Below are 72,089 nucleotides of genomic sequence, written 5' to 3'. Positions count from 1 at the left end.
TTGGTTGATAATTAAGAGAAATTAGAATTTGACACATGTTGAATAATTTATGCCTAAAATTATTCATTTTAACTTTCTAAACAATTTAAAAGGTGTAAAATGATAATTTTGCCTTTTTTCCGAATCTTATTTGAAAACCACAATTTTTATCCTCGGAAAGTGCTAGCTAATCATGGATAAATATTTTCAGCTTCATAACACCATTTTCATCCTTGAAATATGGGTGTGATCTTCAAGGTTCATAGTGACGTAGCCGTAGACCCCATATCGGATAATACATTTCACTATATCATTATATAACCTAAAACTGTCGTTAACTGATATATTTCATTTTTCACTATAAAATGAAGCTCCTACTGATTATGTGGTGTCATCTAGCAATGTCCCATGACCCCTACATCACAATAAAGTACAAGCTTCATATAATGTCAGATGAACCTTTCTTACTCACACTTACTATGTAGTCCAATCCTTTCGTTATTACATTTCGATTAAACTTGGATTCATAGAATGTCAAAATCCAATATTTAATCTTTTCGAATATCAAGTAACATATCATAACATACTACATCGAAACCCTCTTCATGCGGTCTTTTATCTACATTGGCCAGTGTCTTAGATTTTCATGTTTTTTGATATTCATATGAAAGCTCGGGAGCAGTCGAGCTGACAGATCCTTGTATGATCATCACTTGTCCTCTTGCTCAAGCAACACATGATCAAAACGGCTTTTAAATGAGACATGATTAGCCTTGTGGTTACACTGTATGAACCATACATTCCAGAACAAAGCATAATTGTGATATCTCAAGTCAAAGGATCTATACACTAGTATGATTTACGATGTATCATTGACTACATATTAATATCCATGTGATCATCGTTCAACGGTCACGTTCGATAAATAATATAATATAATAACCTTTGATCAATTTGCTAACCATCAAACGGTTCTATTGTTTACCCATATGTATATTCATCATGTCTAATATCATCCACTGATATACTATGGTGATATAGCGCACACCCACTATGCAATACTATTGCCCAAACAGATTGCCTATGCAGAAAATGATTTGATGACGTTTATTAAAACTCATCGGGACCTTTTACATGTCATATGCATGTAGCTAATATGAATGTAATATACAACTGCAACATAGATATAAAAGTGATGTCGAAAACATGTGAAGTATGAAATAACTCTTCTTTTAGTAATAATGTATATGCAAGATATACAACCCTTAAAACTAACAAAACGATTAGTTTTTAGGGCATATTCTAACAATTCATTCCCAATGAATTTTCGATCTGACGATAAGTTAACTAAAACCTAGAATTGGTTTGTTTTCTTTGTATTCTATTTCTTCTTCCAATGCATTTCAAAATTTTCCTATCAAGGGACGAGACAATTATTTCAAGTTCTTCATCATCTTGGGGAGTGGCTATGAAAACCTTGTTTTCACTTTAAAATGTCACTGGAATACTTTTGGACGTCCACTCCAATGCAATTGAGAATTAATGCTCCCATTATTTGAAATAGATTAAAACTTAATCTTAATGCTTCCATTAGGTTGAGATAAATAAAGCAAGAATTTGAAGATCATTACGCCTACTATCTGAAATAGGTTGGAGTTCAATTGCATTTGCTTACATTATTTAGAACAAATATAGGTCTTATATCTTAAGACTCAACTAATGGTAGTCAAGATATACCCATTCTCATTCTTTTCTTATCTCATTCAGATGAAACTTTTTATCAATATCATCCCTATTAAGAAAAACATCCTCTATGATTGTAATATCTCTAATACAAGTTCAGTTCTCGGTGAGTTCATAAAACTCTTATCTATTTTGTCTAATTGATTCTCAACCTCAATTATATATAATATCTAAAACAGTCTAGTACTTTTGAGTTATAGGAGATCAAGTAGATAAGACCGGATCGAACATTATTAACATCACTAGTAATGAAATAAGAGATACATTCTCAGACTTTACATTCATAGGAAAATATATACCTAAGTATATAAATTGCAAAGGAAGTTAAGATTTTACAGCTTTATGGAAATGGTTTTCTAGAAGTTTTTCTAGCTAGGTAATGTTCACATGCGAACAATTCTATTTATGTGAAAGTTCCTAATAAACTTTCATAGTCTAATTTATTCAACCTATCTTGGACAACATGTCCTAATTCAACATCTCATATATTTGCATTCATATCCACACATATAGGAAAAACAAATAATGAAAAACTTAACATTATCAAAAATATAAGGTGACAAGTACTATATAACCATTCAACCAACAAACCAAATATGAAGAAATCAATTTTATCACATTTTAATAAAACACCTAGAGAAATTCAAATTATATCCTAGTTTAAGAAAAACAAGTACTTTGACCAAGATTTGTTGAATATTTGGAGCATATTAGATTTCGTGTAGGTATAGGATTTGACCACCTCGCAAAACTCATTTGCTCATGTCTATTTCTCTCATTATAACCCTTTTGTTATTGCCTACATATATCCAATTCACTTTATTCAGAATTCGATAGAAATCTACTAAAGATCTTCTATCATGAACTACTTGGTCGGTGGCTTCTAAGTCTATAATCCACGTAAGATAATACTCAGTTAATATCACAGTACTAGAAAATAAAGTTTCATCACTTTATGTTGAACAAGATTATCTTTTTTTAGCTCCGTTCATTCACAAACGATATAATTCTTGTTGCTTCTATTGTAACTATTCATCTTGTTTCCGTCTCTTCTTCTAGTACTTTGGCCACTCTACCATTTCAATTCCTTGTTCTTATTCTTTGAGCATTAAACGATCTCCTTTCTATATTAGGACTTGAGCCACTCACTTTTAAAAGTTGATTCTACAACGTATGCACGAGTACCAAGTTTAGCTGCCTCAAAGACGCTTGTCCTCTAATTCTATGTGGCTAGAACAACTAACAAAAGTTCTTCTTTCCTCATTATAGGTTATATGTACCTTTCCTAATTCTATCGGGAAGAGATCGCTTTTCTAAATCAACCTACTATTTATATATTACGTTATGCATAGTTGACTTTAGTTTCATAATCAAATTTGACATGCAATCAAATTCAACAATCAACTGTCTTTATTTGGGGACTGTAGTTCCTCCAAACTTTTCAACTAAACCATACTTATGACATATACAGTTGAACATTAATGGTACTTATATACTAGATCGATAATCATGAAACTAATCAAGATATCATACTAAGTGAGTCTTGCTTCTTACATGTGTGATGTGCATCCATATCACGTTTGTGTAAGACACTGATTGGGTTTCTATTCCCTAGTCAGCCACAACTCTATTTTAACCTGATCCATGACCTCCAAAGCCTTTTGTGCATCTAGGATATTATGCATTTCAAATGCCACACATTGTAATTCTCTCTATTCAGTATCATTCTCATTCAAATTAACCATCATTTTCTAAGATGTTATGGTCAACTAGATCACAGAGACTATATATCATACATAACGTTATCAGTGCAATCTAATACACATTAATTGTCGCAATTACACATTAAAATTTTAAAATATTTCACATAAGACACAGAATCGAAAGTCTACTATGTTCCCAATCATCTTCTATGACACAAATGCTTGACATTTTAAATTTTAATCTAATTGCATCAATATTAATTCTGGATGAGAATTTCATTAAATTCTATCAATCTTAGAATTCCCACATTTAACTAATATATATGATATAACGAATGCATCATTTATCTTAACTAAGACCATTTTATCAACCCGTATTGATCTTTGAGTCATTTTATCCATGATAAAATCTCTACTACATTTGTGTTAGGTCAAATACATCGTATTACGTTAATTTGGGAATAATGTTAAAGTAGTGGATCTTCTTTCATACATTACCAAACGTCGCTCTATAGCAAGCTATAATGAATCCACTTAGTCCCAAAAAGTTTCAAATTATGTCCCGAATAAGATCATTGATTACGGGGCTTATATTCATTCATGAATATCATGTCTTTTCCAATTAAGAGAATTCTATAGGGTATTGATAGTTTCGACATGCAATATGATGGTCCATAGTCAACAAACTTGCATGAAGTAGAAACATGTATTTCAAAACACCAATATGTGTTTTCGAGTGTCGAAATAAGATATTACATGTCATTATACGCCGTAAGACCCATGGAACATATCTTATATATAGATCCGAGTACTACACAACTTCCAAAGACTAGAAAACAGGTTTCCCGTGCCAAGATGCACTATCATGGGTTGAGTCTACCCGCACGTGCCTCTATGCACTATAAAAGAGTTAGCACGTGACTTCACGTGCCAAGAATGAGGTGAACGCGTCAGAGAAAGACTATCATGTGCTTCCACGTGTCAAGATTGAGCTTCATGCATCGAACGTAAGTTGTTGCGCTCCTCCACATGTTAGTCAACGGTCAACAGATCCAATGGGTCGTTAATCGGTTCAGGCTGAACCAGTTGACTCAATAGGTTGACCCATTAATCGATGGGTCTTGACCAACCTGTTGACCTACAGGTCAGGTAATTGGGTTTTTTCAACCCAATTTTGACCTAGAATTACGTGATGAATCATAGATTTTTTGTTCGTCTAATTGGCCATTTTTTGACAATTTTTCAGCGATGAAACCATGGGGCTTTTATAATCCAGTCAACAGTAAGTCCGATCGTTCCAAGTTTCGATGCCATCGACACCGGAATTGATCGAAACGGTGACGAGAAATAACATGCATTGGGTCTTGGTTTTAGATCAATTTTCATCAATTTCAACATTAATTAGAGTTGTTTTTCAATTTAAAACATGTAATATCATTCATCCAACATGTTTTCCAACACCAATTTTATGCAATTTTGGCCGAATTAAATTCGTGCCCAAAAACGAAATTTTAAACAAAATTCAATGTACAAATTCTAATTTGCATAATATACATAATATGATTCACAGAAAATATAACAAATACGTATCCTAGGCTCTGATACCAATGTTGGGAATAATTAAACATGCTAGAGTCAAATTCTGTGAAATCTGTAAATAAAGATTTTGCGTACCCGTTTCAATTTTCGTTGAAGCGTCTTCGAATACTGCACAAGGGTTGACGTTAGTCTATTTCTACGATGTCATTTGCCTACGTACTGATTTCCTATTGGGAGACAGGATCTGTGCATTTTGTGTTAGGTGGAGAATTCTTTTGGTGAAAGAAAAATAGCGTATTACTTTTGGGAGGCAGTTAGAACCTTATATAATAGTCCAATTGCCAATTATTAACCACTAGTAATTGCCCTTTGGCAGTTAACAAAATCGGATCGGATCGACCTGTCATGGGTGAACCCAGATCCAATAAACATATTTCTAGACAAAAATTTTGACAAAATTGATTTAAAAAATTATTAAACTTTTAAAAAATAAATAATTAATCTAACTCTATATATATAATTATTAAGGGAAATTGAATTAAATACTTATTTTACTCTTTTATTAAGCAAAAATACTCATTTTTCTATGTCTAACCAAAAATATCCTAAAAATTTTTAAAATACCAAAACTACCATTCATTAAATCTATATAAACCCTCTCACTCTTACTCTCATTTTCATTACATACATTTTTTATATCACTCAAACACTCACTTTTACTCTCATTTTTACTCAGTATCAATTATTACGGGTTCATTCAGAAGAAAAAAGTAGTATTTCTGAATTTGAGTCGAAAAAAGTTCATTCATGAGAAAAAGGTCAATTCGTGAGAAAAAGGTATTTATACGAATCTTAACTCAAATTTTAATTTTATTTATTAAATGTATTTCATATGTCATATAAATGGGGTATTTGGATATTTGATAATAATTTAGAGGTTAAATAAAATGTTAAAAAAATATGGAGGTTATTTTGATATTACACCATATAAGAAGGATTTAAATAACATATTAACAATAGATAGATGCATTTTGAAACAAAACAACATACAAGGGTCTTAAAAAACATTAGATAATTATAGGGGATTAATTAAGATATTAGAGAAATATGAGGTTTTTTTATATTAAACATTGTAAACTGATTTTAAATGATATGTTATGAGTAGATAGATGCATTTTCATACAAGATAATATGTGAGAGTATTATATGAAATGTTAGATAATTATAGGAGGTTAATTGGAATGCTGCAAAAATATGAGGTGTTTTGATATTAAACATTCTAAAATGGTTTTAACCGACATGTTATGAGTAGATTGAGACATTTTAGGAAATTATAAGTGACATATATATCAATAAATGATTATTGTGAATTGTTTCTTATAAATATTTAATTTTTCCTAGAAATTTGTCATTATAGGATTCATAATTAAAATGACTGATCATTTGTTGGTTCGATTTTAAGGAGAATGGATTTAACATGATGACAACACAATAAAATATGTTGAAGGATGTAAACAATTGATTAAAATTCCTTCTGGAACAACATTTGATGGATTTATTCAACTTTTGAAGGAGCATTACGATGTTGATCCAATTAAAAACTACCTTCAACTATCTATGAAGCCAAGAAAAATTAAGCGCGACTGCCTCGTAGATATCCAAGAAAAATATGAATGTATTTCTATTTTTGTTACATGTACCCTAATCAAAGGATAAGAAGAAGAAGAAGAAGAAGAAGAAGAAGAAGAAGAAGAAGAAAAATTAGTGAAATGAAAAAAAATATGATTTGGAAGACTTGATTGATTTTCAGTAATAATGCATTGTATATTATAAACGCATGGGCTCATGAAAAGAAAAATAGGGTTTTCGATTAGGGTGAATTTGAGGAGAACAATGAGACTGATATTCTTCTTGATGATGTAGAGTCCAAGCATATGTCACCTGTTACTAGGGGTTATAAATAGTTTACAGTTTGAAGATCCTATTTTTGGTGGTGAAAATTATTTTGAATCATTTTTTGACAATGTCTTCACTAATTTGTTTAGGTAGCTTCTTAATTTTTCTCTACAGCCATCATCATCATCAAATGGTACAATATAGAGTACTCTAAAATAAATTATTTATCCTTCAATTAATGATTTTTCCACATTGCGCTAATAAAACTTCCAAAAACAAAAATAGTTTGTCACAAATAATTTGATTTTGACATTATGATATGTTTTAATTTAATAGAATGTTTTTGAATTATAGATAAGATCATCTAATCAAATCAAAATATATTAAATTATCTAAATACTTTAGTGAAAAAAAATTAGTTAGCATTATTTTTTTTCATTATATACAATTTGATCACGAGGGTTCTTTTTTTTCTTTTTAAATTTTATGAACTAGTTGTGTATATTTTATTTATAATAAAATTATGTGTATTTATTTTTTATATATAATTCGTATATACAGATGATATGTTATTATGTGATTAAGTGATTTTAAATTAAAAATAAAGTAATACTCAATCATATAATAACAAATCATCTCTGTACATAAATTATGTATTAAAAGTGAATATATATAATATTACTTTTTAGTTTATGAATAAGATTATACATATAAACAAATTATATAAATTTTTTGTGCACAACCTGATGTTATAGTTTGTAATTGAGTGATATGATTGTTTACTTTTTTTTTTCACTTTAAAATTCTTCAATCAAATACTATCACCTCAAATTATACAAAAATTTTTTGTATAATTTATTTATATATATATAGTATTACTCATTTTATTTTCATGTTGTTGTTAGATTTTTTTATTGTCTTATAATTTAAAATATTAATAAAATTTAAAAATTAAAATAATTATTAAAAAATGTTTACTAGTTGATGACATTTATTCACCAATGAGAAGTACAAAAATTAGAGGAAACATTATACATGAATGGTAAGAAATAATGTAAGGCTTTTAAAGTAGTAAGACTTATTGATCAGAAATCTACCATTTTATTAAATTATTTGGAAGCAATTTGACAGAATAACATTATGAGAATACAGACTATTCTCCCATTACCCAAGGTATAATTCTATCATTTCTAGAAGGCCCCACACAAGGCATAGTCAAATCCCAATACCCACCACCAACTTTCAAAACCTAAGGTATAATTCTATCATTTCTAGAAGGCCCCACCCAAGGCATAGTCAAATCCCAATACCCACCACCAACTTTCAAAACCTAAACACTCACCTATAGTTTGGAAAACTAACACCTACGCATCAAAATTAAGATAAAATTAAGGATAAAATCATCATTTAACAATAATATATAACATTTATATCATTTTATCTCTTTAATTTAAAAAACTAATAATTTTACCCAAAATTAAGTTTTAAAAAGTAATATTTTACCCCTTACCTAGGGTTTCCAATTTCACCGATGAATTTCTGGCTAACAATGACCGATCTCTCTCCCTCTTGATGCCGTCTCTCCCTCCTGCTGGGTTGTTCCACAAATATTGCATTGTTCAAAAAAAAAAAAGATATACACAAATATTGTTGAACAACTTTTGGAAATAATTAGAACCGTAAGAGTCATTATTTCGCTACCTCTAGATAGAAGGAATTATATCTATATTTTGAGTCAACTTGTATATATAGATAATATGTTTAATTATTATATGATAGATATTTCTTTGATGCAATTCTCATATACTATTTTAAGTTGAAAAAGTTTAACCGTGCAATATTTTTAAAATACTAAAAAATGAAATATATGTTGAAATTTTCTAGAATATTTTAAATTATTTTTTAAATTACGTTGTAATATTGAGTGAAAACAAAATATTATTAATTATAATATTAATTATAAGAATTTTAATTCTTAAACATTAAAATATTACTAATTTAATTTATGTAAATTTAGGTATAATAAGCATTTATAATGATATTTTTGCGCATAGGATTGTCACATCAAATTTTCAATTTAAAATTTAAAGCATATCATCATGCATGACACTATATTAATTATATAATTAACAAAGTAATTAACTAAACTAATAAACTAGTGATAATTAAACCATTTAATTTCTTGGTGTTGAAAAATCACCCAAAAATGAAAGCAATTGATTTAGACTACGAACATGTGAAACCAATGCTGTAAAACCCGCATTAGATTGGTTGATCAAATTAGTTTGATAGAGAACTGACGATTAATTTGTATAATCCAAGACCATGTTGAAAATTTAAATCATGTTAATCTAATTAAATCGTAATTTTAATGTTAATATGTAATTTTTTGTAACAATAAAATTATGTTATGTTAATTCAAAATTATTAAATTATATGATAATATACTATCATTTACATATAAATTTATACTTATTATTTACATATATAATAATAATTTTTTTTTGTAATTATTGAGATTTGAAATGAATTTATCAAAAAAAAAAAAATGTATTGTATATATTATCAAACTGTGATTATGTTAATTAAATATTATTCTAATATTTATTTAATTATGGCCACCTAACCAACCAACCCGATCATGACTTGCTTGGAACACCCAGTTAGTTTAAAATATTAACTCCACGTGAATCCATGTCTACTTGAAGGTTTTCTTAGACATGTTCTTATTTATAAACTTTTTTAAATTTTCTCTTAAAAATATATAATATATTAAGTTTCGTATTAGGGTAACATTGCCTCCTCTTTGATCCTTGCATCATAAATTCTGATAAATAATACTTTTATTTACTAACAATGTTACAAAATATGAATATTTTATTATATGATTAGATAATTTTATATTAAAAATAAAATGATATATAATAATATAATAATCCATAAGTGTTTGTAGTCATATTTATACATATTATTAGTATATAATATTATTTAATTATAATTAATTCATTAATTAATCTCTTTTGTCTTAAAAAAACCTCTAAATGGATAATTTCTATAAAATAAAAAAAATAAGGAAATACTTATTTAATAAGTGAATTTCATTTACAACATTTTGGTTACATTACCTAGTTTGTAATTTAATATTGGCCCAAAAACTGTTGCCCACCTAAGATTTTCTGAGATGGCAAATTTTCACCATGTTAAGTTTTAAAATACTAAATTTTCATTTGTTATTTATTTTTGTTAATGAATTCCGTTTAATGAAATGACAAGAAAAGTTTTTTATATAGATTTTTTATATTATTTTTTCTTGTTTAAAATGATGTATGTTCAAGCGATGATGAATATTTTTTGAAAACGTTACGGGTGTTAATGAAAAATTTTAACATAGTTTTGAAAATTTAAAAAAGTTTAGAGTTTTTAGAAATTTTTTAAATTTTAACATGTTTCATGATAGTTTTAAATATGACAATTACGCTCACAAAAAATTAAATAAAACAATATTTTAAAATGAATTAAAGTTTAAATATTTTTAAAATAAAATTTTAAATTAATAAAAATATATAAATAAATGAATATTTATATTAAATATTAATGTTAGTTTTATAATTTTAATAAAAAAGATAAAATTCTTATTTTATTAGAAATCAACACTTAATCCACGATCAAAAATGGATTACAGGGGAATTTTGGTTTTAAGTAATAGTGAATCTGTAGCCACACGTTTAGATTTAGAGCATTCTTTTGAACAGGTAAAAAAAAACCTGCCAGTCAAGCATCACCTGCCTGACCCAGATGGGCAAATCCGCCAGTCAAATAAAAAGGCTTGTAAATATGTAATTTTGTGGCTATATTATTATTGACTTTATAATTTAATTTCTTTTAATATTATATAAAAAAATGGATATATATGTGTGATATAATATGTAAGTATATGATTAGATATTATTTTATCTGTAATTTAAATAACTTAATTATATTACAATATATCAACATTTATATTCATGTTTAGAGTTGAATTTGAATCGAACTGACTCGGTCTAAAAAATGAGTTTGACTATATTCGACTTAGTTTGAATTTATTTAATTTGAACTTAAACCAAGGTTGAGCCAAAAGAATTGGCTCATTTTTTAAATTGAGCAGAACTCTAGTCTGAGAGTGTTTGGCTCAATATTGTATCAAATTTATAACTTAAATATGTAGTTTAGATTTATGGTTTGAGTTTAATTTGAAATCATGGTTGAAAATGTGGTTCGAATTCATCAAGTTCACTACCTAATTACATAATGACTTTGTTTTGTCTATTATTAGTAAAATGACGTCGGTTTATCAATAAGTCACTAACTTAAACCATAAATTTAAATTATTAATTCGAATCGAACTCAAATTGAATTGAATAAAATCATTTTATTTAAACTAAATTCAAACCATTATTAATTTTGATTCGATGAACTCAAATTAAACTAGAGTTAAATTATTTTTTATTGAATAAAACTTAAGGTAAAAAACATTTAAACTTGATTCGATTGATATTTACCTTATCCATGTTTGTATTATTGTTTGAGCATGAAGTACTTAGTAAATTATAAAATTTTTGGATTAATTCAAACTTTATACTTTAACCTTAAAAGCAATGGAATAAAGGTGCAGGAAAAAAAAAAAAAAGTCATATTTTTAATCTTACGTGGTTGTCTCAATTTGTGCTTTGACAAACAAAAAATTTGGTTATGGTGATACATTTATTACAAAAATAAAAAATGGGTATTTTTCAATGTGTTTCATATATTTTTTTTTTTGCCAAATGACTAGGTCTAAATATAATCTGAGTCGGCTTGGTCTTGAAAGCTAGATCGGTTCAATTTAGTTTAATTCAAATTCGTTTGATTTAAATTCGAATAGAACTTGAGTTGAAAGATTTGAGTTGTTTTTTAAATTAAGCCGAACTTGAGTCAAGGGGGTGTTTGACTCGGTTTGGCTTGAATTTATGTTCGAATCAATAGTTCAAATTTGTGGCTTGGTTTAATTCGGATTTATGGCTTTAATTCAGTAGTTTGAATTCGTGACTCGATTCGATTCGAATAAGAAATTTTGAGTATTAGTTAGGTAAAATGATATTGTTTTGTCAAAGAACCACGAACTCGAACCATGAATTTGAGTCATACATTTAAGCCATTATTTTGAGCTGAACTGAGTTATGAATTTGAACCATTGATTTGAGTTACGAAATTGAGTCAAACTCGAACTAAACTGAGCTGAGTCATTTTTTATTCGAGCCAAACTTGAGCCAGACTTAATTTTGGCTCGATGAATTTGAGTCAAACTATTTTTTATGAGAGTCAAACTCGAGCTAAGGGGTGTTCGGACTTGACTTGACCTGAATCTACCCTTACAAATGACTCTATCCCACCTAAGGTTTGAGAAAAGAATAAATTCTCACCCTTGAAGTTTGAAAAAGTCATTTTCCCATTAACGAAACTTGAAGGTAAAACAAAGCGTGTGATGAATCTGATGACTTTTGAAACCAAGTTCCAAGTGTCTTTGCAAAATTTCCCTGCTATGATACGGAATGCTTTCGTTATCTAATTTTGATGATCTAAATAGTGATGTATAAAAGTAGAGATACCAACGAGGCGAGGAGAGGCTGAGTATCTTTGTCCCTGTCTCTGTTCTTATAAGAGAGACCTTTCTTCATCCTCGATATGGAGATAACAAGGAATCATTGTCCCTTTCTAAAGCCACCTAGAGATCCTTCATCTTCTACTATGCAGATTGATTCTATATAGTCATCTAGTCATCCATACTTCTCCGTGAGTTAAATTTCTCTCCCCATCCTTATAGAAAAATAACAAAATATTTTTTATGTATCAGGGGCATATATATAATATTTAAAATTTTTTAAGATTAATTCAATATTTAAGAATTAGAGGACATATAGAGAAGGGGTGAACTAGGGTGGGGATGAGTTGAGGACAGTCTTTATCCTTATTCCTATCGAAGAATCTGCTCTCCGTTTAAGGAGAAACAGGTTGTAAACCTAGTTTGGGGGGTCAAATTACAATGCGTATATAAAGCAATGGAAAAGAATCAAATAAACATAACTTCTCAATACAATGAAAAGTTTATTATGATATTTGGCATAATTTGGTTTCAAATGTTTTAAATCATATCTTCATTTTAGAATATACATGACATAAAAGTATAGATGACAACAAGGTGGCTTGGGGTAAGGCCAAGTTTCTCCTTCCCTATCCTAGTTTGACAAAAGCTGTTTACACCCTATTCCTATTACAGGGATAACAAGGTCACAAGGAATCCATGTCCCTGTCCCATGTGAAAATATCTATCCCTTTCCCTACCTTGTCTCTGGGATTTCACCTCACACAACAACTCTCCTCTTGGCCAACCCATGTCATTCTCCTATTGCCACCACTTTATTTTTCTCCCATTTTTATCCTCAAACAATAAAAAAAATCTTTTAAAATTCACAAAATCATCTTGAAAACCCCCACAAAGTCACTAATGAACCACATATTAGAACCCAAAAAATAAAAAAAATAAAATTAGTTAATGGAGTCTAGAAGATACTTCAAATGAACCTAATAAAAATCTATTACTACCATGAAAATCCAAAATGAATAGTGAGGATTTTAGTTCTTTCTTTTTAAAATTTAAATTAGAGGGCGATGAAAAGATAAAGAAGATTATACAAAGATAAAGGGGTTATTTTTTGCCCTCTTCCCTACTTAGTTTAGAGAATCTCTATTCTATACATGGCGGGGTGAGAGCCCGATTGGGGAGGGTTAATTGCGTAAAAGAATTAGACCATTTTGTGGTCCTTCCACACATGTGCAAAAAATATTTGTGAATCTTCAACATTATAAGATTTAGAAAGTTTCTTTCATACATGTTGACAATCTCTTCTTTTGCAACTATTATATGGTTGGAAGTGACTTCTTTTTCCTTCGAATTTATGCATTGCCTTGCAATATTGAGCTGCCATTTCACAATTGGTGTCGGTTTAGGTGCGATTGCTTAGGAGAAATTTTTATCATCAAATCTGTAAAATTACCACGATAACATATTGCCTTAAGAGGTTTGATAAGAAACTCATATCAAGTGCATAGACAAGGTTAAATTCAAATCCTACCAATTACAAAATGTAATTGTAAAAAGTTTACAATGTCATCATATAATTTAACCTAGACACCCCAATTGAGTCAGACTAAATAGAAGCTCAGTCTAAAGTACGAAAAAAAGCTTGGACACAATAAAGTCCGGTCTGACACTGTAGAGTGTCGGGTCAGGCCTATGGGCCTATCAAGCCGAACTTAAGGCTTTAATATTAGACTTATGGGTTGACCCTGTTTGGTACTGTTTATAAAATAAAATTTTTTATTTTTTTTACCTGTTTTTGTTGCAAGGCAGCAGAAGGCCTTGCTGTAGAAGCAGAAAGCGGCAGAAGCAGAAATCTACTTCTTCTTGGCAGAAAGTAGAAGGTAGAAGGCAAAAAACTTCTGCCTTGGCAGATTGGCCTCTGCTTAATTTTTTTAATTAATTTATTTTTTTTGATAAATCTATTCTATTTTTCTTCATTTTCACTTTTACTTTTGTAAATCTTTTAATCTCAATTATTTTATTATATTTTTAATCTTTTTTTCTCTCATTAACTCTATTTCGAAAAATATCTGAATTTGTAAATAATAATTCTTTATATTTATAATTTCATTTTTATTTTAATTTTATCATTACAAAATATTATAAAATATATAAATTCGTAAATAATAATTCTTTATCTTTGAAGAATTCAAAGATTTAGATATAAAAGATGAGTAGATAAATATTATATAGTAGATATATTTTATTTATGTTTTGTAATTTCTAAGTATGTAAATTAATTTATTTGTACTATATTATTAATTTATAATATTTTTTATCATGTAATCATGATATTCCTTCCTCACAAGTGAGAGATTATAAATAAAATATTCGGGGTACTATCCTCGGTTTTAATAATTGAAAAATAATTTATGTTTAAAAATTGTAATTAATTTTTTTTAAAATATTGATTAAATGGGCTAGGCCGGCCTGAAGGCCTGTTATTATATAGGTCGGGCTTTATATTTGAATGGGCTGACCCTGCCTGAAGGCCCATTACTATTTGGGTCACAGGCTCGACCCGACCTATTAACCCAATGGGCCGAGATGAAGCCAACCTGGCTCGGTCCATTGACATCTCTAATTTAACCTATTTGATCCATAGTTCAATTGGAGATTTGATTGATTTGATCCGGGTTTGAAAACCATGATCACTAGTTCCAATGGGGAAACAAATAGGAGCCCACTTTTAATTTGGTCCACAACTTTCAACCCAATGAGAGTAGACTTGATAAACAGGCTGGCCGGGTCAAATTGATGCAAATGTGGATAAAATAGGTACAGATATCAAATAGACTGAATTATACGAGTAATGATTTTTAAAACTCATACCTACGAGTTACTCGTTAATATTAATTTTTCACTATTATTCTTTTGTTTTTTATTATTTTAATGCATTCTTTTCTTAATTTTTAATATTTTTCTTTTCAAGTATTTAAATATTCTGTAAAAAAATAAAAATTTACCTTAAATTATAAAAATGATTTTATAAATTTGAAAAATTTTAATATTAAACATGAAATAAATATTTATAACGAATTGTTTAATGCTTATATTTTTAAATTAATTTTAATACAACAAATTTTTTAGTTTTAGAGTTGATTTGAATTCATTTCATATTAAAAGAAGGAAAAACATGTAAAATTTGTATTGAGTGTATTGTAAGTTTAATGTTGAAGTGAAAATATAAAATAAATAGAAAAAATGGTGACCTACAGGCATATATATGGATACGGATCTAAATATCTAAAATTTGTATCTATATTTAGATAGGTTACCCACATATTATATAAGTGACCTGTCTGTTTTGTCACCTCTAAATAAGAGGGGCTAAGAAAGAAGATAGCTTGCCTACTTTTCCTAGGTTATTTTTTTTTTCTTCTAATTTTCTAATGAATCAAAATGGAATCACTTATGACATGTTCTTTAAGAATAAATTTTTGACATATTTTTGTGGGTGACATAAGCATTGATCTTTACATGAATTTGATTTTTTTTTAATAAAATAGGAAAATTAAGAAATAAATATATATAAAACTTTTAATTTATTTATACTATCAAAAATGTAGGAGATATTTATCTTATTATAATATTTAAACAAAATAATATAAATACCCTTTAGGGCTAGGAATTGTCATTTCATCTATCCCTGTGTAGGAAAGAGTTAACCGGACTTTCTACCCACCGAAAATCAATTGTTATATTTAAAATATTTGGTTATGATAAAAACTTGTTTTTTATTTAAAATTAATAAAATTTTAAATTATTATTTTATCTTTACGTCATTAGTCTTTTAATATAGTTTTATTTATTTAAAAAAAATACTATTTATGTTAACTAAGAGTAATACAATGTTTTTAGGCCAAATTGTGAGTGATAAAATACTATTTACTCTAATTGAAATTGAGTGATACTATATACATAAACAATGACATACCATTATGTGATTAAATAAATAAAAATTAAAAATAAAATAATACCTAATTTTATAATAATATATTATTATTTATACGTAAAGTTGTATACATAATTTTATTTAATTAAAATTATCTAAAGGTTAAGCATCCATAGAATTCAATTAACTGGATTAATCCATTTTTAAGGTCATATGGGAGAGCAAGGAGAGTCTGCCAGATGTAGTGCCACATTTAATTTACATATCCAGGGAGAAGAGGCCAAATCATCCAATCATTACAAAGCAGGAGCTATGAATGTACTAGTAAGTCGTTCTTCTTCCTCCAACCCATACAAATAACAAACTTTATGCACAGAATCTGCGAATCAACATCTCAGCTGACTCTGATTTCTAACATTTCGTACAATAAATAGACTAGAGTCTCCGGGCTGATGACAAATGCTCCATTCATGCTTAATCTGGACTGCGACATGTTTGTCAACAACGCACAAATTTTCCTTCAGGCAATGTGTCTCCTTCTGGGTTCCAAGAACGAAAGAGACTGCGGATTTGTTCAGTCTCCGCAATTATTTGTTAATAAATTTTCAATGATTTGATTGAGTCAAATTGGCTTGACTTAAACTTGAGTTAGGGCTACCCTTGTTTGAACTCAACCTGTTTAAGATGATCACTTAACAAAGCTTGAGCCAGAGCGGCTCGGATCCACCCCTATGCACAATCTCAATTAATTTTTATGTCTTTCAATTTGTTCGCATAACAAAAAAAAAAAAATCATAAACACCACTCTAAAATTACTTGCTACATTTATTAAGTAGGAAGTTTTGCTCTTGTTTATTTTGATTTTGCATTTACCCAACGAATTATTAAATAAATAAAAATTCAAGTTTTCCTTACTAAAATATTCATATTAATTGACATGAATTAGTAATTTTGAAATAAGAGAAAAAAGTTAAAAATAATATTACTTAATCAAAAGTTACCATATTCGTTAGTATGAATAAGTTTGAAGTAATACTATATATAAAAACAAATTGTATAAAATTATTTATATAAATCGAGATGGTAGCATCTGATCGAGTGACTTTGAAGTGTAAAAAAAAGTAAATAATCACATCGCCTAATCACAAACTATCATCTCGGTTTGTATAATTTGTTTGTACAGTTTTATTCATAAGTTTGTAACAAGTATTTGTACATGTGATTTTATTCTTAGTTAATATAAAGGATGGTGTACTTAGGAAAGAGTGGTACATTTAGAAATCATCCATTCTTGTAATCCACTTTAGCCTAGGAAAAATATAAAATGTAACTACTAAATACCCCTATAGACAAAGGTTTAAGAGATAACCGACTCAAAACTAAACAATCGTGCATTTGATTCTTGGTTCTCTTTCATCAATTTAGTTTTTCGAGTTGAGACTAAAAAAGGGTTAACTCACGCTAGAGACAAATTTAAGTCGAGCCAAAATCGAATTCAACTAAAAAGTCAAGTCAAGCTCGAGCTTAGGCTTGAACTTGATGAGCTCTTTTTAAACCAGTTTGAGCTTGACCTGACTTGAGGGGAGCTGAGCTTGAGTTACGTTACAATACCAAGCTTAGCTAGACCTAGTACAACCAAACCAAAATTAACCAAAATGATGGCGTATTGAAGTGTATTGGTCAAAAGATGTCGTTTTTGCCATACAAAATGAACTTTTTGAGGTTTATGAGCTTGACAAGCCAAACACCCCGCCAACTATAGCTTGACAATATAAAACCCTTAAGCTTGAACTAGCCTAATTCAAGCTCATTATAAGCTCATTCGGGCTGAGTTGGCAATCAAGCTCAAGTCAACTTGATTCAAATCCACCCTAGCTCGAGCTCAACTTGAATATAGAATAATCAGATCAAGCTCAAATTTGGCTCAATTGAGCTAATCGTTTAGTGACGTCAAAGAAGATGATATGTCAAACAAGAAGAAGAATCATTACAGGTAAGGTAGGATCTAATGCGATGATGTCAACAAAACATTGATCTAAAGTCAAGTTCAATGAGCTATAACTATAACTTGAGTTTAGCTTGTTTAAACTAAACAATGATCTAAGCCTAAGCCAGCTCGATCCAGTCCCTTGGTGAGAAACACTACCAACAATTTTTTTTTATCTAAGTAAATTTAGATTGAATGAAAAAGATTCTTATTAAATGAAAAAAAAAAAAGAAGGATAATACTTAGACAAAGGATGTAATGAGCCATACTTTTCAAAAAATAATCTAAATACATGATAAAAAATACAAATACATGAAATAATTTACGGCAAAAAATTTAAAAAAATTACAAAACAATTGTTAAGTCACTTTCTTATGACACAAAAATTCTCATCTTTATGGTAAGAGGAGGAGGCTAAATTTTCTATTCCCCATCCTCAATTTGATAAAAGTTGTCCTTGTCCTTGTTCTCGTCCCCACTCTTACCCTGTCCTTGTTTTAAGGATGACAAGAAATCCCATTTCTGGTCCTATTTTAACAATCACCCTTAGAATCTGCTTTGCCTCAAAAGTAAGAGCCAAGTCCTTTGGCAAGCTTTCCAACAAGCCTTTTGCTTAACACATAATAAAGATCAAAGAGAGAAATGTTCGTTCATCTCTAGAATTAATATAAACCTTAGGAAAACTATACCTCAAAAGTTAGTTGTTAAGATTAGAAAGCCTTAAGTCATATAAACCCTACACCAAAAACTCATACTTTTTGATGTGGGATCCAATTTCCATGCCTTGCACTTAAGATCCTAACAAACCACAATACTTTATAGCCCTGGTGCCTACATGGAAAGGTTGTGTGCTAGCTGGTGCCCACATGGAATGGTTGTGTGCTAGCTCTTTATTAGCCCTTAGCGAACATTACATTATCGGTTTCACTGCTTATGTCGCAAGATTGCTAATGAGAGATGTGTTGGTGGCTCTTATATTAAATGATATAAACCTTGAAAAAATCACACCTAAAATGTTAGTTGTTGAGATTGTTTAATCCAAAGCCATATAAACCTCATACCAAAAACTTATACTTTTCGATGTGGTCCAAGTGTCATATCTCACACTTGGGATCCTAATAGGAACTAAACTTCAATTATCTGGAAAATCTAGAGACAAAATCAATTCTTTTGTTTCATAGCATATTTTAAGAGGATTACAATATTCCTGTTAAAGATTTTCTCTTATTCTAAATAGGTTTGAGGTGGTTAATAGATACTCACGAGGCAAAAGAAGATGTCAAAAACAAAGTTCATGCTATTGTAACTACCATAATCTCTTCTTTTCTCTTAGTTGATGAAGGTTATGAGTATGTTAAAATGCATAATGTTATTTGTGATTTTGCAATAGCTATTGCTCCTAGGTACAACCATAAATTCATGGTAAATGTTGGAATTAGTCTAAAAGTGTGGCCACATAGGGATACATTTGAAGATTTCACATCAATCTCAATAGTGGCAAAATATATTGGGGAGTTACCTAATAGATTAGAATACCCAAATTTGTAGGCTTTATTACTATAGTAAAATAAAAATTTGGTTGTCCCTAGGAAATGACTAATCTCAAAGTTTTAGGCTTGAGACGAATATGCATCAAGATATTCTTGATTCACTTTATTGTCCTACAAATTTTAGAATATTATATATTAGTTGTTCAGACTAGGTTGACCTATTTGTAATTGGAAAACTAAGTAAACTTGAGATTCTTTATATGTTTTATTCTAAACTTGTTAAAGAGATCAATTCGTCATTTAGTCAATTAACTAATCTCAAGTTATGAGATTTGAATTACACGAATTCAAAACTAATATGTCATGATGTTGTATCTTTATTCAAAAGTTAGAAAAGTTATTTGTTGATTGTTTTATTAGATGGGAATCTAAAAGTGATAGTAATGCTAATATTGTCCAACTTAAGCATAACAATAGTTTATAATCCATTTACCAATATATCTCTCTTTGATAAATATTCGAGTAGGGTGTTGTGCTCAAGAAGTATGGAGATCAAATGGACTAACATTTTAGTGATATATGATAGGTTTTAAAGGTTTGCTCAAAAGAACAAAGAGTCTAACTTTAATAAACATTACTAATTTAAAGAGTATTAGACATTATGTGATTGAACTATTTGAATTAGCGATAAATTAGATAATTACATTATTCATTCACATGATGACATGTCAGAATGTTTATATGCACTAGTATATATAATATTACTCAAACTTGAATATGATACTATGCATTTGGAGTTATACTTTTGGAGATGTTGTAAACATTGCTAATTTAGAAAATATTAGTCATTATTTTCTTTTTCTGTTTTGAATTTATGTCTTAAACTTACTACAATAAATTGGACGTCATACATTTTGTATGGGTTTAAATGGATTTTGACACTTATTAAATTTCAAGAGAAATAAAGTTTGTATTCACTTAAAATCCATATTTAGTAAAATGCAATTATGACATCCTTAAACAAAACCCACCTCAACAAAGTCCAAAAGAAAAGCAGGCTGGATGTTATATCAATCCATTGGAATTTTGGTGTATGAATTTAATTATAAGAGGTTGAGCCTTATACTTGAGAGAAGTAAAGAATAAAATCATTTCTTAATTATATACCTTGCTTTACATGTTATTCATTTTAAACTATTGTATCATGCATTCTTTGCTTTTCATATTTCTTGAGAGCATAGGTAAAGAATAAAATCATTTCTTAATTATATACCTTGCTTTATTATGTCATTCATTTTAAACTATTGTATCGTGCATTCTTTGCTTTTCATATTTCTTGTGTTTGTGCTTTGATTTTTTTTTTTTAAAGAAAAGAGTGATCTTGCAACCAAGCAATTTTGAGGGTAAAGGCAAAAGCTGGAATTATCATTATTCAAAGATAAATTACATACCTTCCTTCTTTCATTTGCTTTATATATTTTGAACTTTTCTTTTTTCATATTTCATTTATATATTCTTTCTTATTCCCTTTTTATCATTTCATAACAAATAATTATTAGTTATGTGAATAAAATTGAATAATTTGAATTAAAAATAGAATAACATCTAATCATATAATAATATATAAACCCTTGTACCCGTGTATGTACTTATTGTTAGTGCTTTCAAACATATACACACACACACGATAAAATTAATTACTTCAGTATTTAGTAGAATAGTATAATTATATATATTAACAATGAGTACAGACATGAGTACATGAGTATAATTATATTTTTTGATGTGTCATCATATAATTAGATGATGTTTTATCACTAATTCAAAATTATTTAATCATTATATGATATATTAATATTTATAACTATGTTTTTGCCATTCTTAACGCATAAAATATTGTTGTATATCTATTGGTTTCAATTGTAAGTTTATGCTTTTGTCTTTCCTTGGCATCCGCAAGTGAATGGCTGAAAGCATAGTAAATATTGATTTTCTATATATGAAAATCCAGATTGACAGCATCCACCAAATAAACTTCAAACATTATTTACCGATTTTTATGTAAATTTGTTTCTGTGATACATTCTTCATTTTCAGTATGGATATTGATTTCCTCTTCCTGAAGACAAGAATAATTCTGCATTTTTTTTATATCTAATTTATTTTTGCATTGATTTTGAATTTATTAAAGAACAGAAATTAGCTGGTAATAAAGATAGAACCAAGGAGCCTTGAGATCAGAGGCAAAGGATAGAATCATTGTTATTATATTCAACATCACTTCTCTTTGCTTTATGTACTCCTCCTTTTTCTGTTTTTTGTTTCTTATCATTTCAAACACAACTCTGTCCCTACACTCCCCCAAAAAAAAAAAAAGCCATGGAAATTGTCACTTCTGTTGGTGGGAAGGTAGCTGAGAAGGCAGTTGACAATGCGCTTGCAGCTGCTGGCGCTCAACTTGGTTATATGTTTCACTACAACGACAAAATTGAAAAACTGAAAAAGCAAGTTGAAAAGCTGAGGGATAGCAGAGACATGGTGCAAAAGAAAATCGAAACTGCTAAAAGAGATGGGCAGATCATCTTTGTTATTGTTCAAAAGTGGATAGCTGAAGTTGATGATGTTCTAGAAAAAGCTGAAAAGTTTTTGAAAGATGAAGACAAAGCCAAGAAGAGATGCCTCAAAGGATGGTGCATTAATCTCGAACAGCGTTGCCGATTTAGTAAGGAGGCAAAAAAGCATACTTTAGCGACTTATGATCAGCTTCAAGAACTGGGAAAGTTTGAAAGTGTGTCTTCTCCTACTCCTCCATCCGGAATTATATCTTCATCTGAGGTATTTAATTCTGGCCCATTCGAATCTAGAAATTCAATTGAGAAGGAAGTTATGAAGGTCCTAATTGATGCTAGCAATGTCAACAAAATTGGAATATGTGGGATGGGGGGCATCGGTAAAACCACACTAGTTAAAGAAATCAGCCAACATGTTATAGAAGCCAAGCTATTTGATGTTGTAGTGATGGCAGTTGTCTCTCAAACCCCAAGTATTATGAAGATCCAAGGCGAAATCGCTGACATGTTAGGGTTAACATCCCTTCCAACTCACTCTGAATTAGCAAGAGCAAAATTATTGTGGGAGAGAATCAAGAAAGAGAAGCGGGTCCTCATAATATTAGACGACGTTTGGGCAATAATTAAATTGGATGACATTGGTATTCCTTTTGGGAATGACCACAAAGGTTGTAAAATAATCACCTCTCGAAGTAGAGATGTATGTAATGGAATGGACTGCCAAAAGATATATATAGTTGAAACTTTATCTAAACAAGAATCTTGGGAACTTTTTAGCAAGATTGCGGGCTCTATTGTTGAAAATTTTGACATTAATCCAATTGCAAGAGAGGTAACTACTAAATGTGGGGGATTGCCACTTGCAATTGTGACAATAGCAGGAGCTTTAAAAGGTAAGGACAAGCATGGGTGGAGACACGCTGCACGACAACTTAAAATGTCTACCCCTTCAAGCATTATAGAAGTGGAGAGAAATGTTTTTTCATCTTTGGAACTAAGCTTCGATTACCTTGAAAAGGAGACAAAATCACTTTTTTTGTTTTGTAGCTTATTTCCAGAGGATTACCAAATTTCTATTGAAGATTTGGTCAGATCTTGGATAGGTTTAAGATGGTTTGAAGATACTGATGAGGCAATTGAGGATGTCAGAAACAGAGTTCATTATATCGTAAGTACCATAACCTCTTCTTTTCTCTTGATTGAAGAAAGTGAAAAGTATGTTAAAATGCATGATGTTATTCGTGATTTTGCAATAGTTGTAGCTCCTAGATACAACCATAAATTCATGATAAATGCTAGAATTGGTCTAGAAGAGTGGCCATCTAGGGATACCTTTGATTTTACATGTATCTCCTTGATGGCAAATTATCTTGGCGAGCTACCTAATGGGTTGGAATACCTAAATTTGCAGGCTTTGTTGTTGCAAGAAAATGAAAGTTTGGTTGTACCTAGTAGTTTCTTTGAGAAAATGACAAATCTTAAAGTTTTAAACTTAGGACAAACATATATTGAGACATTGCCTGATTCACTTTCAATTCTCACAAATCTTAGAACATTAGATGTTAGTTTTTCCAAGTTGGTTGACCTGTCAATAATTGGAAGGTTAAGTAAACTTGAAATTCTTTCCCTTTCTAATTCTAAACTTGTTAAAGAAATCCCTTCATCCTTTAGTCAATTAACTAATCTTAAATTGTTAGATTTGAATTATATGAATTTAGAAAAAATACCTCACGGTGTTATACCCTCTCTTCAAAAGTTAGAGGAGCTGTACATTAATCATTTTGTTAAATGGGAATCTGAAAATGGTAGCAATGCCAATCTTGTTGAATTAGAAGCCTTGTCCCGATTGACTAGCTTACATATTTTTATTCCAAGTAAGCTTGATTGGTCACCAAATTTCTTGTCATTCAAAAGACTATCCAACTTTACCTTAGTAATAGGTCATAGTCCTGGATCTCGATTTTATAAATATTTGAGTGAAGTGTTGTACTCAAGAAATATGAAGATCACAGGGACTAACATTTCAATGATATATGATAAGCTTAGAAGTTTGTTCAAAAGAACTGAAAGTCTAACTTTAGAGAATATTGTTAATTTAGAGAGTTTTAGTAATGACCTAATTGAAGAAGTGTTCAATGAATTGAAGTATCTTCAGATCAAAGATTGTGATAAGATAAGGTATCTCTTCAGTACATTGGAATGGACACCAAACTCAACTTTCCACAATTTAGAGGAATTGCATATTAGTGGTAATTCCAACCTTGTTAAACTATCTCATGAACAACCTCTTGCTTAGTCTTTCTGTAAACTAAGAGTTTTAAACGTGAATAGGTGTAGATCATTGATGTATATATTTGATTGTGAAAAGATTAAGATTGCAAAAGGCGAAACCAAGTTACTTTCATCATTAGAGTATCTGTATTTGGAATCTTTGGTAGAGATGTTGCATATATGGAGGGGTGACCATCAATCTATAAGCCTCCACAACTTGAAGAGTGTAGAACTGATCTTTTGCTCCAATCTAATAAAACTATTTTCACCAACTTTACTCCAAAGCCTTATTTGTTTGGAAAATATAGATATAAGTTACTGCTATAATTTAAAGGAGATCTTTAAGAAGAAAGAAGCGGAGGATGTAGAGTTAGATCACACTATAACCTCTCCATGCTTGGGAAACCTGACTTCTATATATATAGATGGTTGTAATAATTTAGAAATCCTCTTCACTCCCTCAATTGCTAAACTCTTGGTGAAGCTGAAAAGCCTAAATCTATCGTTCTGCTCAAGAATACAAGAAATAATCACAAATGAGAAAGGAGAAAAAGAAAAGTCATCAGAGAGCATTGTGTTTCCTAGTTTGGAGGAATTGGATTTGTTTGATCTACACAGCCTCACTTGTTTTAGTGCTGGGTTATATACTATTGATTTTCCAAAATTGACATTGTTATCGATATTTAATTGTGGAAAAATGAAGACCTTCGGTTCTGGAGAGCAAGTGACACCCAAGCTTAAAGAAGTGCGTCTTGATGGTACTGGATGTTGGAATGGCAACGTGAATACCACATTGGAAGAGTACTTGAATGAACAGGTATATACTACTTTATGATGAAACAACTATTTTTTCTAAATCATTTTCTCAAATGTCTCCATTTTCATTCATTCATTTTCAATTAATTGTACATAAACATTATTAATTTGGACAATTTGATTTTCATTACATTTTTCTTCATTAGAATAATTATTCATTCTCATTTATTCAACATTTTCTAAGAAATATTTATACCTACATGAAATATTTTGGTCATTAATAAGCTTATTGTTTTTCCAGGCACAAAAGGCTGTTGCTGATTAAAGTAGATAGTGAAAATGGTGGTATGTATGAATCATGTTGTTTTATCATATTCTTTATTCAGTATTATTGTTAGCATCTTCTGATTAATTAAATCAATTTTCATTCCTTTGCACATTATTCAATTATACATAATTATATGCCTTTTATACATAATTATTTGCATTTTCTTTTTCTTGTTACATTAATTAGTTATTCTTTCCTGTTTATTCAACATTATTTTATTAAGAAACAGGGGTGCTGGCGGCAGGGGGTGGCTCCTCTGGCTTCGGCCCAGGTGAAAATCAGGGGAAATTTATTATTTTATAATTATAATTAATTTCTTAATTATACACTATATAGGCTTTTTTCTCTTAATCCTAACAAATAATTTTGTTTTATTTTCTTTCTAAAATTATAATTATAATAATAAATCTCATTATATTGAGACAAATATTAATTATCATAAACAATGTTAAGTAATATTTCACCACAAAATGTAAAATTTTGGGATTTTAGACTAAAATAGAAAAATGTTCAAGTGTAACTATTAACTACGTTTAATTTAAAATTTTGGGATCAAATGATTAGTATTACTTTACCTTTAATTTAAAATCAATCAATTATATAATAATATATCAATATTTGGAACTACGTTTGTACATGAAGTATTTTGGTTATTAATAAGCTTATTGTTTTTGTAGAAAAGGCTGCTGCTGCAAGTAGATTGTGAAAATGGTGGTATGTATGTATGAATCATGTTGTTTATTCGGTATTATTGTTAGCATCTTCTAATTAATTTTCTCAATTTTCATTCGTTTGCACACTATTTTCAATTATACATAAATATATTCCTTTTATACTTTCACATTACTTGTACAATTTTATTTGCATTTCTTTTTTCTTCTTACAATAATTAATTGTTCATTCCCATTTATTCAACGTTATTTTATTCAGAAAGAGGGGTGCTGATGGCAGGGGGTGGCTTCTCTGGCTTCAGCCTAGGTGAAAATCACAGGGAAATTATTCATTTATAATTATAATCAAATTCTTAATTATACACTATTTAGGTGTTTTTTTTTCTATTTTTTAAATCTTTTAATCCTAACAAATAATTTTGTTTTATTTTTTTTTTATAAAATTATAATTATAAATAATAGATCTCCTTATATTGAGACAAATATTAATTGTCATAAACAATGTTAAGTAATATTTTACTACAAAATGTAAAATTTTAGGATTTTATAATAAAGTAAAAAGATGTTCAAGTGCAACTGTTGACATGTGACCATATGATTGGTATTATTTTATTTTTAATTCAAAATCAATCAACTATATAATAATATATCAATATTTGTAACCACATTTCCACATGAAGTATTTTAGTTATTAATAAGCTTATTGCTTTTGTAGAAAATGAGAATGGAAGACCTGCTAGAACCCCTTGCCAAGTTGTGAAAGTGGTATGAGTCATGTTTTATCATTTTGTTTATTCAATATTGTTGGCAATTATTTATACATATTCTTCTTTTACGTGTTTATTGATAATTCGACTCTGTTAAATCAATTTAGACGACAAAGAAGAAGAAGAAGAAGAAGAAGAAGAAGAAGAAGAAGAGGAGGCTACTCATTAGTTTGTCTATACATATTTTAAATTTATATGATTGTATATATATTAATTACCAACATTAATGGTGTGTGTACATAAACGTTTTTTATTTGTATTCTCTGTAATTCATGCACAACTTTTTTTTTTTTTTTTGTGTGTTGTATTTAGGCTTATAGAGAGGTAAGGCTCATTACGTCCCCCTCTATATAGGTGTCATTTTTTTTTTAATTAATAAAATTTCCCTCGTACTGTCAAGGTTAGCCAAAAAAATTAATATTTATAAATTTTTTTTTTTTGTGAGTAATACTTACAGGTTTTCATTTATGATATAATTAAAATTTATTTATTTTAAATCAGGTTAATAGTAGGATTGGATTTGGTTTGGATTGAGCCTGAACAACACTTAGTTAGAGATCACAAAATTAAGATTCGAATTCAGTTTAAAAATAATTTAACTTTAAATTTGATCTGAGTTATCTCCAGCTTGACGTAAAAATGAATAAATGTCTCGTTAAAACATGTCCAACGAAAAACAAGAAAAGTGATCTATCCAGCCAAGAACATTTTGAATTTTATTATAGAACGACGAAGCGAAAAAATATATCATCAAATTAAGGTCCCTTCACAAGGACAAATAACCACCTGTACCAAAAGGAAAACGTTAAGTACTGAGCTTTTAGTGCAACATCTGATTCTGATTGAGCTTTTAGTGTAACATCTGATTCTGAAAACACCATACTTGCAAATAGGTTCTCAAAAGAGACCTAGTCAATGGGTTTCCTGAGCCATAACAAGACTGGCACTAACCTAACATAGAAACAACAGAAACTTAATTCTGTGTCGTATATAAATCAACCACTACCCATAAAGCACAACTCATGAACCACCAACTTTGCACAGAGGAAAATGAGTTTTCAAGATTCAAGGCTCTTGGCAACTAGTTACTGCACAAACCAAACAATCAATAAGCACCGCATCCACACCCCACAGCACAAAAATAATGTTACAGAAGAAAGTAAATTCATTTGTAAACTTTTCCAGATCACCAGCATTATCCAGATAAATCAGGACCACTGCATCCAAAAATGCTGCAGGGTCCAGAGGAGCTGCAATGTTCTGTTTTATTTGCTGAGCTTGCGAGTCTTCGCTCTGAGGTTCGTGCTAGTATTGCTAATCTTTGGGACGAGGTCACAGGTGACATAGATGAGCTTTCTTGTCGTTTTCGTCCACCTCCTTCTTAGTTTATCTTTGTTTTTCATTCTATCTTTGATGTATAAGGACTTTTCACATACTTTAATGTTTTATCTTGTTTGGACTATTAATGCTCTTATTTCGCTGATCATACTTATTTAGATATTGTATTCATGGATTGTGTCTCGATACTGCAAGAGGGCATGTCGCCAAGTAGTAATGTGGTATGAATCTTTTTTTATCATTCTTTATTTAGTATTGTTGGCAATTATTCATATGCATTATATTCATCTTTTACATGTTTATTGATAGTCCAACTTTTTTAAATCTATTCAGACAACGATGATGGCATTGTCAACAACAATGACAACATCAACAAAAAAGAAGAAGAGGCTGCTTGTTAGGATGTCAATACATCTTTTAAATTTGTACGATTGTATATATATTCATTACCAACATTAATGGTGTGTGTACATGTTTTTGTATGTATTTTGTGTGATTCATGCATAATCTTTTTTTTTTTTTAATTTGTATTTAGTCTTATTGGAGAGGTAAAAATCATTACGTCCCCCTCTGACTAGCTGTTATTTTTTTTCTTAATTAGTAAAATTTCCCTCGTACCGTCAAGGTTTGCCAAAAAAACAATAATATTTGTGAGGTTTTATTAATAATATAATTGTCATTTATTTATTATAAATTGCATGAATAGGGCTAGATTTGATTTAAACCAAACCCGAACAAGACTAAGTTCAAAATTGACTAGTTAAAATTCAAATCAGTTTGAAAATAATTTAATTTTGGATTTGATCTGAGTTGCTTGAACTTGACTTGTTTTGAGAAGATTTCCCTTTTTCATACCCTTTCACAAGTCACGTTTTTCAAAATTTCGACACAAGTTTAGGAGATTATCAATAAGTTTAAGTGTTTGACGGATAGGATGGTTGTTGATCTTAATGTTTCGTCTCCACCCAAATCCTAAAGTAAATTAGTTAAGAAGTTTTAGAGAGATCATAAAGGGGGAATCCATGAATGCTGTGCTAAGGATGTTGTTAAGTGTTGGGGTTCATATAAATATAGCGAAACTGGTAGAAACCGCCATAAAAAGAGAAGAGAAAAAAAGCAAGGTAAAGCCAAACTAAAGTCTGATTCTCGGTCGTGCCTCATAATACACTAAACCCTGAATTGGCTAATTCCTCGAGTAACACCAAAGTTCTGGAAAATATAATCCTATCTTAGAATTTGCTAATCTATATGAATGTAAGATAAAAATAATAATAATAAAGTATAATCCTATCAAGATTCTAGTCTGACAGCGTCAAATTCTCTACCCTTGTCAATCCCCGTTAAAACCACCAAGCAGCGATAACCTTTGCTTTCTAACTGGAAGATAAACTAACATTCGATAATTCTATGAATATCAAGGAAATTGCCCCAAAAAAACTGTCACCGTATCTTAAGAAGTTTCAAGCCTCTTGGCAACAAGTTCCTGCTCATACCAAACAATCAATAGGCACTACATCCACACACCACACCACAAAAATAATATTATAGAAGAAGGTAAATTCATTTGTAAACTTTACCGGATCACCAGTATTATCCAGATATATCTGGACCACTGCATCCGAAAACGCTGCAGGGTCTTAATACTTTAAAATAAGTACGAATATATGAGTAATATTATATGAACAGACATTTCTTACTTATTGTGATGTGATTGTTTATTCATTACGTCAGTTTGTATGAATAAATTCTTAAGAAATTTTCTTACATGCAATTTTATTAATAGAGATATAAGAGTGAATCTTTTATAATGAGATTGAAGATGAACAATAATTATTAGTTCTTGATGTTCATTTTTTTCTTCAATTCCTCAGCATTTTGATTGAAGGCTTCCTTGGAAGCTTCAGCATTGCCCATCACTGACTCTTCAGCTTTCTGAGCAGTATCCTTAGTTGAGCTCAATGCTCCATGTACTGTTTGTTTCCTACAAATCCTAGAATATTATAAGTTAGTGGGTTGAACTTGGTGGACCTTTCAGTAATTGTAAAACTAAGTGAACTTGAGACTCTTTACCTTATGATTTTGAACTTGTACGTAAAATTAGAACCAAGGGACAGAGCCCAATAACAGATTACAATACGTTAAAACTGAAAGGATAATATTATATAGACAAACAAATTTATAAACTTTGTACAATTTGCTATAATAATATTTAATTGACTGATTTTAAAATAAGAGAAAAAATAAATACTCATATCATTTAATTATAAACTGTCATCGTAACTTATATAAACAAATTAGTACAATTTATTTGTATGTATAGTTATTGGGCTTGGTTCACCCAAGATAAGTTGACCTGACCTATGCTCATAGTCAGGCAGAATTGTCTAGGTTGCCCTTACTGATGATTTGACAAAACTGCCCTTGACAGTTCGACAACGGTTGGGATTTCAAAATTTAAAGTCCCAACAGCTGCCCTAAATAAAAATATATGCATAAGGCTGTGTATTATTTTTGTGCTAACTCTCAGAACATCAGAAACACAGAAAACAGACTGCTTCTCCTCCTTCTCTTCTGTACCCAGGAATACAGAACGGTGAAAAGCAAACCAGTGTTGTGGATTACATCAACAAAAGGCTTCTATCATCCTGCATCAACTTCGAAGACACACACATTCATATCCAGGTACGTACGAATTGATGCTGATTGTTCTAGAATTGCTAGCATTGGTATCAGAGCCTGTGTTAATGTGCATTGTGTGTTGATTGTTGAAGATATTGATTTTGTGATTTTATTCTGGAAATTCTGATAAATTTTTGGGTTATTTTTTTCACAAAATTCAATTTACGTTTTTGGCTAATTTGATGCAATTGAGTGAAATAGATGCATAGAATCATGTTAGCACGATTGTTGGATGATTGTTGCATGTTTCATATTAAAAAATTGCGTAAAAAACAAACTCGAATCAATGACTCCAAAAGCCAAATCGTCACCCTTTGTTGTGGACTTCTTGTCCCAAATCACTGGATTCTGGCAACGTTGACATCAGAGACTTGTGCCAATAGGATTGTCATCATGATATCTTCAAAAGCCCTAAGATGTCATCGTCAATCAACGGCTAGATGGTGGCCAACTGAATCGATAGCAAGATTAGGGTTCTTACTGCCCCACGGGTTGCAATCTGGTTGGGAAAACACAATTATCCAACCCATTTGTCAATGGGTCAACCCGCTCATTGATCAATCAAGCCGCCTGACCCAAGAGTTAACTCGTGGGTCTGTTGACTGTCAATGATCAACAGTTAGTGTTGACTAGGCAACACTCTACAATCAAAATTTGACAGTCACCGGTCTTACCAATGCGTCTAGGTTTGTGGAGGCATGTGAAAGCCTTTTCCTGATGCATGAGACAGTGTTCCAGTGCGTGGAGATGTACAGAACACCTGTTTCGACAAGTGAAGCCTTCTCTCTAGCGTATGACTATACATACAGGCTCAGATTAGTGCATAGACTCTAATCCGGTAGGTCTCAACGCGCGTAAAAGCTTGCGCAAACCTTTTTTTTAAGAAAGAAAGTTTTAACGGTGTTTCCAGGATGCGTTTTTGAATTATAAATTGTTAAATGACATGAAAACATATATTGTTATGTATGTAAAATTTATTATTCTCTATTTGTTATTCATGTATAAGATGAATATGTTGACTAAAGACTACTATCTGAATTATAAAATGAATCAGAAGCACAATCTCTTTAAACATATTGGTGGCATGAATGGGAGATATTTTGATTTATAACATAAGGACATAAAATTAACTGAAAAGGAGAAGATATATGAACTACTTAAGTCACTATCAGATTATTGGGATCCTATAATATTTAATTTTGTCTAGGACAAAAAATTCAAGAATTACTAGCAATGTGTGGATGAATTATAACTCGTTGAAGAGCAAATAATTGTAATAAATATAAGAAAATCCACAGCTCTGTCCTTTTTCCTAAATCAGCGGAGTGCAAGACATGTAGGCTATCGCAAATAATATAGTAACTTTATCATGGATAAAGTTAGAAGTGTGCATAATTTGGTTTAAACTGTAAAACTGAATCAAACCGTTTAAAAATTATAGTTTGGTTTGGGTTGAAATTTTTCAAATTGTTTTTTTTCAATTCGGGTTATGGTTTGAGCAATTTTTAAAATCGAACCTAACCATAAACCGTATATATATATATGACAAAATTTTCTAATAAATAATTAGGTGTACAACTTGTTTTTTCATATTTATTTTATTATTTTCTGTACATATATATTGTATATATATTTTATATTCATTTTACATGTATATATTATGTTTTAGAAAACTATAATTCAGTTAATTTTATTAAATAATATATATATACATAAAATTTTAAAATATTCAAACTATAATGGTCGAATTGTATATCATATAATATATCAAAAACTCAATTTGCCATATTGTGTATCATATTGTATGATACGCCTTTTAAAAATTAAAATAATAAATTGTTAATAAAATATTATAATTGAGACGTTATTATTTTGAAAAACATCATAAACACATTTAATATTTTAAAATTTTTCATATACACCCCTAGTGTATTCATTTTCTCTAAAAAAATGTATTAATTCATATAAGAAATATGTGTTGTATCGTAGGATACGTATTGTATCATATGATACATTTACTATGTCATATTAATTCGATACACCTTATGATACGTATCATTTTCTATCTATATCGTATCATATCATATATCATAGGATATTGATAATTATAGTTCAAATTGTAATTCAAACTGTATTTTTTTAGTTTGGTTTGAAACCTAAAATGCTTTGATTTGATTTGAAAATTTTTCAAACTATTTTTTTCAGTTTGATTTGAAAAATCTCTTAAACCGCACCAAACCAGAGTGTGCACACCCTTAGATAAAGTGACTCTGAATATTGTTAAGGATAAAAAAATGTTTTCACTCAATCTGATTCGTGGAGACCAACCTACTATAACTATAAAGAGTGGTTAATAATTGAAATGCCCTGTTTTAATTCATATAAGCCCCAGATTAAGGATATTTCAGAAGTTGATCCTAGTCATTGAAATTATTTAAATTTTGAGTTTATAGTCTTTTAATATTAGTAATGTACTTTGTATGGAACTTCATTTTGCACTATATGAAAATTAAAGCATTTGTTGATTTAATTATTATACAGTTTTGTGGGAATTCTAAGATTGGTGAAATTTAATAATTCTTGTCTAAAATTGACATTAGCGCAAATGGATTAAATTTTTAAATATTGAATATTTGAGTCATAGATGATCTTATATGAAATATTTTAATTTTAATGCACATTGATGACAATAAATGTGTATATATCTTGATTTGTTGATGTTGTGTTGATATGTCTCTATAATTATATAAAAAAATGGCTTTAAAAAATATCATTGCGAACTTGAATAAGGGAGAAAGATTGAATGAAAACAACTATAAAATTTGGAGAATGTGAATGCATTATATCCTAGATGAACATGAGGCCTTAGAGGTTGTTAATCAAGTAATGAAAGAGCCATAGCTAGTTGAGGGGTATAATCCTAACAATACCAGTATAAGCGTGACATGGACACTTACAACACTTGGAAAAAGAATGATTCAATTGCTAAAGGAATCCTTATCAACTCAATGATTGACGATGTTGCTTATAAGTATGAGTAATGTGGAATTGCATATGCCATATGGGTGGCATTGATGGAGAAGTTTGGAAGAACCACTGTCTCCAAATTTAGGCAATTGACCATCACGTTCGATACGAACAAAAAGGTTCCAATAAGCCAATGAAACAATATCTAAAGGAAATGTCAAACATGATTACTGACCTGAAGAAGGTTGGACATGACTTGACTAATGAGCAACAAGTACAAGCTATCATATGATATCTTTTTAACAATTAGGAACAAATGAAAATCAATATGACTAACAATGATAATATCCAGACTTTTGATGATATTGCTCACCATCTTGAGTTAGAAGTAAAGCGTTTAGAGGTTGTTGGACTGAGTGCTCATGCATATGTTGTTGAGTCTAGTTCTAAGAAATTTTCTAGCTAAAAGTAAAAATGGCGTAAGTCCAAAAAAGGGAAAGAGATCGTCTAAAGACTTGTGAATAAAAACAAGCGATATAAGTGCAAAAAAGGTAAATGCAATGGAAAAAGAGATAAGACCAATCTAACCTGTTATAACTGTGGGAACAAGGGTTACTTCGCTTGTAAGTGAATGGAGCTAAAGAACGTATCGTCTTATCCTATCTCGAATTATGAGATTTATGTTTCAGTATCGTTTTATTAACTGAATCTCATCTTATGTGGATTGTAGACTTAAGAGCTACATACCATATAGCTTGGGACAAAGGAGCTTTTGTAAAGTTTCATCGAATATCAAGGGATATGTGATGGATTTATGTATGCAATGATACAAAAGTTGAAGTAAAAGGAATGGGCACGTGCAAATTAGTATTACGCGGTGGTCAAACCTTATACCTACATGAAGTTTTGTACACTCTAGAAATTTGACAAAGACATGCTTAGGTTATCGAATCTTGATCAGTTGTTCTCAATTCTTTAAACTTCCTCTATTATTATCATGCCTATTACATCAATTCAGTATTTTCTAGAAACTTAATCATGAAAATAGTATATTAATCATCATAATCCATCCATTATAATAGGAATTGCAAAAACGTATCATAGCAATCAAATAAATCACAACTTAACCACTGAAGACACCATATTAACTTGGCTTCCATCAACAAACTTATTTTCACATGGTTGTGGTTGTGGTTGTGGTAATTCCAGTGACCAAAGTCCCCCCTTTGGTGTCCAAGACTGTTAACTCTCTTTTTTCTTTGTGCTTGGCCGCTACTTTTGGGTTCTAGAGGAATTATGTGCCAAATAACGCACAATAGCCTTGTACCTCTTTTATTTTACCTATTAGACATGACATGTGTGTGTTTTTCTTACACATAGATGTCTGTGTCTTTTCTCAATCAAGAAAATTTTGAAAATCGCTGCGAAACAAATCTCATCCAAGAATTCAAATTCCACAATGACAACGATCATGTGCTCTAACACACACAAACGTGTACCCTTCCTATACTTAGCCCTGTTCACCAACTCAATGTGAAATTCGTTTTCTACCATTCCAAGGAACGAATAAGAATATTTGGTTGTACAGTTTATCCATTTCTTAGACCTTATTATAAGCTTTTTTTTTTTTTTTTTTTTTGGAATGAGGAGATGAAATGATAAAGAAGATTATACAAAGATAAGGGAGTTATGATGCGGCAAATTAGGGCAAGGAGATATTTATTTCCATCCCCATTTATAAAGATTGTTTTTGTCCTCATCTTTACTTATTTTGGAGAATCTCTATCCCACACGAGGTGGGGTAAGAACCCGATTGGGAGGATACAATTGCATACCATTTTCTGGTCCTTGCATACATGTGTTAAAAATATTTGCAAATCTTCAAAGTGTAAGATTTAGAAAGTTTCTTTCACACTGATTAACAATTTCTTCTTTTGCAAATATTATATGGTTCGAAGTGACTTCCTTTTCTTACAATATTGAGCCACCATTTCATAATTGGTGTTGGTTTGGGTGCATTTGTTTAGGAGAATCTTTTATCATTAAAATTGAAAATTATCACAATGATAGATTACCTTAAAAGGTTAGCAAGCGCATATCAAAAGTAAAATCCCACAAATTACAAAATGTAATTATAAAATGTTTATGATGTCATGATATCATTTAGCCTCTTTGACCCACAATTCAACGGTAGAATTGATCAATTTGATCCAAGCTTGAAAACTGTGATAACTAGTTCCGTTAGGGAAACAAATAGCAACCCATTATCAATGTGGTCCACGACTTTCAACCATTATTTTGAAAACCAAACCAAATCAAACCAGACCGGTTGGTTGAACTAGAAACTGGTTTTAAGTCTAATATAGTTAATATTAAAAAATGATTTATTTATTGACTCGATCAAATTTGATCAAAATCGATGAATTAGATGAATTGATTAAAATTGGTAGAATTAGGTTTGCTCAAAATTTAAGGTATTTTTAGAAAATTTAATTATTTTTTGATAATTTGATTATTTGATATCAAACTAGATAAATTTCTAAATGTTTCTAAGGAAAACAAAAGTTCAAAAAAAAAAAAGAAAAAAGAAAAAAAAAGTATTTCATATCCATTTAAATGTTTTCTATAGAGAATAACTTGCAAATTTATGTTTTTTTTTTTTTTATGTATCATTAGATAGAGACTTTTTTTCATTTAATTGTTTCATTAAAATCAGGTGAATAATTGTTATTCCTTAAAAAAGATATGTTCTAATCACCATAACTCTAAGTATTATGATTGATTTTATTTTTTACAAATTTTTAAACAAAATCTATTGGTTAATCTGATATTATTTAGAAAATTTTATTATAATTTAATAATAAATTGAACCGATCGATTCTTAGTTGAATAATGAATCAGTGAGAAAATCAGTTTGATCATTAGTCTAGTTTTATAAACATTATTTTCAACCCAATAAGAGGGGCTAAGAAAAAGGAGTGCTTACCTATTTTTTCTTCTAATTTTCTTGATAGGATTAAGACTTTGACCTACGAATCAAAATGGAATCACTTATGACATGTTCTTTAAGAATAAATTTTTGACCTTTTTTTTTTTTGTGGGTGACATGAACATCGATCTTCACATGAATTTGATTTGTTTTTTTTTTTTTTATATAAAATAGGAAAATTAAGATATAAGAATATATAAAACCATTGATTTTTTTTCTCAAAAATATATCAATGTGTATATTTTAAGTGGACTAAATAGGGTAAGAGGCCTCATTTTCAAGAAAGAAATTAAGGGAAGTCTAGTTTGGAGGCTTTTCTCTAGATAATTTATTATTCATAAAGGCCTCACTTTGCCATATTTATTTTTATTAATTTTGAAAAAATCTTGTAATATTTATAAATAATTAAGTATACTATTACAAAATTTAAGAGCAATACATATTTTTAAGTATATAATTAGGTACACAAATAATATGTTATCATACGATTAATTATGATTTTATTTTTAATTTATAATCATCTAATCACACAATTACATATCATCTATATATATAGTTTTATTTTAATTATGTTCCTAAAATTATACACACATAATTTTATTGAAAATTTTAACACCCCTGTCAAGCTTACAAATAGTTATTAATAATTGAATGGTCAATCACTGTTTCCCACTTAAGGTTCGATGAGACCACAAATCCTTTAATTTTAAAAAAGCTATTTTTGTATCAATTTGTTAAATTTTTTTTTTTTTTTATAGAATTGTTGAAAAGACAAAGAAGCCTTTAAGTTAAATAATACTTTGTCTCAAAAATTTTATCAAATATAATTTTCATGCCTAATTTAATTTAATTTTATTTAAAATAATTAAAAAATAATTTTTAATTTGATAAATGTCGCTGACAACAGTTAATCTTTAAATTTATTTAGAGTAAAATGAAAATGGGGGAGGGAAAAAAAACTATTTAGAGTTACAATTTAATTTGTTTATACTACCTTATTATAATTTATAAACAAAATAATATAAATACCTTTATTTGTTAAAAGTAACGGTTGACTTTCATTGATATGTGAGAAAATAGTTTTTCCACACTTAAAGGATAAAAATTGTCATTTCATCTAACTTTGGGTAGGAAATAGTCATTTGGTCTATTTGTTTTGAGTCATGTTAAGTGTATATATTTTTTAGTACATAATTAGTTATATAAATGATGTGTTATCATGTGATTAAATGATTTTGAATTAAGAATAAAGTAATATTCAATCAAATAATGACACATCATTAATGTACCTAATTATGTATTCAAAAGTGTATATATATAGATTTATCAATTTATATTGGCCAAAGGACTTATTCCCACCCAATATTTGTTGAATTTTCAAACTGGTATTTATTAAATATTGAAAACTTAAACTCCTATCCGTGCGGTGTTAAATTTGTTAATTTAATTATAAATTAATATTTATTATACATACCTATTGAAAACCAAAATTTGATAAAGGAGTGCATTATTCAGAAACAATGACATTTTTCCTCTTGTCCTAGAGTTAACTATTATTCAAAATTTTTATCTTCAACAACCCCCAAGTTTAGAAACATCACATTTGCACCCTTGTCTAGCATTTTCTCCCTTAATCTCTAACAACTTCTCCCTTCATCTCTGGTGGCCTCTTTCTTCATCTCTAACCGACGAAGAAATCCAAGGCACAGTGGCTCAATCTTGTTGATTAACAAAATCAACAAAGAAAGCCAACATTGTTGACAAATAATCGAGCAACCATTGACATTCTTGAACATGAATCGAAAAGGTAGGGGGTCAACAAGCCTTTCTCCTTTAACACGACTTTATCAACCATCGAAGGAGGGCCGATGACATTGCAAAAAGATCTCCACTCGTTTTTCCATCAAAAAAAGTGATATAAATGTCGAAAATACCACTGGGGGGTAGAAGGTGTTGGCGAGATGGTTGTAGATGAGTCAAGGTGAATCTTCAGGAAGAATGGTCACTGGAAAAGAGAGAATACATTTTGTGGGGATGTAATTAATGTTCTAAAATTTGAGAGGCATGTATTATTAGAAAAATAAGGAATAGATAATGAGGGAAAAAGTAACCTTTTAAAACTTAATCCTAAAAACAAAATTATTAATTTTCTAAATTAAGAGAATAAATAAGATAAAATTTTATTATTTTTAATATATTACGATTAAACGATAATTTTACCTTTGAAACTAACTAATTTTGTTAATTTTAATAGTTCATAGATGAAAGTTTAAGTTTTTAATACTTAATTGGTAATAGTTGCATTCATCAAACCTTGGGTGGGAATGAATCTTTTAGCTATTTATTTTTATAGAATTTGTAAAATAAAAAAAATAAAAAAAGAAAAAGCTTATAATATGCATAAATAATTAAGTATATGATTATAAAATGTTTAGCACGTATATCGATAGTAGAAATAGGTATTAATGATTTAATTAACCGCTAAATGACCTATTCCCACCCAAGCTTTCATGAATTGTCAAGTTTCCACTCATAGAGTTTTAAAACCCTAAAGTCCCACCCATAAACAGTTAGCGTCAGTATATTCTGTTAGTGAAAAGGGTATTTATGTAAATTTGATTCTTTTAATTTGAACGTTATTTGAGTTGAAAATATTCGCTTATTAAATCGATATACTGCAAATTAAGAGCATTAAATGAATTGGGAAGGTCCAAAAAAAAAAAAATTATAATTTTTCTGCAATCTTTATCTGTTCCTTCCAACTTCCACTCCTCATTTCTCAATTACCACTCACTCACTTTTTCTCTCTCCTTCATTGAACTTTTGCTCAGAAACTTGAACAGCTTGAAGAAGCTCTATGCAGTGGTGATGGGTTTTCTCAACTCGCTTCGGATTCGGTTCATTATGAACCATGGAATTTGTCCACGTGGCTTGAACGGATACGAGTTCAATCCGGACCCGGTTTCTGACCCGTCGACGCTTACTTCCATCAATCTCTGGAATCACCAACGGATTCCCGGTATGGCTATGTATAATGACAATACTATCCCTCTTTCTTTATCCGTTTTCCACCACTAGGGATCACAAACGCTTGAAGACTGAGTTGTACTTGTCCGAGTCAATTCGTCCGGTCATCTCTGTTCACTCACAAGAGAACGGAATTCGACTCGTTCATGCTTTAATGGCGTGCGCTGAAGCCGTTCAGGAAAACAACCTCGCCATCGCCGAAACCTTCGTCAAGAATATTCGGTTGTTTATTCTGGTTAATGGTGGGGGTTCACGGGATGAATAGTTTGGATTTTTTAAATTCTGTTTTAGCCCAACTGGTTGGAGTTTGAGGATTTTTGGATTTCTGTCGACCAGAATGAATTTCTGGATTTCATGTTATATAAATACGCACTGAAACTGCAAAATTAGTATATTCATCAAAATAAACAAATTCATCAAAACTAAAATCCATCAAAATTGGCAGATTCATTAACCTTAATATTCAATTCAGATGAACAAATCAGGTGAATTTACATTCTATTGCATATTTAATACAATTTATAATTTATATTGAAGGGTGTTTTTGTTAATACCGGGAGGGAAAGGAGGGAAAAGGTAAAATCATCATTTCTAGTTTAGACTAATAGAAGTCATTAACAAAATTGGATACTGGGTGAGACTTTGAGTTTTTTAAACTTTGGGGGTGGGAGTTGGCTTTTGGCCTTAATTAAGTGAAAGTACATTACTGGAATCTTATGCCATGTTTACAAATCCACTGTTCTTATTTCCAAAATATTATTTTCAGACAAGTATATTAAATGTATTTTCACATTCAAAAAAATACAATTAAAATGGACTCGAGCTAAGTCAAACTCGAAAAAATATTAGCTCAAACTCAAATCAAATCTAGAATGTCCAATTCAAGATTGACTCACTCAAGTTAGCAATGATTTTGCCAAAAAAGTCATAAAAAAAAATGAATCATCTAAAATAATAAAAAGTTGTTAAAAAAGATAAATTTATCAACGAAGTTTCAACGACCTAATTGAGTCCAACTGGCTCAACTTAAGCTCAAGTTAGGGATATCGCTGCTTGAACTCAACTTGTTCGAGACAAACACTTAACAAAGCTTGAGCTGGGTTTGCTTGGATCTACCCTTATACATAATCTAAATTAATTTTTAAGGTCTTTGAATATTGTCACATACCAAAAAAAAAAAAAAATGATAAACACCATTCCAAAAGTACTTGCTACATTCATTATGTAGGGAGTTTTGCTCTTGTATTATTTTGATTCTGCATTTACCTGACGAATTATTAAATAAATACAAATCCAAGTATTTCTTACTAAATATTCATATTAATTGAGGTCACTTAGTAATTTTGAATTAAGAGAAAAAATATTATATTAATTAGTATGAATAATTTTGAAGTAATACTATATATATATAAATTTATTTGTACAGATTGATGTGGTAGAATCTAAGTAGATGATTCTGAAGTGTGAGAAAAAATAAACAATTACATCACCCAATCATAAACTATTATCTCGATCAGTTTGTATAATTTTATTCATAAGTTTGTAAGAAGCAAGAGTGGGTATATTTAGATATCATCCATTCTTGTAATCCACTTTAGCCCAAAAAAATATAAAATGTATCTACTAAATACAAAACATCCCCCCCCCACCTCAAGCCTAAACAATCGTGCATTTGATTCCCAATTATCTTTTATCAATCTATTTGTTCAAGTTGAGACCAAAAAAGGGTTAACTCAAGCTAGAGGTGAATTCAAGCTAAACCTAAACTAGAGCTTAGGCCAACTTGATTTCGACTAAAAAGCCAAGTTGAGCTTATACTTGAACTGATTAGCTACTTTTCAATAAGTTCAAGCGCAGTCTAGTTTAAGAGAAGTCAAACTCAAGTTACGCTATAATACCAAGCTTAGCTTCACTTGATACTATAACCAAACCAAAATTAACCAAAACGATAATATATTAGTAAATAAGACATCATTTTTATCAATGCAAAATGAACTTTTTTGAGGTTTACGAGCTTGGCAAGCCAAACAACCCTCAAACTAGAATTCAACAATATAAAACCCATAGGCTCAAGTTAATATGAGTCGAGCTCATTCAAACCGACCTAGCTATCAAGCTTGACTTGAATTCACCCTTAACTTGAGCTCAACTTGAAACTAGAATAGTCAGATCAAGCTCAAACTTGGCTCACTTAAGCTAGCCGTTCAATGACATTGAAGAAGACGAGTTGTCAAATAAGAAGAAGAATCATTGTAGGTAAGGTAAGATATATTTGATGTAGTGACATCAACAAAACTTTGATCTAAAGGCTAGTTCAATGAGCTATAACTATAACATGAGTTTAGCTTTTTTAAGCCAAACAATGATCTAAGTATAAGTTGGTTCAATCCCATCCACCTTAGAGAGAAACACTACCAAAATTTTTTATCTATGTAAATTTAGATTGAATGTAAAAGATTTTTATAATTTAAAAGAAGGCTAATACTTAGATAGAGGATGTAACAAGCTAACAAGCCATACCTTAGCAAAAAAATCTAAATACATGATATAAAATACAAATGCCTAAAATGCTTTATGACAAAAAATAAAAAAAATACAATTGTTAAGTCACTTTCTTATGACACTAAAATTCTCGTCTTCATGGCAATAGGTTGATACCAAATTTTCTATTTTCCCTGTACCCAATTCAATGAAAGTTGTCCTTATTTCTATTCTTGTCTCCACACCAACCCTATCCTTGTTATAAATACAATGGGAAATCCCTATCTCTGCTACATGGGAATATGTTGATCCTTTTTCTCATCCTACAATCAACAAGCAACCATTCTTTAACTCACCAAACTAAAGCAACCAACTAAATATTAGTGACTTCTCTAGCTCAAAATATCTTTTAACGATCACCCTCAGCATCTACTCAGCTACAAAAGTCACAACCAAGTCCTCTCGCAGGCTCTCCAACAACCTCTTTGCCTAACATGTCTAGCCCTACAAGCATCTATGAATGGAGACTTAGAACATCTAGCTCTACCAATATCCTAGGAATAGAGAGAAATGTTTGTTCATCTTTAGAATTGATATGAACCTTGAGAGAACCATATCTCAAAAGTTAATTATTGAGATTAGAGAGCTTAAAATTAAATAGAACTTGCACCAAAAGCCCATACATTCTAATACGAGATCTAAGTTTCATAACTTACATTTGAGATCTTAACAAAGCACCATGCTTCATAGCCTCGATGCCCACATGGAAAGGTTATGTGTTAGCTTCTTACTAGCCTCGAGCGAACATTGCATTTCCAATGTCACCACTTATGTGGCATAATTGGTACTAAGAGATGTATTGATGGCTCTAATATAAAGTGATATGAACTTTGGAAAAAGCACACCTCAAAAATTCGTTGTTAAAATTGTATAATCTAAAGCCATATAAACCTACACTAGAAATCTATAATTTTCGATGTGAGATTCAAGTCTTATACCTCACACTTGGGATCCTAATAGGAACTAAGCTTCAATTATCTAGAAAACATGGAGATGAAATCAATTCTTTTGTTTTATAGCTTATTTTCAGAGGATTACAGTATTCTTGTTAAAGATTTTCTTTGATAGTAGATAGGTTTGAGGTGGTTTAAAGATGCTCATGATGCAATAGAAGATATCAAGAACAAAGTTTGAAGGTTATGAGTACGTTAAAATGCATGATGTTATCTAAGATTTTGAAGTAGCTATTGCTTCTAGATATAAAATGTTGGAATTGGTCTAAAAGAGTGGTCGCATAGGGATACATTTGAAGAATTCATATGTATCTCCATGATGGCAAATTATATTGGGGAGCTACCTAATGGATTAGAGTACCCAAATTTGTAAGCTTTATTGTTACAGGAAAATGAAATTTTGGTTGGCCCCAATTTTTCCTTAGAGGAAATGACTAATCGCAAAGTTTTAGACTAAGATAAAGTTTTGAGTTGCTTGACCTATTAGTAATTGGAAAACTAAGTAAACTTAAGATTTTTTACATGTTTTATTCTAAACTTGTTAAGGTGATCAATTCATCATTTAGTCAATTAACTAATCTCATATTGTGAGATTTGAATTATACGAATTTAAAACTAAAATGTCGTGATGTTGTATCCTCTCTTCAAAAGTTAGAGAAGTTATATGTTGATTGTTTTGTTAAATGGGAATCTAAAAGTGATAGTAATGCTAACATTGTCCAACTTTAGCGTAGCAATAGTTTATAGTCTATTTAACTAAAGATCTCTATTTCATAAATATTTAAGTAGGGTTGTACTTAAGAAATATGGACATAAAATGGACTAACATTCCAATGATATATGATAGGTTTTAAAGGTTTGCTCAAAAGAATTGAGAGTCTAATAAACATTACCAATTTAGAGAGTATTAGATATTATATGATTGAGTTATTTTGAATAAGAGACAAAATATACAATTATATGATAATATGTCAAAATGTTTGTATTTGTTAATACATATAATATTACTCAAACTTGAATGTGATACCAAGTATTTGGAGTTATGCTTTCAGAGATATAGTACCACTAATTTAGAAAGTAATAGTCATTAATTTTATTTTTTTGGGTTTTGAATTCATGTCTTAAACTTATTGCAACAGTCTCCATTTTATAATAAATTGGACCTTATAGATTTTGTATGTGTTTAAATGGACTTTGACACTTATTTATTGGGAGCTTTGTCAAACACCTTTTTTCTAAGCCTAGCCATGTCAAATATTGTGTTTTACATTAAATTTCAAGAGAACTATAGTTTGTATTCACTCAATATCTATAATTAGTAAAATGCAATTATAATGCAAACCCACATCAATATATATATAGCCCAAAAGCAAAGTGGATGAGGTGTTACATCACTCCATTAGAATTTCGGTATATAATATTAATTGTAAGGGGTTGAGCCTCATACTTGAGATCATAGGCAGACAATGGAATCATTTCTTAATTATATACCTTACTTTATCGTGTCATTCATTTTAAACCCTTTTATCATGCATTCTTTGCTTTTCATATTTCTTGTGTTTGTGCTTTTTTGTACTTATTGTAAAAGAAAAGATTGATTTTGTAACCAAACAATTTTGAGAGCAAAGGCAAAGGATGGAATCATCATTATTCAAAGATAAATTACATACCTTCCTTCATTCATTTGCTTTCTATATTCTGAAATTTTTTTCTTATTTCATTTACATATTCCTTCTTCTTTGATTTTTCCCTTTTATCATTTCGTAACAAATAACTATTAATTATGTGAATAAAATTAAGTAATTTTGAATTAAAGATAGAGTAATACCTAATCGTATGATCATAAATAAACACTTGAACCTGTGTATGTACTTATTGATAGTACATACCTACATACCTACATATATATATATATATATATATATATATATATATATATATATATATATATATATTCATTTGTTATGATTAAAGTTTCCCTAACTATAAAATTAATTACTTCAGTATTTAGTAGAATAATATAATTATAAAATTAACAATGAATACAAACACGAGTACATATATTGATGCATCATCATATAATTAGATAATATTTTATCTTTAATTCAAAATTACTCAATCATAATATAACACATTAACATTTGTAACTATGTTTGTATCATTGTAAATGCATAAAATATGATTGTATATCTATTGGTTTCAGTTGTAAGGTTATACTTTTGTCTTTCCTTAGCATCTGTAAGTGAATGGCTGAAAGCATAGTATATATTGATTTTCTATTTATGAAAATCCAGATTGATAGCATGCATCAAATAAACTTCAAACGTTGTCTACCTATTTTTATGTAAATTTGTTTCTTTGATACATTCTTTATTTTCAGTATAGATATTGATTTCCTCTTCTTGAAGACAAGAATAATTCTGCATATTTTTTATATTTATTTTTGCATTGATTTTGAATTTATTAAAGAATAGAAATGAGCTGGTAATAAAGATGGAACCAAACAGCCTTGAGATCAGAGGCAAAAGATAGAATCATTGTTATTATATTCAACATCACTTCTCTTTGCTTTATATATTCCTTTTTTTTTCTGTTCTTTTTTTTTTCTTATCATTTCAAACACAACTCTGTCCATATACTCCAAAAAAAAAAAAAAAAGCCATGGAAATTGTCACTTCTGTTGGTGGGAAGGTAGCTGAGAAGGTAGTTGACAATGTGTTTGCAGTTGCTGGTGATCAATTTGGTTATTTGTTTCACTACAATGACAACATTCAAAAATTGAAAAAGCAAGTTGGGAATTTGAGGGATAGCAGAGACATGGTGCAGCAGAAAATCGAATTTGCTGAAAGAAATAGAGAAATCATCTTCACTATTGTTCGAAACAGGTTAGCTGAAGTTGATGATATTTCTGCAAAAGCTGAAAAATTTTTGGAAGATGAAGACAAAGCCAACAAGAGGTGCCTCAAAGGGTGGTGCATTAATCTCGGACAACGTTGTCGATTTAGTAAGGAGTCAAAAAAGCATACTTTGGCGATTTCTGATCAGCTTCAAGAATTGGGAAAGTTTGAGAGTGTGTCTTGTCCTGCTCCTCCATCTGGAATTATATCTTCAAATGAGGTATTCAATTCTGGCTCATTTGAATCTAGAAATTCAGTTAAGAAGGAAGTTATGAAGGCCTTAATTGATGCTAAAAATGTCAGCAAAATTGGAATATGTGGGATGGGGGGCGTTGGTAAAACCATACTAGTTAAAGAAATCGGCCTACATGTCAAAGAAGCCAAGGATTATGATGTTGTAGCGATGGCGATTGTCTCTCAAACGCCCAATATTATGAAGATTCAAGGCCAAATTTCTGACATGTTAGGCTTAACTTCTCTTCCAACTCATTCTGAATTAGCAAGAGCAAGTTCACTGTGGGAGAGAATCAAGAAAGAGAAGCGGGTCCTTATCATATTAGACGATGTTTGGGAGATAATTGCATTGGGTGAGATTGGTATTCCTTTTGGGAATGACCATAGAGGTTGTAAAATTTTAATCACCTCTCGTAGCAAAGATGTATGTAATAGAATGGGTTGCCAAAAGATATATACGGTTGAAACTTTATCTAAACAAGAATCTTTGGAACTTTTTAGCAAGATTGCAGGCTCAACTGTTGAAAATTCTGATATTAACCCAATTGCTAGAGAGGTAACTAGTAAATGTGGGGGATTGCCACTTGCAATTGTGACAATAGCAGGAGCTTTAAAAGGTAAAGATAAGCATGGGTGGAGCCACGCAGAACGACAACTTAAAATGTCTACCGCTTCAAGCATTATAGAAGTGGAGAGAAATGTTTTTTCATCTCTGGAACTAAGCTTCGATTACCTAGAAAAGGAGACAAAATCACTTTTTTTGTTTTGTAGCTTATTTCCAGAAGATTACAATATTCCTATTGAAGATTTGGTCAGATATTGGACAGGTTTGAGATGGTTTGGAGATACTAATGAGGCAATTGAGGATGTCAGAAACAGAGTTCATTATATTGTAAGTACTATAACCTCTTCCTTTCTCTTGATTGAAGAAGATAAAAAGTATGTAAAAATGCATGATGTTATCCGTGATTTTGCAATAGCTAGAGCTCCTAGATACAACCACAGATTCATGGTAAGTGTTGCATTGGGACATAGGGATACATTTGAAGATTTCACATGTATCTCATTGATAGCAAATTATATTAGGGAGCTACCAAATGGGTTGGAATACCCAAATTTGCAGGCTTTGTTGTTGCAGGAAAATGAAAGTTTGGTTGTCCCCGGTAGTTTCTTTGAGAAAATGACAAATCTCAAAGTTTTAAACTTGGGACAAACATACATAAAGACATTGTCTGATTCACTTTCATTTCTCACAAATCTTAGAACATTAGATGTTAATTCTTCCAGGTTGGTTGATCTATCAATAATTGGAAGGTTAAGTAAACTTGAGATTCTTTCCCTTTCATATTCTAAACTTGTTAAGGAGATCCCTTCAACCTTTAGCCAATTAACTAATCTCAAGTTGTTAGATTTGAATAATATGGATTTAAAACTAATACCCTGTGGCGTTATATTTTCTCTTAAAAAGTTAGAGGAATTGTATGTTAATCATTTTGTTAATTGGGAATTTGAAAGTGGTAGTAATGCCAATCTTGTTGAGTTAGAAGCCTTGACCCAATTGACTAGCTTGCATATTTTTATTCCAAATAAACTTGATTTCTCACCAAAATTCTTGCCATTCCAAAAATTGTCCAACTTTATCTTAATAATAGGTTATAGTCCATTTGCCTACAGTGGATCTCGTTTTCAGAAATATTTGAGTAAGGTGTTGTACTCAAGAAATATGGAGATCATAGAGACTGATATTTCACTGATATATGATAAGTTTAGCGGTTTGATCAAAAGAACTGAGAGTTTAACTTTAGAAAATATTGTTAAGATTGAGAGTATTAGTCATGACCTGGTTGAAGAAGTGTTTAATGATTTGAAGTATCTTCGTATCAAAAGATGTGATGAGATAAGTTATCTCTTAAATACATTGGAATGGACACCAAATTCAACTTTCCACAATTTAGAGGCATTACATCTCATTGAGAATTGCAACCTTGTTGAACTATGTAATGGACAACCTCCTGCTCAATCTTTCTGTAAACTAAGAGTTTTAGAAGTGGAAGAGTGTGAAGGCTTGTTAAATATTGCACCATATCATTTGTTGCAGAGGTTCCAAAATCTTCAATCTCTTAAAGTAATATGGTGTAGATCACTGGTGTATATATTTGATTGTGAAAATATTAAGATTGCAAAGGGTGAAACCAAGTTACTCTCCTCATTAGAGGATATAGATTTGGAATTTTTGTATGAGATGACATATATATGGAAGGGTAACCATCAATCCATAAGTCTCCATAATTTGAAGAGAGTAGACTTGCTTGCATGCTACAAGTTAATAAAACTATTTTCGCCAACACTACTCCAAAGCCTTATTTGTTTGGAAGTAATAAAAATATCAGACTGCTCTAATTTAAAGGAGATCTTTGAGAAGAAAGAAGCGGAGGATCTACAGTTAGATCACACCATAACCTCCCCATGCTTAGGAAACCTAACTATTATAGACATACGTGGTTGTTATAATTTAGAAACCCTCTTCACTCCCTCAATTGCCAAACTCTTGGTAAAGCTCAAAGTACTTTACCTATATGGCTGCTCAAGAATACAAGAAATAATCACAAATGAGAAAGGAGAACAAGAAACGCCAATAGAGAGCATTGTGTTTCCTAGTTTGTACCAATTGTGTCTATGTGATCTAAGCAGCCTCACTTGTTTTAGCTCTGAGTCATATACTATTGAATTCCCAATATTGGACTTCTTAGCGATACTTGGTTGCGGACAAATGAAGACTTTCGGTTTTGGAGGGCAAGTGACACCCAAGCTCAAAGAAGTGCATCTTAATTACACTAGACGTTGGAATGGCAACCTCAATACCACATTGGAAGAGTTCTTCAGTGAACAGGTATATACTTGATGATCAAACAACTACATCTTCTAATTAATTAACTCAACTTTCACCATTTGCATTCATGCACATTATTTCAAGTTTACATACATACATATGTGTGTGTGTGTGTGCACATATATATATATATATGCCATTTATATATTCACATTATTTGCACATTATTTCAGGTATATACTTTTTTCTTTTAAGATTAATTATTCATTCCCATTTATTCAACATTTACTAAGAAATATTTTCATATGCACTATTTTTATTTATCTTTTTTTCACATCAAATAATATGGAAAAAATGTAAGTGAAAAAAAAGAATACTACTTTGTGACAAAGACCTCGGTTCAGGTATGTCTTTTATGCTTGATTTAATCCTCAATCGCCCTTGCTTGGTGAGTCCCTTCCTCCACTTTGTGTGCTCTTTTGGTGCAGTCACTTCTGAGGACAGGGGGAAGGCTTCAGAATGCTGGTCTACTTCCTGCTCGATAAGCGTCATCAGGTGGGGTGGTAATCAAGGAAAGACAAAAAGTATTTATCCATTTACTTCTTTCAAAGAGCAAATATTAAAACTAACAGATTCTGATATATCATTATATGATTAAATGATTTAATTATTTACTTTAAGTTTTATTTAAAATCACTTAATACTAACATAATAACACGACAACATTTGTATTTATTTTTAATTATTGTTAATATATGAAGAATTTTCGTTATTAATAAGCTTATTGCTTTTATAGGCACAAAAGGCTGTTGCTGCAAGGAGACCAAATTAAAGTAGATAGTGAAAACGGTATGAATCATGTTTTATCATATTCTTTATTCAGTTATTCATATTATTGTTGTATATATACTTGTTGATCAAAGGGCTACATCTTCTATTTAATTTTCTAAACTTTCACCATTTTCATTCATGCACCTTATTTTCAATTATACATTAAAATATGCCATTTATATATTCACATTATTTGTGCACTTTGATTTGAATTTCCTTTTTCTTGTTACATTAATTATTCATTTCCATTTATTCAACATTTATTAAGAAACAGGGGTCCTGGTGGCGGGGGGTGAAAACCCCGGGAAAATTATTTATTTATATTTATAGTTAAATTCTTAATTATACACTATTTAGGTTTTTTTTTTCAGTTTTTAAATCTCTTAATCCTAACAAATAGTTTTGTTCTATTTTCTTAATAAAATTATAATTATAAATAATAAATCTCTTTATATTGAGACAAAAATTAATTGCCATAAACTATGTTATGTAATATTTCACTACAAAACATAAAATTTTAAGATTTTAGTCTAAAGTTGAAAGATGTCTAGGTACAACCATTGGCATGTGATTATATAATTGGTATTTTTTTATCTCTAATTTAAAATTAATCAATCATATAATGACACATCAATATTTATAACTTTGTTTGTACATGAATTATTTTCATTATTTATAAGTTTATTGCTTTTGTAGGAAATGGGATCACAGGAGGACCTGTTGCCAAGTCGTGAAAGTGGTATGAATAATGTTTTATCATATTCTTTATTCAATATTATTTGCAATTATTCATACATATTATATTATTAGGGGTGTGCATAATTTAGTTCAAACTATAAAACTAAATTGAATAGCTTAAAAATTACGGTTTAGTTTGTAAAATGGTTTGGTTTGGGTTAGAAAATTTTCAAACAATTTTTTTTCAGTTTGGGTTACGGTTTGAGTGATTTTCAAATTGAATTAAACTGTAAACTGTATTTTTTTAAAATTCGTATATATAACTATGTTTAACATAATTTTTAATAAGCAATTAGATGTATAACTTGTTTTTTTCATATTTATTTTGTCATTTTTCTTTGCATATGTATTGTATATATATTTTATATTTATTTTACACGTGTATATTATGTTTTAAATAACTATAATTTAGTGAATTTTATCAAATGATATATATATATATATATATATATATATATATATATATATATATATATATATATATATATATGTTGAAATAAATGATTTTAAAAGGTTCAACCCATAATAGTCGAATTTTGTATCATATCGTGTGTCAAAAACGTAACATTCTAGATCATGAATCGTATTGTATGATGCACATTTTAAAAATTAAAATAATAAATACTAATAAAATTATAAATATTATAATTGACGCGTTATCATTTTGAAAAATATCACAAACACCTTTAACATTTCTAAATTTTTTATATATAATCATACTATACTATCATTTTATCTAAAAAAGAGTATTAATTTGTATTGGTAATATGTATTGTATCATAGGATACGTATTGTATCGTATGATAAGTTTATTTTATCGTATTAATTTAATACACCTTATAATACGTATCGTTTTTTACTTGTATCATAAGTTACCGGTAATTATGGTTCAAATAATAATTCAAATTAGATCAAATTGTATTTTTCAATTTGGTTTGGTTTAATTTGAAACCTAAAATGGTTTGATTTAAAAATTTTTCAAACTATTTTTTTAGTTTGGTTTGAAAAAATTCTTAAACCACAGCAAGCCGGACCATGCACACCCCTACATATTATTATTATATATTCATCTTTCACATGTTTATTAATAATCTGACTTTGTTAATGCTCTTTAGACGAAGAAGAAGAAGAAGAAGAAGAAGAAGAAGAAGAAGAAGAATGGACTACTTTTAGGATGTCAATACATTTTTTACATTTGCATGATTATATATATATATTTATTACCAATGTTAATGATATGTGTACATATTTTTATATATATTCTATGTAATTCATGCATAATTTTTTTTCTTTTTTTTAATGTTGTATTTAGTTTTATTTGAGAGGTAAGGCTCATTACGTCCCCCTCTCTCTAAGTGTCTTCTTTTTTCAATTAATAAAATTTTTCTCGTACTGTCGAGGTTCGCCAAAAAAATTAATACTTTTAAGTTTTTATTTATGATATAAATCAAATTTATTTAATACAAGTTAAGTGCATGAGTAGGACTAGATTTGATTTGAACCAAAACGGAACAAAACCCAATTCATGATAGACAAGTTAACATATAAACTCGATTTAAAAATAATTTAATTTTAAATTTGATCTGTGTTGTCTAGAACTTGACTTGTTTTAAGAAGATTTCCCTTTTCATGTGCTTCCACAAAAGTTTTTCAAATTTTGGGCATAAGTTTAGGGGATCCTTAGTAAGTTTAGGGGCTTGACAAATAGCATAGTTGTTACGAATGTAAGCTCTAGGCATTTTCCAACAAGATTATCCTTGAGGATTGGCTGGAAAACAGTCTCTGGAGGATGCCCTGAGAGCTTCTGGGAGAATGCAAGTGCTGTGAAAATTGCCAGCTTCTTCCTTTCATTTTCCTCGAAAAGCTCCAGGGACTGCAGGAATCTTCTCGTAACATTTTCGAGATTCATTATGAGAAATGTCCTTCGCCACAGGATATTTTGTACGTAGATTACAGATGATAAAATGACTTCACGTTTAGGCTTACAGTATATTATAGAGTAGGGATGCATTACATACCTTCCTTCTTCATACCATTTACTTTGCTTTGCTTTATCCTGCAATATTTATCTTTTCTTATTTCATACGAATAGTGCTTTTATGTATGCCTTTCTTCATTTTCTTTTATCATTTCATTTTGCAAATAATATATATATCATGGATGCCTTTCTTGAAGATCATTCGACTAGATCTTTGGTATGTCCACCTCCATTCTACTACACACACAGGCTTTGGAAGAATGTAAATAAAATGTTGGTTAGTTGGTTATCTGAAAGTATGCTTAGAGTGATTTCAAAATGTCAATTTGCTTCGGAGATATGGAATACTTCAGAACTTGAGTTCATTAGTGAGTCTAAAACTCAGTTGTTGCATGTTTGGAATCTATTGCAAAATACTGAGAAGGCAATCTGTCCACAAGTGAATATGTACCAAAGAAGAAGAACTTTGCTGAGGTGTTGCCTCTTAATGGCCAAGATATGTCAAATAAGGAGTTGATTCATTACATTTTAGAATGCCTTGCCTCAGAACATGAAGCTATAGTGGCTAGCTTAATGTCTAGGATTGAATCAAGGCTGATCCTTTAACCCTACAGGAGGCACAATATCTACTTAAGAGGCATGAACTTCGGGTAGAAAAAGCCAATCAAAATTTGTCCTCTGTAATGTCCTTAGATTTTCATGGTGGCTCTGCCCACATCAATTTTCTGTTATCTCAGGCCAATGTAGCAGCTCATCGTTCCTGTTCAACAACCTTTCAATACTTTTCAATCTTCCTCTACAAATTATATACCCTCAGCACACCCTACTGAAGCCTTTTCACAGTATTCAACTACTGCATATCCTGAATCCTCACCATCTGCTCAAGCCTTTGAATCTCCACAAAAAAAAAAAAAAAAAACTTCCATTCAGTCAGTTATGCTTCATTCCAATAATCAAATAGCTACTGACCCAACCGTCCAAGACAACTCCTGATACATGGATTCTGGAGCCACAGATCATGAGACCATTGATTTCTCAGCTTTCTGTAGCTTTTACTTATCATGGTCCAGATCAGATACAAGTTGGAAATGTTGAGTTCTTACCTATCTCACATACCAGTTGTACATTCTAGAGCCATTCATTTAAAACATGTCCTGTGTGTATCTAAAATAACGAAAAACCTAATAAGTTTTTCCAGTATAACCAAGGATAACAATGTAGAGTTTCATGAAGATCTTTGTGTGATTAAAGATAAAACTACAAACTCTGTTCTGTTGCAGGGAAGACTTAAAGAAGGTCTTTATCAACCGTCCATTCCTGCATCAGTCTGTTTCAAACAATGCTGTACTAAGCTCATCAGTCCAGCTTCTTCTGAAAACCAATATGTTTGTAATGTTTCAAAGAGTTTTCAAACTATTAGTTCTCTTATTTTGTTATTCTTGTAAATGTATCAGATTGTGCTTCTTCTAAACTGCCTAGTTGTAAAACATTTTCTGATTCTAGTCAAAAGTTTGTTACTTCTGTATTTGTTACATCTTCTGCTTCACTTGATTGTGGCATAATACTAACGTCATCCTAATTCTAAAGTAATGAGTCATGTATTGAAGAAACTTAATCTTCAGTACAATACACAATTTGAAATGTCCTTTTGCTGAACTTGCCAATATGGCTAATTACCTCAGTCTGTTTTTTCTAGATAAGAAACTAAAACCACAGAGCCACTTGAGCCAGTACATTCTGACATCCAACACTTAGAGCATCCAAAGAAGGGTTCAGATACCATATTCACTTTGCTTATGATTTTAGTAGGTTCATCTAGATATTTCCTTTTTGAGTCAAATTTGAAGTCAAGACAGTGTTCAAAAACTATATGCATCTAGCAACAATACAGTTCAGTATTAAGCTCAACTCTCTTCAGGCAAATTGGGGGGTGAATATAGGAGCTTGTTAAATCCCATGATTTCTGAAATTTTTTTTTTTGTTTTTGTATATTATTTAAGAAAATTGGTTGTTGACTGGAATTCCTTTATTTTAGGCATTTTTCTAGTTTCAAGGATTTTTTATCTTAGACAAGCCATCCAGATGTATTGTGGCAGAATTGGTTTAGCTCTCAACTCATATATATATTTTCTTGTATTCTGGATGCCAAATACAATAATCCAGAGAATTTTATTTCTAAGAAATTCAATATGGTATCAGAGTATAAGATTGAACTCTACATTTTTATTATGACAAGTGAAGGAAAGAGTTTGGCAACACAAAGTTGCCTCCAACCCCGGAGGTATTCTCATTGCCAACAATGGAGGAGCCAAAAGACCCATCATACCCATTACTAAAAACAAGAGCTTAACGACATTAATTTCCTTCAATGGTCTCAGTCCGTTATGCTTTTCATCTGCAATAACGAGAAGGAAGATTATCTTACTCGAGAGTCAGTCATCCAAATGAAACGCATCCAAAATACAAAATTTGAAAATTAGATGAGGGTATGGTTATGTAGTGGCTTATCAATTCCATGACTAATGAAACTGGAGAGAACTCTATGTACTACCGAACTACTAAAGAAATTTGAGACTTGACAAAGGAAACCTATTCAAACAAAGACAACACATCTTAAAACTTTGAAATCAAAGGTATTCTGCATGATTTATGTCAAGGAGAATCAACAGCCGCAGAGTATTACAATCCGCTAATCCAAAAATGGCAACAACTCAATGCCTTAGAAGGATACAAGTGGCATTGTCCAGAATACAACAAGTACTATCAAAAGATTGTAGAAAAGGAACAGGTCTATAAGTTTCTTCTAGGCCTGAATACAGACCTAGATGAAGTCAGAGGTGGGATTTAGAGTATAAAACCTTTACCTAGTGTCAAAGAGGCTTTTTCTGAAGTGAGGAGGAAGAGAGTCAATGAAAAGTGATGTCGGGGCATATCTCAGCTTATATCTTTTGAAGCAAGGTATCATACACCAATGTTCATGTGTTGCACTCCACAACAAAACGAAGTCGCTAGAAGGAAAAATCAGCATTTAATGGAGGTTACAAGATCACTCATGCTCGCAACAAATGTTCCAAAGCAGTTTTGGGGAGATGTTGTCCTTATTGCGACAGATCTTATTAATAGAATGTCTTCACGTGTTTTAAGGTATAAAACTCCCTATCAAACTCCTAAGTGTTTATCCTTCCACTCAAATACTATCATCTATTCCTATAAAAGTTTTGGATGCACTGCATTTGTTGATATGTCACTACTATACTTCAATAAACTTGATCCCAAGTCCATTAAGTGTATATTTCTTGTTTATTCTCTTAATAAAACAAGGTATAAACATTACTCTCCTCTTACTAGAAAATTTACCATTCCATGGATGTCACGTTCCTCGAAAATCAACCCTATTATACCCAAGTTGACATTGATGGAGAGAATCCAATCACAAAGGAATATCAATTTTGGAACTCTATGAATATCAAAGGAAGAGAAATTGTCTCTGCCTAGAATGCCTAGAAAACTCTGTGGATACTGAAGGAAGAGAAATTATGCTTCTCCAAAATGCTCAAAAAAATTTTGAACCTGTCCAAACTGAACCCAACCAACCCGTCAAAACTGTTGAGGAAAATTTGTCCCAAACCAAACTTGTCTCTCCTTTTTTGAAAGTTGTTCAAGACAATCCCACTAGAGACCTAATTGTTTATTCAAGAAGAAAGGCGATTCAAAGGGAAGTAGAGAATCAAACACATTTGGAGCAGAACCAAAAGTTCAAATCAAGTCTAAATACTCTAGATCCTCACACATGGAACACTCTCACTGAATATGTGTTAGGTCCAAAGTTTATGCAAGGAAGAGAATCAGGAGAGGAAATAACATGGAGACACTTGGCGGCAAATTAGAGAGAATAGTTGGCAACCAGCAGACTAAAGGTATAGAAACAAAGAGCAAACAACAGGCTATGAAAACAGAAATAGTCCAGTGTGCACATAAAGGAGACACTACTGCAGAGCAACAGAGACAGGGGACCATTTGTACGTACATGACTGATGAGGTGGCCACTCAGGATTGGCCAAGCATTAATGAAAGAAGGGAAATTGATATAGACCTGGAAGGGGGAAAGAAAGGGGAGGAGAGCATTTTGAAGGAAAAATAGTTTATGGGAGAGTTCTAGCCTCTCGAAAGTTGGAGGAATTAGGTGCGTAACGTCAAGTCATTCAAGCTAGTGTTTTGGCTATTTGATTAGTATTCACAAATAGTGATTTAGTTCTCATGTTATTTGTCATTTCACTGCTTTATTGTCAAAAGGGTGTAGAAGAACAAAAACTTTATTTATCATTCCAAAATATTGAATACAAAAAATATCCGATTTACATTTCCAAAAAAATATCAATATCATATTTGCTCAACAAATATTATTCCATTGTGATTATCCTGCATGTATTGCTTGCGGAAGTTGAGCGAAGTTGTCGTAGAAGTGTTGTGAGCTGAGAAATCTTGTGGCCTTGTTCCAGATCTATAACAAAGTGGTATCAGAGCATGACAACTCTTGGTAGAGATGGTGGAGATAAAGGCAAGGGAGCAATGCATCCAGAAACCTCCCCCTCATACTCACCGCCGACGGGGGAACCATCTGGACCACCGTTAGGAACGACAGAAGAAGTTGTAGGAGAGGAAAGGATGAACCAAAACATGTCAGTAGGGGAAGAACAAATGAGAGGCAGCAGGAGGGATCTACAATACCGACGTTTGGACCTTCCTCTGTTTAATGGAGAAGGAGCCTTGGATTGGGTGTCAAGAGTTGAAAGATACTTCAATGTGAATCGTTTGACTGAACAGGAACGTCTTACAGCTGCTGGTGTCTGTATGGAAGGTGAAGCACTCCACTGGTTGCAATGGAAGGAGAAACGCCAAGCGTTCGCTGGCTGGGACGACTTTAAGCGAGAGGTTCTGCAACGGTTCCCACCGCCAGATGAAAAGACGCCACAAGAGGAGTTATTCTCGCTGCATCAGACCGGAACTATTCGAGAATATCGCTCCAAGTTCGAACTACTATCAGCAGCAGTCATAGGGTTGTCTGAAGATACATTGAAGGTAGTGTTTATGAACGGATTGATTGAAGAGGTCAGGGAAGAAGTGAAGTTGTTCCACCCACGCACTTCAGAGGAGATGATGGACAGAGCACGACAGGTAGAGAAGAAAAACGGTATCATCGACACCAAATATGTATTACGTCCAGGGCGAGCTTATCCTAAAAACATAGTTGGGTTGACTCGGCCTTCTTACGCAGCTCAATCCAACCCAGTCCCTTTAGCCACTAATAACCTAAATACTAGACCCCATTACACTACAGTAACCAGCCCAACCCTTATTTCCAATATAGCCCAAACTCGAACACATACAAACCCAAATCAAGGCAACCAACCTGGGTCCAATCGCCCCTCTTATGACCCACATTCTTCTCCAGCAAGCAAAACATCCACTTTTAGAGCTCCAACGAGTTCTGGAGCATCAGCCTCATTTCCACGGCATGAAGGTAACTATCGACGCCTCACAGATGAAGAGTTTCGTGCTAAGGTTGAAAGAGGGCTTTGCTTTCGCTGTGATGAAAAATTCGTCCCAGGTCATCAATGCCAATTTCGTCAACTACGAATAATGATTTACAGTGAAGAAGAAGAATAGGAGGAAGGAATAGAAGCAGAAGAGGAAGAGAAGGAAGCTGAAGGGGAGGAGATGACCGTGAGCCTCAACGTCAGTTCAGTTGTGGGTATTGGAAACCCAAAAACTTTAAAAATGATTGGTGAAATCAAAGGGAAAAAGGTGATTATGCTAATCGATAGTGGGGCTACCCATAACTTTCTCTCAGAGAAAGTGGTGGATGAGCTGAAACTTCCAGTGAAAACTACCAATTTTGCTGTTGTGTTAGAAGATGATCGTAAGGTCCAAGGGAAAGGAAAATGTGAAAAGGTCACATTATGGATGCAGGGGGTGTAGATTACACAGGATTTTCTCCCCTTTCGACTTGGAGGGGTGGATGTGATATTGGGTGTGGATTGGTTACACCGATTGGGTGAGGTCAAGACTAATTGGAGAGAGCAAACAATGCGGTATAATTTGGAAGGGAAAAGAATTGAATTAAAGGGAGAAGCGTCTTTGATGATGAGGGAAATGTCTCTACAATCATTGGTGAAGTCAATCAGCCCTGAAGAAGAAGGATATTGGGTAAAGAGAGCTAAGAAGACGAATGAAGAGGATTTGGAAGTAGAGAAAATTCCACTTGCTGTGGAAGAAATACTCAGAGAATTTGAGAATTTATTTAGAGAACCAAAGGGCTTACCTCCCAAAAGACCCCAAGATCATGCAATTACATTGAAGGAAGGAGTTCAACCCCCAAATTTGCGGCCATACAGATATCCTTACTTTCAGAAAAATGAGATTGAACGAATTGTGCAGGAGATAATGGCAGCAGTTATAATCCGCCCCAGTTTGAGTCCTTTCGCGAGTCCCATTATTTTAGTGAAGAAAAAAGACGGAGGATGGCGATTTTGTGTCGACTATCGAGCCTTAAATCGAGTGACCATTCCTAATAAATTTCCAATGCCGACGATTGATGAATTATTGGATGAATTAGTGGAGGCAACAGTCTTCAGCAAGTTGGATCTTAAATCCGGTACCACCAAATTCGTGTGAGGGAGGACGATATCGAGAAAACGGCTTTTCGAACACATGAGGGACATTACGAGAGTCTAGTAATGCCTTTCGGCCTAAGCAACGCTCCTGCCACCTTTCAGAACCTGATGAACACAATTTTTCGCCCTTATTTGAGAAAATTTGTTCTTGTATTTTTTGACAATATACTGATTTATAGTCGAGGGATTAAAGATCATTTGTGGCACTTACAAGTCGTGTTGAGTTTGCTCCGAGATCATCAGCTCGTTGTCAATAAAAAAAAATGTTTATTTGGACAGGAACGGATGGAATATCTAGGCCACATAGTGTCCAAGAATGGGGTTGAAGCTGATCCACAGAAGATAAAGGATATGGAGAATTGGCCAAGACCAAAAGATATTAGAGATCTTAGAGGATTCCTCGGGTTGACGGGTTACTATCATAAGTTTGTACAAGGATATGGGAAGATCGCCGAGCCATTAACCAACCTACTCAAGAAAAATGCCTTCTGCTGGGGAGAAGACTCACAAAGAGCTTTTGAAGCTTTAAAAAGGGCTATGGTGACAGTGCCGATTCTAGCCATGCCAGACTTTATGAAAGAATTTATAGTTGAAACGGATGCTTCAGGGGTAGGTTTGGGAGCTGTATTGATGCAGGAAGGGAGACCAGTGGCGTTCTTAAGTAAAGCACTTTCTCCACAAAACCGATGCAAGTCTATATATGAAAAGGAGTTGATGGCAATCATGCTTGCGGTTCAAAAGTGGCGGCATTATTTATTAGGGAGGCATTTCAAGGTTCGTACAGATCAGCGAAGCTTGAAATTTTTGTTTGAACAGAAAGTATTAAACCATGATCAACAAAAATGGCTTGTCAAAATGTTGGGATTCGATTTCGAGATTGTGTATCGCCTCAGATGTGAGAATAAGGCAGCCGACACATTGTCACAAAATCCAAAATTTATGGAGGAATTACAAGCCTATTCAGTGATGCATATAATAAGAAGGGAAGAAATTCAGCAGGAAGTTGACGAAGACGAAAGGCTGAAAAAAGTGGTTACTGAGTTGAAAATTAATCCACTAGCTCATAAAAAATATACATTGCAGGGAGATACATTATTATATAAAGGAAGGCTGGTGCTAACAAAAAATTCTAGGTTTGTTCCCTCTTTAATTACCGAGTTTCATTCTTCTACTCATGGGGGCCATTCTGGTTTCTACAGAACTTACAAAAGGGTGGCTGCAAATTTATATTGGGAAGGCATGGTGAAAGATATAAAAAAATTTGTGTCAGAATGCGACGTATGCCAACGGATGAAGTATAAGGCCACATCACCAGCAGGGTTGTTACAGCCATTGCCCATTCCGAATCAAATATGGGAAGAATTATCAATGGATTTTATTTTGGGGCTACCAAAGGTGAAGGGAATCGATACAATTATGGTGGTAGTTGATCGGCTCTCTAAATATGGGCATTTTGTGACCTTGAAACACTCATTCACGGCTAAAGATGTGGCAAAGGTATTTATTAGGGAGATAGTACGTCTTCACGGGTTCCCAAAATCGATTGTAACTGATAGGGACAAGATCTTTATGAGTAATTTTTGGAGAGAATTATTTAAGGCTGCAGGGATAACTCTAAAATTTAGCTCGGCGTACCATCCTCAAACGGATGGACAAACGGAGGTCGTTAATAGAAGTATCGAGACTTATCTTCAGTGCTTCTGCAGTGGACAGCCACGAGAATGGCTTAGATGGTTAACTTGGGTAGAATATTGATATAACACCTCCTTCCATATTTCAACCGGGATGACACCATTTAAAGTGGTATATGGGAGGGATCCTCCTCCAATTTTCAGATGAGTGGAGGAAGACTCAAGGATAGAAGGAGTAAATGCTCTTATCCGAGAGAGAAACTTAGTGCTAGATGAATTGAAACTCAATATGCAGAAGGCACAGGAACGCATGAAGAGGATAGCAGACAGAGGTCGTAAAGAGGTAGAGTTTGATGAAGGAGATTGGGTCTTTTGGAAGCTTCAACCATATCGATTTCGTTCGTTGGCATCACGCTCGAATGAAAAACTAAGCCCTCGATTTTATGGCCCATTCGAGATTGAAAAGAAAATTGGTCAAGCTGTTTATAAATTGAAGCTTCCAACAACGGCTAAAATTCATCCCATATTTCACGTGTCGCAGCTGAAAAAACAAATTGGGACTGTAGCTCAGAGCCAACCTCTACCAGAAGGTTTATGTGAAGATGGAGAGCTAATGGTACAACCTGAATTAGTGGAAGACTTTCGATACTCTCCTCAAGGGAACCTGGAGTTATTAATCAAATGGAAGCACCTGCCAGATTTTGAATCATCATGGGAGCTATATGAGAATGTTAGGAGGCTTTTTCCCTACCTGCACCTAGAGGACAAGGTGCCTCTGGATGGGCGGGGTAATGTTAGGTCCAAAGTTTATGCAAGGAAGAGAATCAGGAGAGGAAATAACATGGAGACACTTGGCGGCAAATTAGAGAGAATAGTTGGCAACCAGCAGACTAAAGGTATAGAAACAGAGAGCAGACAACAGGCTATGAAAACAGAAATAGTCCAGTGCGCACATAAAGGAGACACTACTGCAGAGCAACAGAGACAGAGGACCATTTGTACGTACATGACCGATGAGGTGGCCACTCAGGATTGGCCAAGCATTAATGAAAGAAGGGAAATTGATATAGACCTGGAAGGGGGAAAGAAAGGGGAGGAGAGCATTTTGAAGGAAAAATAGTTTATGGGAGAGTTCCAGCCTCTCGAAAGCTGGAGGAATTAGGTGCGGAACGTCAAGTCATTCAAGCTAGTGTTTTGGCTATTTGATTAGTATTCACAAATAGTGATTTAGTTCTCATGTTATTTGTTATTTCACTGCTTTATTGTCAAAAGGGTGTAGAAGAACAAAAACTTTGTTTATCATTCCAAAATATTGAATACAAAAAAATATCCGATTTACATTTCCAAAAAAATATCAATATCATATTTGCTCAACAAATATTATTCCATTGTGATTATCCTGCACGTATTGCTTGCGGAAGTTGAGCGAAGTTGTCGTAGAAGTGTTGTGAGCCGAGAAATCTTGTGGCCTTGTTCCAGATCTGTAACAATATGATTCTTCTAATGAGTTAGATCAACTCATTGCTTTGTAAAAAGGGGTGAGATCTTGCGCCTAACACCCCATCTATAAGTTTGTCTCTTGCAAAGGATTATCTTAAGGTTTTCAAGCCTTCACCTTTACCTTGATAGACATTAAAATTCCCAACAATATACAAGAGGCTATAAGCCATCCCAAGTGAAAAGTTATTGTCCTTAAAGAAGTTTAGGCCTTAAAAAAGAATGGCACATGGGAATTACAAGAGCTTCTAATTGGAAAACATTCGGTCTAATGTAAGTGGATATTTCCCATCAAATACAATGCTGTCAGAAGCATAAACAAATTCAAGGCTCACCTCATCGCAGAGGGGTTTACTCAATCATATGGAGTGGATTATGAGGACACATTTGTGTACTTCTATCTTTAGCAGCTAATATGGATTGGCCTCTTCATCAACTTCACATTAAAAACGCCTTCCTGAATGGTGAACTAGAGTAAGAAGTCTGCATGGATTTCCTCTAGGATTAGAATCATCATCCACTATTGGGAAAGTTGTTGTACAAACTAAAACAATTTCAACGGGCATGGTTCAATAGATTGACACAAGTAGTTAAAAGAATATTTTCCTAGCAATACTAGATAAATCATACACTATTTGTTAGACAGTCTCTAGAAGGAAATGAATATTCTTATATTATATGCGGACAACATCATTATAACCGGAGATGATCACAAAAGAATAGAGGATCTCAAGAAACTTCTTGACAAAGAATTTGAAATTAAGGACTTGGGAAATTTTAGGTATTTTCTGGGAATGGAGGTTGTCAGGTCAAAAGCTGGTATTTTTATTTCTCAAAGAAAGTATGTTCTTAATCTACTAAGGAGACCAATATGCTTGGGTGCAAACTAGCTGAAACCCCTATGGATCCTTTAAATAAACTAGGGGCTGAAGAAGGAGACACTCCAGTAGACAAAGTCAGATATCATTTATTAGTTGGAAAACTAATCTATTTTTCTCTTACCTGGCCTAATATTGGTTTTACGGTGAATATGGTGAGTAGATTTATGAATAACTTTACTCAAAAGCATTTAAATGCTAGCTACAAAATATTACAATATTTAAAGAGCAACCTAAGTACATGATTGTATTTCAAAAGGTGTCAACGCAGAGAGGTTGAGGTCTTCACATATGCAGACTGGGCAGGTTCAATAACAGACCGTTGTTCAACTATTGGCTACTATATCTATGTCTGGAGAAACATGGTGACATGGCATAATAAGAAACAATCAGTAGTTGCAAGGAGCAGCATAAAGGCTGAATACAGAGCAATGGCTCATGGTATCTGTGAAGGAATTTGGATACAATTACTTGAAGAATTAAGGGTGGAAAGAAGAGGTCTTGTGAAGTTATACAATGAAGATATACAAAGCTGCCATCAGCATTGCTAAAAATCCGATGCATCAGAACAAAACAAAACATATAGAGATTAACCACCACTTCATCGAGGAGAAGATAAAAGAGAAGCATTTCAGGTAGGTCTACACGCCTAAAACTGCAGACATTCTCACAAAGACTTTATCACAGATTAACTTCGAAAATCTTAAAAACAAGCTTGGGATGATTGACATATATCACCTTAGCTTCAGAGGGAGTGTCGAATCTCATGATTTTGGAAGATTATTTTTCTGTCTATATATTATTTAGGAAACTTAGTTGTTGACTAGAATTCCTTTATTTTAGGCGTTTTTCTAGTTTAGAAGATTTTCTATTTTAGGCTAAATATCCAAATGAATAGGTAGAAACTGGATTTTGTGGCAGAATTGGTTCAACTCTCAGCTTATATATATTTTTTGTATTCTTGACACTAAATACAACAATTCAGAGAATTTTATTTCTAAAAAATTCAATAGAGCTTTGTACCTTTCCTAAATAAATTAGGCATCTTTTACAGACACCATTGTCCACACACTTACCCTTGAAATGGCAAAGTTGAAAGAAAATATAGACATATTGTAGAGACTAGTCTAACTTTGCTTGTAAATGTAGGTTTCTAGTTAGCAAATGTCCATATTATACGCATTTGACGTATTTTATCATTTTAAACACGTTTAGTCGTGTCTTTGAACCTAAAACATATAAAACACGTATTTTATATATTTTCCATATTGAATGTTTGTATGATATGTTGTTGTATTTTTTTAATTTTTTCCTTTGACAAAGGATAAAACGGTGTCGTTTTACAAGACATAATAAAAATTGTTTTATATAAAATTTATAAAACCCAACACAAACAGTGACCAGTTACATTCCTTTTATTTCAAAATAAAAAATCACTTATAATTCCATATATTTTCCTTTTTATTTCTATTTCTCACTATCAACTCATCATGTTATCCTTCAACAACAATTAACATCAGTGATCCGACTAAGGTGAGAAGCCCATTGTTTTATCAAATTTATATTAGAATAGTCTTGCAATGATAGATTTTGTCTTTCATTATTTTCAATGTAAAGAAAACTTGAACGTGATTACTAATGGTTTGATGAATCTTTTTTATCTATCATTTGGCATTAGAGCCCAATATTATCTATAAATGAAAAAATTCACATGCCTAATTAATCCTAATTTACAGAACAATCACTTTTGACTTGAAATTTTTTTTCAATTAGGTCAAATAATGTAGGACAGGATAGAAATTTAAGAGATATAATATAATTTCTCTAGATTTTTTTAATGTAGGGTGTAGAGTTTTTTTATTAATATTGACTTTTAAATTGTTTTTTCATTCTTCAGGATAACATTTACAGGATAACATTTACGGGACTTCAATCTGTCTCAACTATAAAAGACAAAGACAGGATATAAATTATTTATTCTTGTAAAATCTCTTCATGAAAAATAGAAAATCAACTATTGTGATATTTAATTAGTTTTTTTGTGTTTGTGAGATTATAATTGAATCTTGGTTGTGTATTGTATTTGGCAATCAATTTTGTAGGTCTAATGGCAATTAAATAATTTGATTTGAAATATTATGTTGAGTTTAACCACATGCTCAATAAAAAGTGTTAAATTAATATTGATATTGACATATTTTTAAAAATATATTATTAATTATTTGTTGTATTAAACTCTATATATACGTTCTACATTTTTCCTGTATCCAAATTTTATGAACATATTTTAACAAACGTACTTTTCATCATTCATCATATCATATACATATAAATTTTGTACTCTTTTTTTTTCTTGTTTCCTTGTTTCCTAAAAAGGGGTTGGTTTTCCATTGAAATATCGGTGGTCTTCTTTTGGATCAATAGTATATTTGATTAAAGAATTTACTTCTTCAATCCTAGAGTTTACTTCCCCTTTCGAAGTATTGTTCAAAAAGATTCCAAATTATTCAGCACTAAGAATATTTGGCTATGCAACTTATCCATTTCTTAGGCCTTATTATAGGCAGAAATTTTAGTTTCGCGCCATTAAGTGTGTGTTTATGGGGTATGGTTTGTTCCATTAAGGGTAGAAATGCTTGGCTCCTAAAGGTAGGATTTACATTGCTCAAAGTGTCAAATTTGATGAATCTGAATTTCCTTTACTAACTGCATCTGTTTTTAAGTATCTAAAATCTGATACTATTGAATCTGAAGTCTGTCATTATTTCCATTCTTAGAGTATCTTCTACTGCATCATTATCTCCTGGTTTAATTAATAACACAACAGATCAGAATATTCATGCCCCTGCATTGAATCAAACCAGTGATACTTCATCTAATTTCAAGCTTCCTTCTGTCTCTCTTCCCATACACAATTTGTCTAACCATATTCTTCAACCAATATCCTCAAACACCAGTCATAGTTTCACATACATCAGTTCCTACTTTGTCCCCACCTTTTATAGTTGATCTTGTTCTTGACCTAGACGGTCCTCTTTTTTCTTCTAAAACTACAAAATCCAGCCCTTTGATTCTTCAAATACAAACTTAGTTATAGACATATCCAAATTTACCTGTCCAACCACAAACATACCTTTTACCACAAATACACATCCTATGATAACAAGATCCAAATCTGCCATTACACACTGCTTTGCTATCTAATAGTACTTTCAGTGTAAAATCAGAACCCACCACTACAACTAAAGCTAAAGCTACAATGTAAGCTGAATATGATGCACTCTTGGGAAATAATACCTGGACTCTACTACCCTGGACCTTTGACATGAATGTAGTAGGTTGTAAGTCGGTGTTGAGAAACAAATGCAATTCTGATGGATCAGTTCAATGTTATAACAGTAGATTAGTAGCAAAAGGGTCTCAATAGACCCCTTAAGTGGACTACTTTGAAACTTTTAGTCCAATGATTAAGATTGCCACTATAAGTGTAATTATCAACTTGTTAGTGCTCTATGGTTAGGACATTAAGCAAATTGATGTCAATAATGTTTTTTTTAAAATGAAGATCTTGAGGAACATGTTTTTATGAATCAACCTGAAGGATTTCATGTCTTTCCATATTCTGTAGTGTCCTCTGTTGGTGTTGGTTCCAATTCAAAAATAGTCTCCACCTGTAAGAAAGTCTGTAGACTAGATAAAACTTTATATGGTCTTAAGTAGGCTCTAGAGCCTAGTTTGATAAGTTGAAAGTTGCACTTCTTGAGTGGGTTCCCATAATACAATCTCTGATAAAAGTTTATTCATCCATAGGGCTTGTACAAAAGTCATTTAAGTCACAGTCTATGTAGAAAACATTCTATTGACTGGAAATAATAATTCCCTGACTGCACAACTTGTTGAATATCTGAATAAGAAGTTTGCTCTTAAAGAATTAGGATCCTTGAACTATTTTCTATGGTTTGAAGTAAATAGAACAAAATGGGGGTTAATCTATCCCAAACTAAATATGCCAAGGATCTGCCTGATAGAACTAAAATGAGTGATGTAAAACCTGTTTCTACGGGCAGGGTCCCTGTTTACCGAAAAAAGAAAGCCTGCTTTTACCTCTTTTAGTATTGTTGGGCAAGATCCCTTGCTTAAAAAAAAAAAAAAACCTGTTTCTACCTCTTTTATTACTAACATTAAATTGTATCCTGGTGATAGTGAAGATTTTGACCAACCGACATTTTATAGAAGCATAATTGGTAGATTACAACACCTAACCTTAACCAAGCCTGATTTAGCTTTTTCAGTTGATAGATTACGCCAGTTTCTTAAAAAGACGCTCCTCTTTGTTGTGGCAAGCCTGCAAAAGGATATTGAGAAATGTTAAGGGAAACCTGTCTCATGGTCTTGTGTTTGAACAAAGATCTCTGTTACAGTTGGAATGCTACTCAGATGTTGATTGGGCTAGCAATATTTCAGATAAAAGATCCACCACACGGTTTTGTCTATACCTAGGTCTTAGGTAGCACGGAAACGGAAACATGGAAACGTATTTTCTTAAAAAAGTAGGAAACGAAAACGTGGGGAAACGTGTAAATATAAAAAATATAGGGTTTTTTTTTTATAAATATGAAATTTTTATAAAAAAATATAATAACCTATATTTTAATTAAAAAAAACTGGAAGAGGCGTGCAGAATTATAGTCTTGGAATAGAGTATATATAATAAATTAATATGTATTTTATAAAAAGAAATTAAACTTGGGAATAGAATGCATTAAATTAAAATCCATATACACTAATTTGTATCATAGAAGGGCAAGAAAACGCACACTTTTTTCAGAGTTTTCTTTCTTCTAGCCACTGTTCAGAGAAGAAGAAGACGCCCAGAAGATTGACAGCAAAGAAGAGAAGAAGATGCCCAGAAGAAGAAGACGCCCAGAAGACTATTACGTATAGGAAACTATTTTTGTTATTTATTTTCAAAATCCTTTCATAAACCTCTTATGATACACTTTCAGAATCCTTGTATGCAGAGGAAACTGTTTCTATTAAAGAAACGCGTTTCCCTTTTATCTAAAATTACCGAAACAGCCCCAAAACGTTTCGTACCAGTTTCGGGCCGTTTTGGAAACCGAAACGTTTCGGATTGACGGAAACGCACATATCCTATTCATTGTGTTCTAGAAAGCAGAAAGTAATGGCATTATCAACTGAGGTAGAATATAGGGCCCTAACCAATACAACTACTGAGATTGCTTGGTTGAAGAGTCTTTTCTCTGAACTGGGATTACAGTTGACAACTCTTATTATGTGGTGTAACAATCAAAATGCTAGTGCTTTTGCAACTAATCATGTGTTGCATGCAAAAACCAAACAAATAGAGATTGATGCTCAGTATGTTAGAGTCAGGGATTAGCAAAAAAATTGGTAATTTAGTATGTGCCAACAAAATTCTAAAAAGTTGACATTTTAACTTAAGCTCTAGCTGGAAACAAGTTTGATACGTTGAGAACTAGTTTGAAGATTGCGTCGCTTGATGAGTTCCACCAAAAATTTGTGGTTTTTTTTACCTACTTCAGTGGTCATAGTCTAGTGATGTTTCTATGATAACTGGTGTCTGTTTGTTAGGACCTACGTATATACCCGTTAAAAGAACAAGAAGAAACCAAAGGCACAAGCAGAAGACAAGATAAGTGTCATTCATGCAAAAAGTAAGGCTGGACCACAAAGACAGATGACTGGAACAGGGCAAGAGCAAAGCATCGGAGACAGTTATAAAGAGAAAATAAAAGCTGAAAATGAATCAAGAGGTAAAAGAAATCAGAAGCAAAAAGTAGGGGAATAAGGGGAGAGAGCTGATCTCTTAAAAGCCTAGCAATTGTCTATTGTTCATTTGTATTGACCCCAAACTGAGATGAAGATTGTAGTTGAATTCTGAGTAATGAAGTCTTCTTTGATTGTTTGCTAATTTTGTGCACTTGTGTTGAAAATTCTATTTATTATTGCTTGGACAGTGTAGGTATTGCTTGGTTGTGGTTTTGGAATGAGTATTGCAGTGTAGTTTCTGGGTTGATTAGAAGATGAGAATTGTTGTTGCTATGAAGGAAAGTACTAGGACAATGGAGAAAGAAACCAGGTATGTACCGTTTGGCATCTAAGCACTTTTTTGGGATAGATTTGGAACTGAGCAAACTGGAATTAAGAAGGAAAAACATAGGAAATGAAAACAAAGACATCAACAAAAATTGGATATGGATTTTTGAAGAAGCTTTTTGGATTGCCCAAAAATTGGGTCTCCCTTCTGCAAATATCCTGCACAAGCATTTGAGAAAGCTTAGGCCATTAATAACGGTCCAAAAAGAGGAAGAAAGATGATTCGGCTAAGATAGAAGATTCTGGCCAAGAAGCATCAATAGCGACCGACGCCAAAGCAATTTCTAGCGAAGTCAAAGTCAATTTGGTTGAGACGACACATTTCGGTGGATATTTGACGGTTTTTGGTAAAGCCCAACCACTAGAATTTGTTCGATCACCTTCCTGTCATGATTTCCTATTGAAAGAGACAAAGAAGATTGAATCCAAGGAAGAAGAGAATAGAGAACATATTAACGAAACACAACCCAAACAAGTGGCCCAACCCCGCCCAAGCTAGGTATTTTATTTTTTGAAAGGCGGATAATACAATATAATGTATGATTCAATTATCATAGTTTAAACTTTTTAAAATCATTTACATATACATACTAAATATTATTTACGATTTGGGTCAATTTTTAAATGATTTAAAAACTTAAACTGAAAAAAATGATTTAAAATTATTTTAAATCAAACTAAATTATTTTATAAATTATATCAAATCAATCTATAATTTTCAAACAATCCGGTTCAATTTATAACCGTATTTTTTGCACACTAACCCATTTAATCCACCGCCCAACCCAATCTTCACACTCAATTATCTAAGCCCACCCCACTTACATTTTGACCCAACCCAACCACCCTTTAAACACTCCAAATCTAACTAGCCCATATATCAACAATCCAAACCCAAGACCCAACCCAAGGTCAAACTGGCCAACATCAACATCAACATCAACTCAATTCCTTTACGTCCAAATGTTGGTGGTGCACTGTTGCAGGAGTTTATTATTGATAGCTTCCTTCGTTCATTTGATTGGCTGTTTTTTGTTTGTGATAATTTGTGATGAGACATACACCTCCACCAACAATCAAGTTATTTGATGTGAGATATGAGGAAGTGTGCGATGTCGTTATATTTTAATATTATATGTACTCTCTCACATGCATATAAAATTTTAAAAAACGATTATTTTATGGTTAAATATGTGATTTTGAATAAACAATTAAAACAATTTTAATTTTTATACTTCATTTTAATTTTTTTTTTTGGCTCAGTAGCTTTTAATATGAAGAATTAATTAGTAGATGTCTGGTTCTCGTGTTTGATTCTACTTCGAAGTACTTAGTTTAACGACATCACACATATCAAAATAAAACAATTTTTTTTTTGTATATGTTGAATAAGAATCTCTTTGTTTAGCTACCATGAAATAAAAGTGTCCTTTGTAGGATAAAAATTTTTTTCCCTCAGAAAAAAAGTTCCTTGCATTGAGTCAGTACGGTTGTTAACAATAATCCCGAGGCAAATTTAAAAGAGAATACAATTCGAAAAGCAATGAGACAGAAGTTGGGTGCTTAGTTGCAAATATGATTGGCAAATGGAAAGAAAGTAGACGGTTGATCCATTTCCACGGCGGCATATTCCTTCCAGTGAGCAAGCTACTAACAACAGTGGGAAACGGTTGACTCCTGACTTAATTCGGAGGTTATTTTTGACAATTCGTATTCGTTAATTGTCTCCATCGGGCGAAATTTATAATTAATTACTTCCAGTGAGCAAGCTACCAACAACAGTGAAACTTTTGACTCCTGACTTAATTCGGAGGTTATTTTTGACAATTCGAATTCGTTAATTGTCTCCATCGGGCGAAATTTATAATTAATTAAACGAATGGAGGTTAACTGAAGTAGGAGGGTAAGATAAAAAGAAAACTTTCCATTCTACCTGAGTAGCCATACCTCCTATCCCGGTTCTAAACACATTAGAGCCTTTTTGTCTTTCGCTACAACAATGTTGAGCTCAAAAA

At 31.5% G+C, this 72,089-nt stretch overlaps 5 protein-coding genes across 5 annotated transcripts; all 5 read left to right on the top strand.

The window, feature by feature from the left end:
- The first annotated feature begins 22,267 nt into the window (after positions 1 to 22,267).
- Positions 22,268 to 24,754, top strand: LOC123204585 (disease resistance protein At4g27190-like). The gene has a single exon (XM_044621328.1). It carries the CDS (start codon positions 22,268 to 22,270, stop codon positions 24,752 to 24,754), a length of 2,487 nt encoding a protein of 828 aa, XP_044477263.1.
- LOC123197645 (probable disease resistance protein At1g12290) lies at positions 24,435 to 25,829 on the top strand. Its single transcript, XM_044611984.1, has 2 exons — positions 24,435 to 25,546; positions 25,787 to 25,829. The coding sequence occupies exons 1-2, from the start codon at positions 24,803 to 24,805 to the stop codon at positions 25,808 to 25,810; spliced, it is 768 nt and encodes a 255-aa protein (XP_044467919.1). The 5' UTR covers positions 24,435 to 24,802; the 3' UTR covers positions 25,811 to 25,829.
- A 5,248-nt stretch (positions 25,830 to 31,077) lies between these two features.
- On the top strand, positions 31,078 to 40,645 carry LOC123204541. The gene is made up of 2 exons (XM_044621265.1): positions 31,078 to 31,271; positions 40,056 to 40,645. Exons 1-2 carry the CDS (start codon positions 31,078 to 31,080, stop codon positions 40,300 to 40,302), a joined length of 441 nt encoding a protein of 146 aa, XP_044477200.1. The 3' UTR covers positions 40,303 to 40,645.
- Positions 40,646 to 46,406: 5,761 nt separating this feature from the next.
- LOC123204512 (probable disease resistance protein At4g27220) lies at positions 46,407 to 49,778 on the top strand. Its single transcript, XM_044621213.1, has one exon. The coding sequence runs from the start codon at positions 46,407 to 46,409 to the stop codon at positions 49,776 to 49,778; it is 3,372 nt and encodes a 1,123-aa protein (XP_044477148.1).
- A 13,936-nt stretch (positions 49,779 to 63,714) lies between these two features.
- On the top strand, positions 63,715 to 64,484 carry LOC123204452 (uncharacterized mitochondrial protein AtMg00810-like). Its single transcript, XM_044621113.1, has 2 exons — positions 63,715 to 63,896; positions 64,193 to 64,484. The coding sequence occupies exons 1-2, from the start codon at positions 63,715 to 63,717 to the stop codon at positions 64,482 to 64,484; spliced, it is 474 nt and encodes a 157-aa protein (XP_044477048.1).
- The last annotated feature ends 7,605 nt before the right edge of the window (positions 64,485 to 72,089 follow it).

Source organism: Mangifera indica, chromosome 2, assembly GCF_011075055.1.
Source record: "Mangifera indica cultivar Alphonso chromosome 2, CATAS_Mindica_2.1, whole genome shotgun sequence".
NCBI lineage: Eukaryota > Viridiplantae > Streptophyta > Magnoliopsida > Sapindales > Anacardiaceae > Mangifera > Mangifera indica.
The sequence above is the reverse complement of the archived record's forward strand: the minus strand, read 5'-3'. Positions and strand labels throughout refer to the sequence as shown.

Coding starts and splice junctions, on each gene's coding strand:
- LOC123204585 (XM_044621328.1), top strand. CDS start 22,268: ATGGAAATTGTCACTTCTGTTGGTGGGAAGGTAGCTGAGAAGGCAGTT.
- LOC123197645 (XM_044611984.1), top strand. CDS start 24,803: ATGTATATATTTGATTGTGAAAAGATTAAGATTGCAAAAGGCGAAACC. Junction 25,547..25,786: donor AAGAGTACTTGAATGAACAG/GTATATACTACT, acceptor TTGTTTTTCCAG/GCACAAAAGGCTGTTGCTGA.
- LOC123204541 (XM_044621265.1), top strand. CDS start 31,078: ATGCATAAGGCTGTGTATTATTTTTGTGCTAACTCTCAGAACATCAGA. Junction 31,272..40,055: donor ACACACACATTCATATCCAG/GTACGTACGAAT, acceptor ACTTTTGCTCAG/AAACTTGAACAGCTTGAAGA.
- LOC123204512 (XM_044621213.1), top strand. CDS start 46,407: ATGGAAATTGTCACTTCTGTTGGTGGGAAGGTAGCTGAGAAGGTAGTT.
- LOC123204452 (XM_044621113.1), top strand. CDS start 63,715: ATGAATATTCTTATATTATATGCGGACAACATCATTATAACCGGAGAT. Junction 63,897..64,192: donor ATTTTTATTTCTCAAAGAAA/GTATGTTCTTAA, acceptor GTATTTCAAAAG/GTGTCAACGCAGAGAGGTTG.